At 33.1% G+C, this 72,089-nt stretch overlaps 1 protein-coding gene and 1 long non-coding RNA gene across 2 annotated transcripts; both read left to right on the top strand.

The window, feature by feature from the left end:
* The first annotated feature begins 24,643 nt into the window (after window positions 1–24,643).
* LOC126887880 (origin recognition complex subunit 3) lies at window positions 24,644–71,164 on the top strand. Its single transcript, XM_050655776.1, has 9 exons — window positions 24,644–24,832; window positions 24,926–25,096; window positions 42,225–42,503; window positions 44,711–45,148; window positions 53,990–54,307; window positions 54,509–54,823; window positions 57,396–57,629; window positions 66,500–66,693; window positions 70,983–71,164. Exons 1-9 carry the CDS (start codon window positions 24,800–24,802, stop codon window positions 71,083–71,085), a joined length of 2,085 nt encoding a protein of 694 aa, XP_050511733.1. The 5' UTR covers window positions 24,644–24,799; the 3' UTR covers window positions 71,086–71,164.
* Window positions 58,525–61,505, top strand: LOC126887882 (uncharacterized). Its single transcript, XR_007699265.1, has 3 exons — window positions 58,525–59,293; window positions 59,352–59,546; window positions 61,324–61,505. It is a non-coding gene; the product is annotated as an uncharacterized LOC126887882 (long non-coding RNA).
* Window positions 71,165–72,089: the final 925 nt, after the last annotated feature.

Below are 72,089 nucleotides of genomic sequence, written 5' to 3'. Positions count from 1 at the left end.
ATATTTTCAGAAATATTTTCTGTTACTGTTCTAGTTTGACATTATTATATTGGAAAGTTCTTGACAATGTATTACGAAATGAAAAATACGCGCGAAGATGTTTTATTTTTTTGCATAAAAACGGTGCACCATATGAAAAAAGACAGGAAAGGTTCTTTATCATAAATTAAACGTGGAATACAAAAATAATTTTTAATTTGAAATATCTCAGTGGCGTACTATTTTTTTCTTTCAAAAAATTCAGACCAATACCCGTCGGCGCGCCAATGATGAATATAAAATTGTTATTTGTCTGCCAAAAAATGCGCAATAACTACCTTTTGAAACCCACCACATTTAATTTTCATAGTTTAAAAGGTCTTAGAGCAATAAAAAAATTCGTAGTTTGAAAAAAGATTTCAAAACCCCGTATCTTGGAAACAAAGCATTTGCGGACATACGTTTATAGTTTATAGAGTAAACTGTCATTATTTTTTCATGTAGAATTACCCCTTAAAGTTTTTCATACTTATTTACTAACACCCTGTATATCTAATATAGATATTACAAATAAAACTTTGTTTAATTAAGTTAAAATAGATAATTTGTCCAAAATCAGAAATAAATAAGAAGAAAGAAAAGACTGATCTCGATGACCCATGACCCCCCAATCATCTTATTATAATAAACCATAGTAATTCGGTTAACTCTTTAATTGAAATGAACTGAAGGAATTAATTCCACTTCGATCAATATATTTGCACTGGTTCGAACAAAGAATAATAAAATATGAAGATAGCAACGTTGCCAATTTTAAATGGACGTAGGTATTCGAAAAGTAAATAGCAATGTTTAATCGTTAAATAATTGTTGCAAAATTGAGTTCATTGGCCGGAGCACAAAAGTCCCGTTCGCGGACTCGCTGAGAGTTCACTTTCGTGGACCAACGGTATTTTGAGGAGAAACTGTATTTTTAAATGTATATAAATAATTAGTTATAATTTAACTAAAACCACACACAAACATCGTTATTTTACTTTGGTATAATCAAATTAAAATAAAATAGAAACTTTCACAATACGTTGTAAAATATTTCATTTTGATTTCTTATTTATTGGCCTTATGGTTAACCACACTTTGTTTTATAAAAGCTTCACATTTACGTACATGCTTCATAAATTATTAATATATATTACATACAGTGCACTGGAATAAGTGTACCCCCTTATTAACTTATTTATTTTTAGCTCATAAGCAAAACGCTCGGATAGGTCGATTTTTAAAATAATCATAGTATATTATAGCATCAATGTTTCGAACTTTACGCGATCCCTCTTCAGGTGACAGGCATAACTATGATTTTTTTAAATGGGAAAGTACATCATGTGACACTTTATTTAAAAGCATTTGAAATACTGATTAGTATAGTATAGTATATGCAGTGGCGGCGCCTGGTGTAAAATATTGGGGGTGCACACATAATGTTAACATATAAAAAGACCTTGAGACCCTATTTCCGTAGGTAAAGGGTTTTGAGTGTCTTCAAATTGTAAAAATCAAAGGACCTTATTAAAAATTACAATAAATAATGTATTTTATTGACTTAAAATTATAATTTAGTGTTTAAATGTTACAAGCAAGTTTTGTAACGAAAGTCAGTCGCCTGTTATTTTTTAGATAAATTATTCACAAACAAATTCAGTAAAATTTAGAATTTCTTGAATCATTTTTTTTTATTGAAAACATTGCGAGTGCAGTTAATCGATCCTGGCCCATAGCTATTCTAAGGAAAGTTTTGATACGTTTCAATGCAGAGAGACATCGTTCTGTTTCTGCAGTTGTCACTGGCATCGTAACAAGGACATAATTGGGGAATTCCAATCTGGAATTCCAACTGGATAGTTAAAATCGTATCTTCTATTTTATTCATTATGCTTCCTCTTCTCCAAATATGTGCTTCACACCTACACAATTTGTAAGTTTTTACACAAATCTCCATTTTAAATAATCATTTATAATCCCGACGTTTGCACTTTGGTACATTCTTAATTAACAAATTTGGTTTCGGCATTTTTAATTTTTCTTCTAAATATAATGAAGAAAATTTAATTGATTTTAAGTATTCCATGCTAACATTTACGTCCACAAATCCTTCCATTCTTAATATAGTTCCGAAATTCGAACTTCATGAAAGCAAAATTTAAACATACGTGTGCCGTGCACGTTAAAAACACCAAAGATCATGCCATAAGATCACATCCAACTTGTGATCCTGTGGCCATCTAAACTTGAGGGCTATAGCGGGTAGCGGGGTGGGTGGTGAGTTATTATTTTGTCGTATGAAAAGTTATTGGTATAGGAACCACTGTGAGAGCGGTGAACACGGGGTTCTGTCTAAGGCCTCGCATCCGTGAACTTTCTCCTTTGAAATAGAATAAAAATAATTAAATGTTACCTATTAGATACTTATAAACTCCTTGGATCTGTTATTTCGAATTTCAGTTACTGTATAGTTAGATTTAAATGTTATTTATAGAATGATAAATATTACATATATGAATGTTGGTGTGAAAATAATTTTGGGGGTTCACGTGCACATGTGCACTTATGGAGAAGCCGCCACTGAGTATATGGCTTAACATCCCATGTGGGGTTTCGCCGCTTTCGCTTTCTAGATCCATTTTACTGGTGGATCAGTCCCCATGATCATTGTATTTGTTCACTAATATGTCTCAATTTCGTCCGGTCTATTGCCTTCTCTTTCCATTTAGTAATTCCTGCCCCTCTTAGGTCCTCATCTACTTCAATTAACCATTTCGATCTGGGTCGACCACGTCTCCTTTTTCCTCCTGGTTACCACAATAGCATAGCTTTTGATACTGATTCTGGTCCTTGTCTCCATATATGACCCAGCCATTTGGTCCTTTGTATTTTTAATTTCTTTACTATGTATATCTTCGCCATTTAATTCTTCTAAAATGTCTTTATTCGTTTTCCTTCTATACTCTTGTTCTTCCATTCTCACTGGACCCAGTATTGCCCCTATTATCTTCCGTTCATTTATCCTTAATTTCTCTTCTTCTTTTTTTGTCATAGTCATCGTTTCTGCTGCATACATCGTTATTGGTCTTATTATTGTTTTATATATTCATTTTTGTTTGTTTGGTCAATATTTTACTCTTTAGTAGTTTTCTATTTGCTTGGTATGCCCGGTTTGTCGCAGTTATTCTTTCTTCGATCTCCGTTTTTCTTTCCCCTTTGTTGTTTATCATAACGCCCAGGTATTTAAATTTCTGTACTTCCTCGATTTTTTTATTTCCTATCCTTATCTCTCCGTTTTGTTCTGCTTTTGCGAGTCTCATTAATTTTGTTTTCTTTTCATTAATTCTTAGTCCCATCTTCTGTCCCTCTTCTTCAATCTCCATTAATCATTTTTTCATTATTTTTCGTGTTTTTGTTACTATCGCTATATCATCTGCATAGGCGATTAGTTGGTAACCTGATGCTCTTAGGTTTCCCTTGTGGATCTTTTTTAACACAAAATCTACTGTCAGGTTAAATAGTGTTGCTGACAATGAGTCACCTTGTCTCACTCCTTTATTTATTTCGAACTCTTCTGTTTCTCATTTTTGTGTTAGAATACTGATTTTTGATTTGTTCATTGACACTTTTATTAGATTTCTTAATTTTTTACTTATTCCTTGATATTTTTCATTATTTCCTTTCTCTTTATTGTTCAAAGTCTATAAATAATATTTCTATTGCATGTTGATGTTCGTATGCTTTTTCCATGATTTGTTTAATGGTATGTATTGCATCTGTTGTTGATTGATATGCCTTTTACAAAGCCGCATTGGTATTGTCCTATAATATTTTTTGTTTCATCCGTTAACCCCTTTTGTATTATTTACGATAATATTTTATAGGCAGCGTTTAATAGTGAAATACCTCTGTAGTTCTTACACTCATGCTGGTCGCCTTTTTTATGGTTCGTTACAATCTGTCCAATTTCCCACTCGTTCGGCATTGTCTCCTCTTTCCATATTTTTTAATCAATTCATGTATTTTTTCATACAATATGTCCCCTCCGTATTTTATTAGTTTTAGATTTATTCCGTTCTTCCCAGGTGACATTCCATTATTCCCCTTCATTATAATGTTTTTACTTCTTCTAATGTTGGTTCCTGTGTGATCGTTTCTTCTTCGTCCACGTCTTCTATTTCATCATTTATAACTGGTTCAATTAGTAATTCTTTAAAGTGACTTGTCCATATTTTAGGTCTGGATCCCGCATATGAAAAAAAAGTTGATTAATAGCAAGCTGAAAATTTGTTAATAGCTTAAGGGTGTCTAGTCGAATAAACTTTGATATATGGGAACACTGAAACAGGGGCAGTTTTAATTGTGGAACAGGTTAAAAATTTGGAACGGTCACAGCACGAAAACGGCACATTTATTTTGTCCGACAGAACAGACTTAAGCTCTCCGAACAGAGATAAAACTCTCATGAAAAAATCAGACTGCTATTTATTACCTGTCATAATTCCTGTCATTTGACATATTCTACATGTTCCACTCACTAAAACGCCCATTTTGTGATAAATAGCAGTCTGATTTTTACACGAGAGTTTAATCTCTGTTCGAAGAGTTTAAGTCTGTTCTGTCGGACAAAATAAATGTGCCGTTTCCGTGCTGTGACCGTTCCAAATTTTTAACCTGTTCCACAATTAAAACTGCCCCTGTTCCAGTGTTCACACATATCAAAGTTTATTCGACTAGACACCCTTAAGCTATTAACAAATTTTCAGCTTGCTATTAATCAACTTTTTTTTCATACGCGGGATCCAGATCTATTTCTTTATATTCTTTCTCTTCCTCTACAATTTTACCTTGTTTGTTTTTTATTCCTTTTAGTTTACCTTTGAATGTTCTATTGTTTTCTTTTATTTTATTATAGATTTTTTTTAATTTCTGTTATATTTTTCGTTCTCTATTTCCTGAATCTTTAAATCTATCCATTGTTGTTTTTGTTTTTTGTTTATTTTGTTGTCCTTATTTCTCAGTAATTCGTAGTTTTCTCTGTCTTCTGTCGTGTTCGTTCTTATCCATTTTAATCTCGCTTCCACTTTTTTTCCATAATTGTTTGACATTCGATATTGTACCATTCCTTTTTCTTCTCCTTCTTTTTGCCAATTGTTTTTCTGCTGCTTCCTGTATGGCGTCTATTATGCAGTTGCACTCCCGTTTCACATTAACACATTCTTGATTGTCATCAATTATTAGATATTTTCCAGTTCTACCTGATATTTCCTTCTTACTTGCTCTTCTATTAGTTCTTCAGTGTCCCATTTCGTTTGTTTGCTTTTATTTTTACTCCTGCATGTTTTTTGCTTAATTTTTGCTGTTACCATGAAATGGTCTGAGTCAGCACAGGCTCCTGTGTAGGATCTTATGTCCTTAATTGATGACTGTCTCCGCCTGTTTATCAAAATATGGTCTATCTGAGATTTAGTTTGCTGATCTGGTGATATCCATGTTATTTTGTGTTTGTCATAATGTGGGAACTTTGTACTACTTATGACCATATCTGTTCTTGTTGCTAGGTTGCATAATCGTTGCCCATTGTCATTTGTCCTTTTATGTATTGTGTATCTTCCTGCTACAATTTCTGTGTATTGTTCTTTTCCTATTTGGGCATTGAAGTCTCCCAGTACCATGATCGTGTCCTCTTTGGGTATCTTTTCTATTTCTTCCTCTATATCGTCATACCATTTTTCTTTTTCTTCTCTGTTCTCATTTTATGTAGGCGCCTATACGTTTCGTAGTGACATATTGCTTGGTTTTGCTTCTATGCGCAAGTATGCAAGTCTATTACTTATCGGTCGAAATTGTAGTATTTTTTGCCTTACATCTCCGAGTATCATAAATGCTACTCCATATTGCCCTTGTATTTCGCTCCCTGAATATCTGAGGATTATTTTTAAAATAATCATAGTATATTATAGCATCAATGTTTCGAACTTTACGCGATCCCTCTTCAGGTGACAGGAATAACTATGATTTTTTTAATGGGAAAGTACATCATAATGTTACACTTTATTTAAAAGCTTTTGAAATACTGATTACAAAAATATATAATACTTTAATCCTTTTTGAGAGCGTAGGCGCAAAATTTCGGTCGAATTCTTTTTAAATGCATTCAGTTTTTTCGATTCCTGAGAAAACTAATAAGTATTTTTGAAAATTTTAACCGCAGAATGAAACACTACAGTATTATCAAGGGTCGAAAGTCCTTGAGAACTTCTATGTTTATTTTGATAAGTTACAGGGGTCAAAAAAAAGAGAAAATTTAGTCTGATTTTTCATTTTAAATAGGTATATCATTTAAAAGAAACTTTTTGTTTATTCTAAGGGACTTTTAGCCCTCGATAATAATGTAATCTTTCATTCTGCGTTTAAATTTTTCAAAAATACGTATTAGTTTTCTTGGGATTCGAAAAAAAAATTAATGGGTTTAAAATTAATTCAACTGAAAATTTGAACCTAAGCTCTCAAAAAGGATTAAAGTATTTAACATTTTTGTATTTTTGTAAGAATGCCACATGTCCATTTTTAATAAAAAATCTCCAACAGTTTTCGATATATTGGAAAAAATCCATTTTCATTTTGTAACTTCAAAGGGATGTAACTTTTTTATGTGCACATTGTACTAAGGTAAGTTAGGTTCAATCGAACTGTTTTTGGTCCGAGAATATGGGATTAAATTTATGGCCTGTATTTTTGTTACACTCTGTATAATATGAATTTTAAGTATATTAACTTTTAATTATTTGTTAAAAAAATTTAAAAAAGATACGTAAACCGGGTTCGAACTCGCGGCCTCTCGATCTGCAGTCTAATGCTCTACCACTAAGCCACCACCTATCGATATATTAATGTACTTTAAAATGTAATTTAAATGTCATTGCATTAGTCACATTTTTAAAATACACTTACCGGCACAAAATTCCGCCACCCAAAATTTTTGATTAAGTTTAAGTTTATTATTTGTACTCCGATTTTCAAGATTCTTGCATCAATTTGTAGGTAGGTACATGATGTATTAGGGTCTACCCCAAAATCCCGACAGCCAAAATCCCGACAGCCACAATTCCGACGGCCAAAATCCCGACACGCCAGAATCCCGACAGGCCAAAATCGCGACAGGCCACAATCCCGACAGGTTTGATAAGTTTTTTTGAAGTTATACTTCTTTACGGGCGTAATGACGGTGAATTTTTATATGGTAAAACCTAGCGACCGTGCGCATGCGCATTATAACTTTGTTCTGATTGGATGTTCAAATGGCATGACAAAAATTATCCAATATGGCAGCGGTGGCACAGCTGTGGGACGGTGGTTTGGTTATAATGTATGGTTGTTGCGTTTTAAAATTTGTAGGAAGAGAAACAACAAACAAAAAGTTAGTTAACGGTTATACTGCCTTTTTAAATACTTTTCATATTATATTTTTGGACTTATTTACATAGAAGAGATGATTGTTGCATGCCAATGTGAAAGCCCATCAAACTGTGACTAGTATGAGTGCCGCAGATCTCGCTTATTCAAAGCTAAAGAATCTTACACTGGTAAGTGTTTTATAAATAGTTGATCAAATTTTGTTATGATATTTGAACATAGCCACTTTGCACGATGCAAGTGATTGCGAAATTTATTAGTCGTTATACGGGCTCCGATACCTACCTATTTGAACCTACCAAAATACATAAGTAGTATGTAATACTTTCATTTGCATAATTTGATTACCATCAAAATTTCTATCAATATTCACCTAATATATTGTTTTCTTACTCTATGTTTTGTTGTATTTTTTCAATTCTACATCATTTCAATTCAAAATCAAAATAATTTGATTTACATAAGTTAAAAATGTCAAAAGTTTAATCCGTTTAGTTAGTCGATCTTCGCATATAATGACAAACTGTCTCTGTGGCGAAGCTTATAATACGAGTGAACCCCAATACAACGCAAATACCAGCCGCGTGGTAAGTTGGTTCGAATCCCAATAGAAACTTTTATTTTTTTTATTTTTTTATACATTTTATGATTGTAAGTATATTTATTATATAATTTTATTTTCAGAAAATACGTATTTAGTTAAAAATTTTCCAACAATTAATGTTCAGAAATCATTTGTGGCATTTTTAATGTGTTTGTGTGTGTTTTATTCTTTTATTATTTTAATTTTTGGCACTGTTTTAATAAAAATGTTTGAGAAGTAGTAAGTATAAATTAGTTTAATATTTAAATAAAATATAAATAAAAAGTATATTAATTTCGTTTATAATCATATAATCATATAATAGAAGTATAACTTCTTACGTGCGTACAAAGTACACACACATTCTTGTTTTAACATATTTTACATTTATTTCTTGTTTTTTGTTTGTGGCCATCTGTTTTTTATTTTTTGTTACTAAACACTTACCATTTAATATGAACTAATTTTCTAAATAAAATTTCTAACATGGGTATATGAATTAAATAATTTTTTTTGCAAATATATAGTCCAATAATACCTATATGTATAATCAAATCCTGAATTCAAGTTTACTTTCATATAATTTAGATATTATATTTAGATATTATATAATTTAGATATTATATTTAGATATTATATTTAGATATTATATATTTAGATATTATCATGTCACTTACAACCTTCCATTTCAGTAAGTATAGCTTTTATATTATAAAATGAAGTGTTTAAATATTTTTTTCTTTTAAAATACATAATAATTTACAGGTCGGGATTTTGACCTGTCGGGATTCTGGCGTGTCGGTGTTTTGGCCGTCGGGATTTTGGCTGTCGGGATTTTGGCTGTTGGGATTTTGGGCGGCACCGGATGTATTGATGTCGTTTTTTATTATTCCGGTAACAAAAAAAATTTGCTTAGATGGTATTATACGGGGGTGAATGGAAGCGTTGTATTTTCTCCTAACTTTAAAAAATTCTGTGGAAAAATTGGAAGACTGATTTTGTTTCATACTTCTTTTTTATTATCCTGGAGGTATCACTAAGGTTTTGTTTTTTGAATTATCCGAATATCTCTTTTCTTGTAAGAGCTGTAAATAAAAACACTGCTTTGAAGGTTTTTTTAATTAAAAATATCAAACGTACTAAAATTAACAAAAGGAAACAAAATTAACAACAAAACAATACAATTCAATAGCGGGTATGTCCACCTCTTGCAGCAACGACTGATCGCATTCTGTTTGGCATCGAATAAAGATGTGTTGTCCTTGCCTGGGGAATAGCCCGATATTCCTCTACCAGGGCCATAACTGTACCAAATTTTCTGGAGGCCTAGGATGACGGCGAATAGCTTTTTTAATTAATAATAATAATTATAATGTTTATTAATTTCACAGTACAAGAATTAAATACATACATTTTAACTTTATATTCTACGTTTTACATTATTACATTCTACTTTTTGATTTTACATGTTAATCCTGGAAAATAAAGAATCATTCATACCATAAATACTCAATAGGATTGAGATCTGGGCTGCATGCGGGCCATTCTAATCTTATCAATCCAACCTCTATTTTATGAGTCAGTCAGTGTTTTTATTTACAAAAAATGGTACAGCTCCTACAAGAAAAGAGATATTCGGATAATTCAAAAACAAAATTTTAGTGATGCCTCCGGGATAATATGACAGGACTATGAAACAAAATCATCTCTTCCATTTTTCCACATAATGTTTTAAAGTTAGGATAAAATACAACGCTTCCATTTACCCCCGTATAATGCCATGAAAGCCACATTTTTGTGTTACTGGAATAACACCAAACGATACCAATACATGTACCTACAAACTGGTGCAAGAATCTTGAAAATCGGAGTACAAATAATAAAGTTATAAATTGTCAAACTTAAGCAAAAAATTTGGGTGACGGAATTTTGTGCCGGTAAGTGTAAATTGAAATTAAAAGAAATCGATTTATCCATATGATAACAGTTAAATATTGTATTGTTAGCTAGTTCTGAGCTATTCTGAAAATTTCAGGTGCCTAGGTAGCATAGAACTATTTTTAAAATGGATTACAAAATTTGCGGATATACCTAGTGACATAGTTACAAAGACCAAGCCAAGTAGATAAAAACGTTTTAAAATGAATTAGAGGGAGTTAGTAAAAATTAGAGATTGTTAAAAAAAATTTGAGAGAATCAGAAAAAATTTCAGGGAGTCAGAAAAAATAGAGGAAGTCAGAAAAAGTTGGAGGAGGACACGATAAAATAGGGGGAAAATTGAATGCAGTGACTGTAGGGGCCAATTGATTGTATCCTCCATCACATGGTGACGGGTAAAATCACTAGTATCTGAATAAATGTAAATAGATAAATTGATAGGCGCTCCTCCTCCTTCTATGTAAGTGCCTTCTCTATTGAGGTTGGCGATCAATATGGAAATTTCTCTCTGTTCTGGGCTTGATGAATGAAATCATTTCCTGTTGTGTGGATCCAATCTTTGATGTTTTGGAGCCAGGATTTTTTCTTTCTTCCTATACCCATTTTACCTTATATTTTGCCTTCTACTATTTCCTGGAGCTGTTCAAATTCCCTATGGCGCATTGTGTGTCCTAGATATGACGTCTTTCTAATTTTGATTGTATCGACCAGATGAGGACATGTGTTCATTATTTCCAGTACTTCTTTATTCGTAGATCTGCTGGTCCAGCTTATTCTTAGCATTCGGCGGTACACCCATATTTCGAATGAATTCAATTTGTTGACGTCATACTGTTTTAATGTCCAGGTCTCACAGCCATATAGTAATAAAGATCACACATAACACTTCTTCTTCTTCTTCAGGTGCCATCTCCGCTACGGAGGTTGGCAATCATCATAGCTATTTTAATTTTTAAGGCAGTAGCTCTAAATAGTTGTTTTGAGCTGCATCCAAACCATTCTCTCAGGTTCTTCCGCCATGAAATTCGTCTTCTGCCGATGCTTCTTCTGCCATCTATCTTTCCTTGCATTATGAGTCGCAGGATGCCATACTTCTCGCCCCGCATCACATGTCCGAGATACTGTAGTTTTATTTCTTTAATTATAAGTTCAACTTCCTTCTCTTTACCTATTCTTCTCAGTACTTCGTAACTCTATCTACCCAGGAAACCCTCATAATTCTTCTATAGGTCCACATTTCAAAGGCGTTAAGTCGTCTCATTGTCTCTACGTTTAACGTCCATGATTCCACTCCATAGTATAGTACACTGTGTACATAACATTTTGTTAGGCGTACTTTAAGAGCTAATGTTAAATCTTTGCTACATAGGACCTTTTTCATTTTCATAAAATTAGAACGTTCATAAAATTAGAACATAACACTTTAGTGCAGTGATCCCAACGTGGGGCCCACGCCCCACAGGGGGGCAGTTTGATTATTAAGGGGGGCAATTCGAATATAGACTCAACATGAGATCAACCCTCCCGCTCCGCGTCATTTAAATGCAATGCTAGATTTTTGCGAAGAATAAATAAGTCTCTATTTGCTGCTCACGCTCATACAATAATGTTAGCGGAAGAATAGACGACATGTGTTAACATATTGAAAAACAACTTGTTGACAAACAGAAAATAAGAAATTTCTCAGTGCAAATGGATGAATCAACTTTGAGAGACAGCAAGGCAATATTGATAACTTATATCTTGTGCTGCTGATAGTGTTCCTAATATGATGGGCAAGAAAAATGCCTGCTTAAAATTGATGAAAGATGCGAATGCAGAAATGATTCTTGTGCATTGTGTTATTATTAGGGAAAACTTGGTAGCTAAAAGTATATCTCCTGTTCTAAGTGAAGTAATACATTCTGTGTCAAAGTGTGTTAATGCTATTAAATCTAATGCCAAATGTGATCGTCTCTTCAAGTTATTTTCTGAAGACCACGTGGGACGTGGGACTTCTTTTATTTCATACATACTGAAGAAAGAGAGCCATATGAAGGGAACTACATACTTGAAAAGATTTATGGAACTGTTTGATACTGTTAGTGATTTTTAAAGTGACAAACCTGAAATGAAGTATCGTTCGTTAACAATCGATGGTAAAGCATTTATGAGTTATTTAGTTAAAATTTTTGAAAAACGATATTTAGTAAATAAGAAACTACAAGAAACAAATAAAACTCTTGTCGATGCAAAGCGAATATATTTTGTTTCATTACCAATAACGAGTTATGTCAGAAATATATTAACAACAAAAACTTTGAACAGTTTCATTGGCTCCAAAAATGTGAAGTAACCTCTTTCGCTTTACTTATTATCGTCAACCATCTGAATATTCTGTCGGCTGATTTAAAAGAATGATTTTCTTATTTAAAACAAATTTATTTTCCAACATGGACGATACAGCCAATGTTAGTGGATTTGTCTGATATATCAAATCTACAGAATCAAGAAGAACTAACATAATTACAAAATGATAAGTCAGTTAAAACTTCATTTAATATAAAAGGAGCAATGGCATGGCTTTCTGAGGAAATAGAAATCAAATATCCTTCATATTTAGCTAAATGTGGATTTAGTGCTATAAATGATTTAATGGTAAAAAAAAGAAATCGACTGGATACAACACAACATAGAGACTTGAGGTTGAAGCGTACCAACTTTGAACCTAATATAAAATAAAAAAAAACAAGTAAAATCCTTTATAAAAGGTATATGTATTAAAATTCCCTAAAAAGGTCTACATCACAGAACTAGTTTTCGATCGGGTTACCGATCATCATCAGTGCTGATCTAAAATAAGTATAACCTAATAAGTGCTAATATAAAATCTCTGTGAAGGAAGTAGCAAGAATCAAGCGTAAGAATATCACTAAATTAAAATAATAAAGTATAGAAAAATCTTCATTAAAATTATTTGGAATGTGAATTTGAGGTTTTCATTATGTGGTTTGAAAATCTACTGACTGTTTCGTTAACAATTTCCTAGTGATTTCTTCCTAAAACCTATCATTTAAGTTTCGTAAGTGACCAAATCATTTTTTTAATATTAAAAATTATGTATGTTACATAGGGGGGCATAAGAATTTTAGCAAGGCTAAGGTGGGGCATGGCACAAAAAGGTTGGGAAATACTTGTTTTCAATCTTATTGTGACTGATAGCTTGGGGTTACAGAGCATTTTACGCATGTTCATGAAACCACACCTTGCTATTGCAATGCGTCTTCTAATTTCTTTTGAGTGGTCTAGCTGACTATTTAGCTCTCTACCCAGGCATATGAAGCTTTGAGAACTCTGAAGAGTGATACCATTTATTTGTATGTTGGGTGTAATTTGTTCGTAAGGGATTCTTGTGGAATACCATGATTTCGGTTTTGGAAAAGTTGATGTCCAAGCACACCCTGTGACTTTCTTCTGATAATATGTTCATCAATATTTTTTGTTGGTCTTGTCTTTCCGCTAATACTACGGTATCATAAGCATATCTTACATTTTTAATTATGATTCCATTGACTCCGGCACCTTCAGAGCGATCTTCTAGAGGAGCTCTGATGATATATGTTCGGCATAGACGTTAAATAGAGGGGACAAAATGCTCCCTGGACGCACTCCTCAGTGCACGGTGACGATAGGCGCTAATTTACTTTTTTACTTAGTTTTTGCTAATGAAAGTTACTGTTTTTATAAACTAGATAGTGTATTATTACAAAACCAAAAACGATAAAAAGCATCGTGTTTTCCCGTCATTTTCCATATAGAAAAAAGTAAATATCCATAAAAAATGCAGCTACAACCGCTAATAAATTAATCGAATCTGGGTGATTTTTTACAAGAAGCCATCATCACGTACTTGCGTCTAACAGTTTTAATGTTGCATAAAGTAAGTCAATGACTTCTTGGAAAACTGACAGCAGATGATTCTAATACAACGAAGAAGTAAAAGCAAATATATGTCAGTGTGTTGCACTCCTTTGCCTTTTATTACTTCTTGTTCTACGACGAATGCAGCGTGTTGTTTGGATCATAATAGTTTTCTTTGCAAATGCAAAATCTGCTTTATCGAGGCACAGTTTAGGAATTACTGTTCCTAGGTATGCTTAGACTTAAGACGTCCATATCTACTAAAATCACAATAAAGATGCACTAGAAATAAACAAACCAAGACAAGACACCTTGAATGTTACGAGGAGCACTCCCGAATCATGATTTACAATGTATAAACTTGGTAAATCATGATTTGGGATTTACAATTACAATGTATATCACGTAAATTATGATTTGGGATTGCTCCTCATAACATTCAACGTGTCTTGGTTTGTTTATTTCCAGTGTATCTTTATTGTGATTTTAGTATAGGTATAAGATTCAAAGTAACATGAGGATATAATATAGAGTAAAACAGTGGCGGCTCGTGGCTCTAGGGACAGGGTCGGCAAGGTTTTTGTCTCCTCAGATAGGTATACCATCTAATTGAAAGGCTTCAATCATCATAGAAGATTTTCAACGAAAACTTTTCGTTTATAAATTTGCAAAAGTCTGTGTGTTATTGCGTTGCCGCTCCTGCAATACTTAGAGCAGGTGTATCGATGGATTCTTATGTAGTTTTGCCTTCTGAATCCAAATCTGAAAACGGCATTTCGATATATCTAACCGTCTTCGAGATAATCGACCTCAAAGTCTAAAATGTGACGTCACAATCCGGTTATCTCCTACAGACGCACTAAACGTCAGCTCAAATGGTTGATTAGGAAGTAGGCTACTTTTTTTTAAATCTCGATTTGCCAAGCATAGGTTATTTACATTTGAGTTTGACACTTCGTGAATGTCAAACTAAATTTTAAATTAAGTATTAATAAAACATCAATGACATTTGATAGTGAATTTAATTATTATATAAAATAAATAAGATGTTCAAAAATACAATTTGAGTATAAATATTTTAAAAGCAATAATTTATTAACAGTTTTAAAAAGGTTTATACCAGTATAAATACGGCCTCCCCTTTATGATAAATGGACTGTTCCATTTGCTATAAAATTAAAATATTATGTATACAGTGCTAGTCAAAAGTCCGTACCCCCCTCGTATCTTTTGAACGGTTATACCTATAATAGTGAAATTTGGAGGGAGAAAATAAACGGACGTAAGCTTCTTAACTAGTTATGACAGGTGACGTCATAGTGACAGATGACGTTACAGAGCCACTGTGACCGATAATTTTAAATGGGACCTTATGGCAAGTGATACCTCGTATGAAAGGTATTTAAAATACCTATTCAGTCATACTAATTTTGTTTGGGTTTAAGCAAATTTTGATGAATAAATGAAATAAATATAAAATTGTAGTTTCGCATTTAATTAATAAAAATTCAAAATTCCGCCTATGATTACTTGTCAAACAGGTTGACGTTGACGTAAAAACTACTAGAGAATTAAAAAACGTCAACTTTTTTGACAAAAAATCCATAGGCGGACATTTGAATTTTTATTAATTAAATTCGAAACTACAATATTATAGTTATTTAATTTATTCACCAAAATCAAAATCAACTTAAACCCAAAAAAATTAGTATGACTGAATAGGTATTTTAAATACCTTTCAAACGAGGTATCACTTGCTATAAGGTCCCATTTAAAATTATCGGTCACAGTGGCTCTGTAACGTCATCTGTCACTATTACGTCACCTGTCATAACTAGTTAAGAAGCTTACGTCCGTTTATTTCCTCACTCCAAATTTCACTATTATAGGCATAACCGTTCAAAAGATACGAGGGGGGGTACGGACTTTTGACTAGCACTGTATAGTATTTTTACTACAAAAGCGATATTACGTAGGTCAAAATTTTTGGCGTAAGAGAACTGTCAAAACATTAGATTGTGACTTTTCATTATTACTTACTTATAATAAATATGGCAATAATGAAAAGTCACATTCTAATGTTTTGACAGTTCTCTTACGTCAAAAATTTTGACCTACGTAATATCGCTTTTGTAGTAAAAATACTATACCTAGTCGTTCCCTAAACTCGACACAACTGGATAGTGATTGCAGAAGGTAATTTTTTTGTTTTTTGAGAATTTTGCGGAAATTGGCAAAATTACTAATTATTTAGTAATAATTATTAACTATTTAGAAATTATTTTTTTGTCGAATTGGCAAAATTATTGACTAAAATCACTAGCCAGTATTGTGTCTGTACATCCTTCTAATGGAAAAAAATATTTGAAGATTTTTCTCAAATTATGGATACCAAGAACATTTTCATTTATAACTCTTTTATTTTTAATTTGACAAATAAAAGTTATTCTTCATAAAAAGCTCTTCTTGTTCTAAGATTTATGATGCAACCGTGTCCCAAAAGTAGGGAAACGGTCGAATACTTCGCGAACTAAACATCGGATGGAAAAACTGAAAAATACGTGTTCAATCATTTTCAAAAATCTATCCAATGACACCAAACACCAACTCCCACTACACCCCGTGGAGGTGGGGTGGGGGGTAACTTTAAAATCTTAAATGGAAACCCCTAGTTTTTCTTGCAGATTTGCATTCGTTACGTAAAAGTAAGCAACTTTTATGCAAAACATTTTTTCAAACTGTGGATAGATGGCGCTATAATTGGGAAAAACGATTTATCCTGATACCATAGGTAAATTATAGAAACGGTCTAATATCTCGAGAAATACACTTCCAAATAAGAAACCAAAAAACAAGTTTTTAATATTTTTCGAAAACCTATCGATAAACACTAAACATGACCCTCCAACCCACCCCCTGGAGGTGGGGTGGGGGGGGTAACTTTAAAATCCTAAATAGCAACGTCCACTTTTTATTGCAGATTCGAATTCGTCATGAAAAATTAAGCAACATTTATTCGAAACATTTTTTAAAAATGCTGATAGATGGCGCTAATAAATCGTATTTTTCCAATTAAAGCGCCATCTATCAACAATTCTAAAAAATGTTTCGAATAAATGTTGCTTAGTTTTTCATGACAAATCCGAATCTGTAATAAAAAGTGGGAGTTGCTATTTAATATTTTAAAGTTAACCCCCACCCCACCTCCAGGGGGGTGGGTTGGAGGGTCATGTTTAGTGTTATTCGATTGATTTTCGAAAAGTATTAAAAAAATTTGTTTGGTTTCTCATTTGGAAGTGTATTTCTCGAGATATTAGACCGTTTCTATAATTTACCCATGGTATCAGGATAAATCGTTTTTCCCAATTATAGCACCATCTATCCAGAGTTCGAAAAAATGTCTTAAATAAAAGTTGCCTACTTTTACGTAACGAATCCAAATCTGCAAGAAAATCTAGGGGTTTCCATTTGAGATTTTAAAGTTACCCCCCACCCCACCTCCAGGGGGTGTAGTGGAGGTTGGTGTTTGGTGTCATTGGATAGATTTTTGAAAATGATTGAACACGTATTTTTCAGTTTTTCGATTCGATGTGCAGTTCGCGAAATATTCGACCGTTCCACTACTTTTGGGACACCTTGTATTCAAGAGTAAACTACCTTTATAGTTCATAACATTTAAATTAGAATGATATAATTGCACATTAAAACATAATTATTAATTCTAAACTACTTTTCATAATAGAAATTTTCCATATTATGAATTAAAATACGTAAATATACAAAGTTTTCATTATGACAATGCTCGCATTTTCAGCTTGTTGATTTTTGGTTTTTGTTTTTTTTTATTTTTTTTTGTTTTTTTTTGTTTTTTTCACATTAGATTTAGATTTAGATCCTAAACATGTTTATAAATTAACTTTAGTCTATGTTGTTTGGACGTAGCAAAATGGGTTATAACATCATCGTAAAATTTATTAATGTGTTGGGAGATATTTTAATAGTTTTTTTCTATTGACATTTGAGAAAAGCTTGACATACTCTTTTGTTTTATGGTGTTTCGACAATACGTTTTGACACTTTTGAGACAAGAGAAATCCCGTTCATTTAAGAGGAAACAGTAGCGATCAACAGGTAGCAACAAACGCGTTCCAAGATTGCGGCTGTAATTTTGAATATTTTGTGGAGATATTTGGCACACTTATTCGTAATATAATAAAGAATGACGATACAGAGCCCCATTTCAGAAATATGTTAGTATGTGGAAATTACTCTATAACTAAATAAAATATTGCAAAAAGGAGCCTGTACCGCCATTAAGAAAGACAAAAAATACACTTTCTTCAAATAAACTTTTTTACGAACGTCACTGACTTGGCAACATTTCGCCCCTATCTGTATAAAAATTATTGTTTTTGATAGTATAAACGTCACTGTCAGTGTCGAATCACCGACGCACTGTTGCCTCACTTTTGAAAGTTCGTAGAGAACTTTCGGAATCTTGGACCGCATTTGTTGCTACCTGTTGATCGCTACTCTATCACCTTAAGGCAAAAGTTGGTAGCAATGAGAGAATTCATGATAATAATTTATTAATTTCGGGAACAGTTTGTTGCAATGAATTGCAGTATATAAAATTATACATATTTTGTAACTTATCCCATCTTCCGAAAATATTTGGATCAGCATATAAAACTTTTAATTCATTTCTTTAGTTGTCTATTTGATTAAAGAATGATGCATAGTTTTAATACACTTGTCTAATAGATATTTTGAAAATTCTTTAGCGTAACTTTTAAATTTTTGCAAAGCTTCAAAAATTTTCAAATCTCCAAAATTTGAAAAAAAAAGAGTATCTATTTTCACAAATAATAATAGTATCAAAAATTTCAAAATATAATTGTTTTTCGAGATCTGTGTCATACTTTTGTATTTTTTGGGGGTGTTCGGAAATATCAAGCGAATCCAAAACGTCACTGCGTATACTATATTGAAAATTACTAACTCTGAGATTTTTTACCAGCTTTGTTATTCTATTTTTGGAATAAATAATGTCAGTTGACTGATTTTCAACAACATTGAATATCACATCAGTTTGGTAAACACTTTCTTAAAAATATGTAAAAAAAATATTAAAAGAATAATCATTTAGTAAAGTTTTCAAACCGATTGTTTCACGAATCGAGATAATATCATCACTTGCAAAATTGTCGCCTTTTATAATAAAATAAAATTAAAAACTTCCAAAAGCTGTTTACGAAAATCTGCTACAGTGAAAACTAACCGAGATTTAAAATTCCAAAAGCTACTTTATTTCATAATTAATTTCATCCCGAGCGCACTTTAGCAGGGTACGTGGCTTGCCTGCTGCTGTGTCTACCTATCACCGATCGGCAGATTGTTTATGTGCCGGACCCTGCCATTCAAATACGGGTGAAATTGTGGAGAAATGTATAATTGGTTGTCTAATATTCCACAGCGCAGCGCTTCAAATCGTAGATCTAGGGACGGCTTGCCGTCGAAGCGAAGCTGATCTTATAAAAAAGAATTCATACAATCGCAATCGGATGCACGGCTGGGATTATTAATTTGAAAAGTTTCTTACGCGTAGGGATCACGTAACGTATCGGATTGATCGAATTCTTTTAAAAACAATGAATTAAATTTAGTCTGTATTATCTCACAGATTTTTTTTATTTTACAGAAACAAATATCATCAACTCTGGATTAAATTAAATATTCAGAAAATCTACAATGTGTCCATAATGTGTGGGTCGGCACTGCCGACCCTGCCGACCCTGACCGGCCGCCACTGGAGTAAAATATATATGCCTACTGTCCGATATTTATACTTCATTTTCCCCGATTTTCCTATTGTCCATACTTTAAGTTCCTCACTTCCATGCTTTTACAAATCACCTCGTTCCTTGAGCGTCCCTTTTTTTTTGATGATATATTATACAATTGAGCAGTGTCGTACTGAGCCACATCAATTCATCAGCAAGATGATCAACATCCTATATTTTTGCTTGCATGCACGATGGCTGTCCGGCGCATTTCTCTAGATTAGTTAGGTATTTTATATACCATTTATACTCAGTCCTATTGGACAGGGAATTGGGCAGGGAAGTGGGCAGCGTGAATGTGTAAATAGCTCATTCGCGCTGCTTATGCTCATGCTACTGCCATTGCACGACGATGCCTCAAAAGTCGGTTTTCGAGATGTAAGTCAAAGGACTGGCAGCGCGAGCGCGAGTAAGCATTCACATTCAACTACTCACTCTCTCACTTGTCGCCGGCAAAGCGGCAAGTGAGTAAGGGAGCAAGACGATGCTGTCGTCACATTCCATTCTTGTGAGTCGTTCGGTAATGAGCTGTGAGGACATTGGCGAGGAACTGATGTGAACACCTCACTCGCGTCGATATCGTATTTCGGGCAATATTTCCGTCAGTGGCAGCAGCAGTGGCAATAGCTGAGTATAAATCTGGCAATAGATGGGACATTCGCTCATAGATGGATAGGACGTGGAAGCCTATTTTTTGGCCAGCCAGATCACCAGATTTTAGATTTTTATTTATGGGGATGGATTATAGATCTTGTTTTTCCAACTAGGCCCACTACTCGAGAAAACATGATTCAGAGAATACGAAATGCCATATGCCATTCAAAGCATTGCAAAAGCAGAAATTGAGACTGTTATTCAATCTACTCTTGAAAGAGTGAATGCTTGCATCGAAAATGATGGGCAACAATTTGAACATTTACATCGTCACTAAGTAGTTTTTTTTATTTTTTTGGTATATTTTAGTGTCGTGTGTCTTATTGTTGTTTTAATTCATTATGTACGTAGACATCTGGAAACTGTTTGAATGTGAAAATTTGTTTTTTTCCATAGCACACTACTTGTTTTATTTCCACTTTGATTTCCTTAACGTCGTTTACCGGTGCCCGTAAGTTATTTTCTCAAAATTTACACGTTTCTTAAGATATCTCGAAATAGAAAAAGGTATCGACATGCGGTTTTCGCTATTCTGTTGCTAATTTGGTCTAATTTTGTAATACAGGATTAAAAATACATACTTGTATTTAATATGTTTCAAAGAAAACTAGATTTCTGAAAAAAAAACTTAAATACCGCCTCCTAGCTGGCATATTACTTATTAGGCTACTTCTAAATTATAACTCTTTCATTGGCGAAAAATAGCTGTTTTCAACAAGACCAAGTTTGCAAAAATCGGTTTAGCAGAACCGGACTTACGGCCATTTTTTCACAACAAGGTTCCCACTCACCACCACCCCTATTTTGCAAAGGAAGACTTAAACTTGTGAAATCAAATATGCGCAGAATTTTATAAAGAATACGATGGTCGGATTTTCAGTGCCCTTTCATTAGGCAAATTTTGTAAAATATTGATTTTTTAATTTTTGATATTTAATTACTCCTTCTAGCGGTGGACTTACAATTATGAAAATAATTTCCACGCTTTTACCAAGGCAACTTTTGTTATACATATTTTCCCAAAGCTGTACTACAAACGGTTCCTGAGATATGACCGAGAGCCATTCTTATTGCGACACCCGTTACATGTTCGTCGTTATTTAAATTAGATACCTGGCCTCCTCTTTCACCCGATTTCAATCCTAAAGGTTATTTTTATTGTGGATACTTCAAAACCAAAATTTGTAAAGCTAAACCATCAAGTGATGCAGAGCTAAGGCAAAGAATTACCTAAGAATCTATATTAATTTCTAGAAACATATAGAGAAATTTAATAGACACATTCTGTCATCATTTAGAATAGCGTGAAATTAACAACGAACAGCAAGTAGCAACAATATACGAACCAAATGACATAAAAACGAATATGCATTCTTAGAAATTCCATTTCAACGCGTCAATATCGCTCTGTGCGTTTTTATTTCGCATTTTTTAAATTCATTTTATGCACAATAAAAAAATATAATAATATATGGCTTAGTGGTATTATTAGAGTAAAATGTAATATTATTTACTTCTTGTTTTTTTCGGGGGTTACTTATTTTCTCTACCCATTAACATTTGCATTGACTCAAACCATTTCCCCCAATATGAGAAGAATATTCGGATGAGAAGAATATTCCAAACAGCGGATTTGGCGAGAGTGGTAGCTTAGCCACAGTTTAATGCTAAAGAATCAGATAAGATAAAGGCAGTTTTCGTTTACATTCGATTCAGAGTTGGACCACCATCTCCATATAGCTATTTCAGCATCCTCATGCGTCCTCAGTGAAGCTATGTAGTCACAACACTAAAGAATCGGTTAGCTCAATCTCGAATTTTGACGGTTCCAATTTTGCAATCCGCTCCTGAGACAAAATTTTGACTGAGCGACGATAACGACCAATTGCGGCAAACGTAGGATGCCGTTAACTGTCCTTCCTCTGCGCAAAGGACTAAAATTTTTGATGAATTTGGCGACAATAGAACATAAAGAACAAAAGATTTTTGAGGAGTGACCCTACTGATTCTTTAGCATTATATTGTGGCTTAGCTTTATAGTGTAGCATACATAGAAGGGCACCCTTTTATCCTGAGGTTTAGAAATTGACCCCTAAGGCGGAGGAGTCAATAGAGCCGATGGCGTAAGAATTCGAGAGGCAACCGAAAATCGCTACATTAAAAACACACGAGTAACCCTAAAAATTATAATGGTTACAGCACTAGTTAACCCTTAACTACTGACATGGATGTTTCAGGACGTAGAGTCTGACATGCGGTATGTCATACCGCTACCTATCCTCCTTTGTTTTCAATGTGAATTTGTCTTATATCACTGTATTTGTCTTTTACATCAACTACGGAATTATTCTTCACACTGCTATAGAATAAAATACTGCTCCAAATAAAATAAGCCTTATTTTTTTCAAGAAAATTATGAACGCATGCATAATATTAAAAAAATGGTGGAGGTTCTTACCAAATCCTTTGTAGACAAAAAAACTTAAGTATTGGTAACTCAAAAATAGCAAAATGGTGCTCTTGAAGGTAGAACAACTGTATGAACTTTCTACCATGCTAATAGCGAAAGAATACCTACACTGGACTGCTTTTAGCTATATAGAAACGTAAACACTGACATGCGGTTCATGATACCGCAAGAAAACTTAACGTCAACGTAGCTCAAAGACTAAACACTAGTGATGTTGAAAAAGTAACTATTTGTTACAAAGTACTCGTTACTTACGAATACCTAAAGTAACGATTACTATATACAGAGAGGCAAATCGTTACTTTGATAACTCTGATTACTTCGTTACTTCATACCAATCGTACTAGAGCGAATAACGATTATTGTATCTACTTTGATTACTCTGATTACTTCGTACCAATCGTATCAGAGCGAATAACGACTATTGCATCTACTTTGATTACTTTGATTACTCTGATTACTACGTACCAATCGTATCAGAGCCAGTAACGACTATTTTATCTAATTTTATTACTTTGATTACTCTGAATCGTATCAGAGCGAGTAACGACTATTGTATCTACTTTGATTACTTTTATATTACTCTGATTACTTCGTACTTCGTGAAGGTCGTTATTATATCGGAATACCTACTGAGAAATACGATTCTCGATATGATTACCGGTACTCAAATAAAAAAGTAACAAAATAATCGCATAGTAATCAAATCATTTTTATCCCTCAAATAGATCGGTGAAGGTCGTTGTTATATCGAAATACCTACCTACTGAGAAAATATCTACCTACTGAGAAATACGATTCTCGATATGATTACCGGTACTCAAATACAAAAGTAATCATAGTAATCAAAGTAACGAATACTGTAAATGATTCCTTATACAAAATACCTACCTACTGAGAAATACGATTTTCAATATGATTACCGGTACTCAAATACAAAAGTAACAAAAGTAATCATAGTAATCAAAGTAACGAATACTGTAAATGATTACTTTATACAAAAGTAACGATTTGTAACGAATACTCGAAAGAAACATCACTACTAAACACCACTTGAATGTAAACAGATGGTGTTCTAGAAGCCTTTGATAAAACACTTTTTACAATAAAATATGTTTTCGGCAAGGTATGACATACCGCATTAAGTGGTTAATAAGGGTTAATAGGGCTTTTCATCGATTGTCATTTGTTTCGAGCTTCTGTCATATGTTGTATAATATGTAATCTGTGTATAATATTAATATACACGGATTATACGACATATGACAGAAGCTCGAAACAAATGACTGTGAATGAAAAGCCCTATTAGACATCATTGATTTTGATTATGACAATCGCAAACCGGCATGGAATAACAACCATCAGAATGCAACAATGCAAGGTCTCCTCGATTCTCAACATACGAAACCTATGCACACAAAATCAAAACATACTTAAATCCGATCAGACGAAAATAACTTTCAATCGTTCATAAGATAAAAAATTAACAAAACTTAGCTCGTTAAGTACTAATTAGTTGATTAGGAATCTAAAAATAACTACCGTATCGCACAAGAGGATTTGCTCATTGGAATCAATTGCGATTCTTGATCAAATTCAGTAAAAGGAACTTTGACCGTATAACATGTAATATTAGTAAACCTATACTTATTATAAATATATTAATAAATGTATTATTAAACGTTGATAACATTGTCCAATGTGATACAAAAATCGAAAAACATTTTTTTTTCAGTAGCTGAATACAACAATAAACAAGAATAAAGTACACTGTCACAAACACGAAACACCCAGTCAAGTCAAAGTGGTAAAAGTCAGAAGTCAAAGTCAATGTCATCGTTTCATATCTTTGTGAATGGCGGGAACGAATAAAACGATAGTTTTTCTGCTCTTTTGTTTATTTTTAATTGTTTTGCACTCTTGCTACATTATCAAGAATTATTTGGATTTGATTTAAAAAAACAACGACAAGTCATGGAAGACGACCAAACAGTATCAGTTTCAAAAGTATGTAAATTTTTGCTAACCTATCATGTGTATTTTTAAACATTCGTTTTTTATTTATGAGTATAAATATTTCAAAATTATGAATGATTTTAGGGTGTATTTGTTTTTAAAAACAATTTTAAACCTCCCAAGAAACTTGGCAAACGCAAGAAGAAAATATTGTCAAAAGAGGATGATAATAATTATTCAAGCTCATTGTTTTCTAGCAACTTATGGTACCAACATTATTATTCATTATGGAGTGTTATAGAAGAGCAGATAGATGTAAGTAAAAATTTACTATATTTTTTATACATCATCATCAATCAGCCCATAGCGTCCACTGCTGGGCCTCCCTCAGTTATTTCCTGTGTTCTCTACACTGGGCCGCTTGTAGCCAGTTTCCCGCTATTCTTTTTATGTCGTCTGTCCATCTAATCTGTGGTCGTCCTCGGTTTCTTTTATAGTTTCTGGGCCTCCATTGGCCACTGTGATTATTTCGTTAATATCTTGAACTCCTGATATTTGCCTGATTTCCATGGCTGAAGAGTTTTAAGTGAATGTATCAGTACTGTTTCACACTCTACAGAATCTAAAGCCTTCTCGAAATCGACAAATGCAAGAACCAGTGGTATGTCGTACTCCATGCATTTCTCAATTAATATCTTTATGGTATGCAAATTGTCATTTGTGCCATATCCTGCTCTTTGTTATATAATGGGGAAACATTTCAAAAATATCTATTTTTTTGGTCTCAAATTCGTTATGTACTTACTCTTCAAAATAAAAAGGTTGCAAATTATTCTGGCATGCTATGTATTAAGCCATATCATTAAAGGAGTTTTTAAAGATTGTTCAAGACTCATTATATATAACAGCACTACAGGCCTTTTAGGCTTTTGGCTGCGATAGCCTTGACTAGATTCTTCCACTTTTTATGGTCCTTCACTTGTTATCTCCAGTCACTTGTACCCATAGGCGTAACTAGGATGATCCTAAGGGGGGGGTTACAACTATTACAACTACTGGAAGGTCTCTGAGGGGTATGGTGTTAAGCATATAGAGCTCAAAGTCCATCCCAATGGGGGGGGGGGGTCATAACCCCCAAAACCCCCCCTGGTTATGCCTATGCTTGTACCCATTTCTTCTATGTCAGTCTGAATGGCATCAAACCACTTCCTTCGTTGTAGGCAGTGGCTGCTCGTGATTTTTACAATAGGGGAGGCTATACCTAACTGTAAAATATCTAGACAAATTTGCACTAGCAAAAAAATGCGCCAAAAATGTAATTTAAGGCTCCATTTTTTGACCATTTTTTATTTACATTTCATAATATCATCCTAATTTATAATTTCATGATATATCGTTTTAAAAATAGTCTAATTGTAAAAGTTTAATACCAAAGTTTGTGTTGTTTATTTGTTAACAATTCCATCTATTTGTAAATAGATATCTATGCATATCAAAATAAATACAGATTTGAAGTTTTGCAGTCCATACATAATGAAGCTTCAAATTTTTTAAGATACTCAACTGAATTTTTTTAATTCTAAACGCGGCCTACTGCGAATTCAAAAACACGATAAATTACCGATACTTTGCTTTGAGTTAGAGATATCGGAAAAAGTTATTTGAGCAAGTTGTTCCAAATATTATTATAACCCCACATACCAAATTTCATAACAAAATTCGCACTTTTAGATTTTTCAGTATTTTTAGTCAGGACCCTAAAATTCGTTGTCCCGAGACGCACGCAACCACGCAATGGAGCCGAGAAGCTACTCTGCCTCCCTTGGTATATCTCCGGGCAGCGTGGGATGGCGCCGTAGATGCCACGGTTAGGAGACCGGGTCTCCTTAAATGCCTGCTGCGCTGCATGGAGCATTAGCAACGGAGACTGCTGGGCTTCTCGGCTCCGTCCATGCATCTCGGGATAACCCAGGGTCCTGCCTACAATAATATTTAATAAAACTGAGACGCGATCATGCGTTCTAATGCTAATGCTCCGTACATATGGATAATTATTTATTATTTATTTACGGACCGAAGTCCATTAGTACATGATACAATTAAATTAAAATGTCACACAAATTAGAAAAATAAGATCTAGTAGGTACAAAATTGGTAAATACATAACAAACAATAATAAAGAATAAAATTACTTGCTCTCATTTAACAATTGAGAGCCAGAACATTTTGAAATTGACAAATATAACTTATCCTAGAACAAAGACAATAACAGTAACAGTAGTTGACAAATCAGTCTTGAAATTAGAACATTAAGTTAAGTATAAATGTAATTGTGTGGAAAACGCAGTAAAGTCGTTCACAAAGAAATCAATTTGCGGAGATAATGTGTTTGCTAATTTAATAGTTTTAGAGAGATAGGAACTTGAAGCATAATTTGTGCGGTTAATGACCTATTAAAAGTTAAAAGTATTAAAAGTGGGATACAGAATTTATGACCATGAATTAAGTTATATAAGAAGCAAAGATCTTTATGTTGACAACGACTCTGTAATGAGTCAAGTCGAATAATTTGCAGTAAAGACTCAACTTTGACCAGTGAGATGCATCTTATAAGCATAATAACGTAAGAATTTACGCTGAACTTGTTCGATTTTATTAATATGACAGTTATATTGAGGTGACCAAACACATGATGCATAATCTAAATGTGGTCTAACCAAAGAACAATAAAGAAATTTTAAAGAACGACCAGTCGTAAAGTCATAGCTGCATCTTTTAACAAAGCCAAGCATCTTTAATGACTTCGAAACCATGCTATTAATGTGTAGGTTGAAATTCAAGTTAGTATCAAGAATAACACCCAGATCTATAACTGAGTCAACTAACTATAACCTAGTGTCCCATATAAAGTAAGAATTATTCTCAAAGTGTCTTAGTCGAGTAAAAGTTATAGCATGGCATTTGTTTGCATTTAAGTCCATACCATTAAGTGAGCACCATTCCACAAGACCATTAAGATCTGATTGCAAATTGTAGTGATCCAAATCAGAGGTAATTATGTGAAATAATTTAAGGTCATCAGCAAATAGAAGAAATTGAGCAAAATTGAAGCTTTTATTTATGTCATTTATAAATAAATTAAAAAGGATAGGTCCTAAGTGGGAGCCTTGAGGTACACCCGATGTAACTATAATTTAATTAGAGAAATAATTCTTAATACGAACTATCTGCCTTCTATCTAATAGATAATTTCGAATCCAACTAAGCAGAGGATCAGAGAAACCCAACTGTTCGATCTTATGTAACAATAACGTATGGTTGACTCTATCGAATGCCTTGGAAAAATCTGTATAAATCGCATCTACCTGTTGTTTACTTTCCAATGCTTCATTTAAGAAGGAGGTATAATTTAACAAGTTCATTTCAGTTGATCTCCCCATAACAAAACCATACTGTTGTTCAATGATTACATTTTGTATAGTAGGCTTAATTTTGTCACATATTAAACTCTCGAATAGTTTAGGTATAGTATTAAGGATACTAATAGGTCTGTAGCTCTGTACCCTGCTTCTATCTCCATTCTTGAATATCGGTGATATAAAACTAACTTTCCAAACGGGAGGGAATTCACTTGTTTGTAATGATTTTTGAAAAATAAAGAATAAGGGACGAGCAAGATTAAAACTACAGTATTTCAGTAACTTGGGTGGGATTCCATCAGGCCCTGGACCCTTATGTATGTTTAGCTGGGATAATTTGGTATATACCTCTGAAATAGATGTCACAACCAGTAATGTTGAAACTATTGTTAGCCCTTGCAGTATTTGGAATAGGACATTCGTCCTCACTATATACTGTTATATATCACTATATTAGTGATAATATGGAATTTACACGTTGTATAATAGTGAGAGTGCTTATTGTTTTCGCGATTCATAAACAAAACAGTGTAGAGTGTGTAAAAAATTTATGAGGAGGCTGAGCCTCCCTTGCCTCCTCTGACGAGCCACCACTGGTTGTAGGTGTCCATCTTCTTTTCTTCCTTTATTTTCCCTCTTGCAGAACCCTTAGGATGTTTCTTTCTTGTGGCATTCGTGAAACATGTCCCAACCATATATCTCTCTGTGCCCTGATTTTCTGTGTTATTTTAGGTCTCTTATACACCTCCATTATCTTCTGTGCCATTCTCTGTTAGCCTCATTTATACCACCAAAAGCTTTTCTGGAGATTTTCCCCTTCCAAATATTTAGCTTTTTTTTCTTGTTTCTGATTCATTGTCCAAGTCAGGGCCGTGCCGTGCTATGATGCGGCGAGGCAGTCACATCAGGCGGCATCACAAGGGGGCGGCATAATCAGTAAAATAAAAAAACATTGTCAGATTGTGTACAAATGTTGTCAGAAACTATAGAAAAAATGAAAAGTTGCAGACAATGGCCAATGGCCAAATGAAAATTTAATGAAATTGCAGAACATTTTGATATAAGTTCCGAACTTCCAGCTGAAAATGAAATTCGAGCCAGGAAAAAAAGCGTTTGTTTCACTACGAAAAATCTGTGAACGAGCTCTTAACAGATGAAGCTAAATTTAAAATGAATTTATTCATCTATATTTTAGACATTGCCGTTAATTCTTTGATTGATCTATTTTCGCTTCTAGAAACTCGTAATAAAAATTTTAAATTTTTATATGATATTTTTAAATTGAGGGAAATAGATGATGAAACACTAGAAAAATATTGTATGAATCTTCATTCAATACTTTCAATAGAAAAAGAAAAAAATCTGACGATATAATGATCTTCTAGAAGAATTACGTGATACATTTCAAATGATACCATACTCCATGAAACCTTTTGAGGTTTTGAACTATTTGTGCCAAAATGACCAAATTTCTTTATACCCAAATGTAGTTGTAAACTAAGAATTTTATTAACACTCACTGTCCCGGTAGCTAGTGCGGAGAGAAGTTTTTCAAAATTAAAAACTATTTACGAAGATCCATAAGACAAACAAAATTAAAAAGTTTAGCATTTATTTCAATAGAATTCTCACTAGCTGCTCTACACCTATATATCCCCACTAGACTACCAATCTGATTGATGAGTTTGCCAAAATTAAAATCAGAAGGGTAAAATTATAATTTTTGTAAATATTTATTTTATTTATAAGAACATATGCGCAAAATTTGCTTGCAATGCTTTTTAAATTCATTCACTTTATTTCGAATCCTGAAAACTAAATATTTTTTTAAAATTTAAACGCAGATTGAAAGATTACATTATTGCCGAGGTCCGAAAGTCCCTTAGAATAAACTAAAGGTTTCTGTTGAATAAGATATTTGAAATTAAAAATTACACTAAATTTTCTCTTTTTTTTTCACCCTGTAACTTATTCAAGTAAACATTATGGAGATTTTCAGGCACGTTCGGCCCTCGGTAATAATGTAACCTTTTAGTCTGCATTTAAATTTTTCAAAAATTCTAATTAGTTTTCTCAGTATTCAAAAAAAGAAATGAATGCATTTAAAAAGCATTGCAAGCAAATTTTGCGCCTACCCACTTAATGTATTGTTAATACCTATTTAATTTAATTTAAAGTATGTATAAAGGATCTTTTAATAAAAATAAAAGTTAAGTTTCAATAATATTTATGGGGCGGCATTTCGAAGACTTGCATCATATTGAAAAGATGTACCGCACGGCTCTGGTCCAAGTCTCACATGCATATAACACCATGGGTCTCACTATTGTTTCATAAGATCAAATATTGGCTGCCCTGGACACAGTTTTTGCCTTGAACAGTGTTTAAAGTTCCTACTGCTTTGCTACCTTTCAACAACTGTGTATTTATTTTTCTCCCTTCATCTCCTCTATTTATAAATGTTACCTATATATCAAATTCTGTTACCTTCTCAAATTTATACTCTGTGTCATTCATCCTTAGAGTGATCCATTAATTTTCTTCTGCATTTTCCTCTCACATTTCCATATACAGAGCAGTGGCGGCGCCTGGTGTAAAATATTGGGGGTGCACACATAATGTTAACATATATAAAAAGACCTTGAGACCCTATTTCCGTAGGTAAAGGTTTTTGAGTGTCTTCAAATTGTAAAAATCAAAGGACCTTATTAAAAATTACAATAAATAATGTATTTTATTGACTTAAAATTATAATTTAGTATTTAAATGTTACAAGCAAGTTTTGTAACGAAAGTCAGTCACCTGTTATTTTTTAGATAAATTATTCACAAACAAATTCAGTAAAATTTGGAATTTCTTGAATCATTTTTTTTAATTGAAAACACTGCGAGTGCAGTTAATCGATCCTGGCCCATAGCTATTCTAAGGAAAGTTTTGATACGTTTCAATGCAGAGAGACATCGTTCTGTTTCTGCAGTTGTCACTGGCATCGTAACAAGTACATAATTGGAGAATTCCAATCTGGAATTCAAACTGGATAGTTAAAATCGTATCTTCTATTTTATTCATTATGCTTCCTCTTCTCCAAATATGTGCTTCACACCTACACAATTTGTAAGTTTTACACAAATCTCCATTTTAAATAATCATTTATAATCCCGACGCTTGCATTTTGGTACATTCTTAATTAACAAATTTGGTTTCGGCATTTTTAATTTTTCTTCTAAATATATGAAGAAAATTTAATTGATTTTAAATATTCCACGCTAACATTTACGTCCACAAATCCTTCCATTCTTAATATAGTTCCGAAATTCGAACTTCCTGAAAGCAAAATTTAAACATACGTGTGCCGTGCACGTTGAGAACACCAAAGATCATGCCGTACGATCACATCCAACTTGTGATCCTGAAGCCATCTAAACTTGCGGGCTATAGCGGGTAGCGGGGTGGGTGGTGAGTTGTATTTTGTAGTATGAAAAGTCATTGGTATAGGAACCACTGTGAGAGCGGTGAACGCGGGGTTCTGTCTAAGGCCTCGCATCCGTGAACTTTCTCCTTTGAAATAGAATAAAAATAATTAAATGTTACCTATTAGATACTTATAAACTCCTTGGATCTGTTATTTCGAATTTCAATTACTGTATAGTTAGATTCAAATGTTATTTATAGAATGATAAATATTACATATATGAATGTTGGTGTGAAAATAATTTTGGGGGTTCACGTGCACATGTGCACTTATGGAGGAACCGCCACTGCCTATATATCAAATTCTGTTACCTTCTCAAATTTATACTCTGTGTCATTCATCCTTAGAGTGATCCATTAATTTTCTTCTGCATTTTCCTCTCACATTTCCATATACAGAGCAGTGGCGGCGCCTGGTGTAAAATATTGGGGGTGCACACATAATGTTAACATATATAAAAAGACCTTGAGACCCTATTTCCGTAGGTAAAGGTTTTTGAGTGTCTTCAAATTGTAAAAATCAAAGGACCTTATTAAAAATTACAATAAATAATGTATTTTATTGACTTAAAATTATAATTTAGTATTTAAATGTTACAAGCGAGTTTTGTAACGAAAGTCAGTCACCTGTTATTTTTTAGATAAATTATTCACAAACAAATTCAGTAAAATTTGGAATTTCTTGAATCATTTTTTTTAATTGAAAACATTGCGAGTGCAGTTAATCGATCCTGGCCCATAGCTATTCTAAGGAAAGTTTTGATACGTTTCAATGCAGAGAGACATCGTTCTGTTTCTGCAGTTGTCACTGGCATCGTAACAAGTACATAATTGGAGAATTCCAATCTGGAGAATTCCAAGAGAATTTAATTGATTTTAAATATTCCACGCTAACATTTACGTCCACAAATCCTTCCATTCTTAATATAGTTCCGAAATTCGAACTTCATGAAAGCAAAATTTAAACATACGTGTGCCGTGCACGTTGAAAACACCATAAGATCATGCCATAAGATCACATCCAACTTGTGATCCTGTGGCCATCTAAACTTGTGGGCTATAGCGGGTAGCGGGGTGGGTGGTGAGTTCTATTTTGCCGTATGAAAAGTCATCGGTATAGGAACCACTGTGAGAGCGGTGAACGCGGGGTTCTGTCTAAGGCCTCGCATCCGTGAACTTTCTCCTTTGAAATAGAATAAAAATAATTAAATGTTACCTATTAGATACTTATAAACTCCTTGGATCTGTTATTTCGAATTTCAATTACTGTATAGTTAGATTCAAATGTTATTTATAGAATGATAAATATTACATATATGAATGTTGGTGTGAAAATAATTTTGGGGGTTCACGTGCACATGTGCACTTATGGAGAAACCGCCACTGATACAGAGTGAGTTTTATGTGTGGAAACACTCAATTAGCTCGAAAACCGCTTGAACGATTTTTATAGATTTTGGTAGGTCCATGGTAGGTTCTAATGCGGCCCATATTAAAGTGCTAATTACATTGTTGTCAGATCTTCCCTTCTGGAAATCTAATGAACTTTCTTATTTCAAATGGAATACCCGGTATATTTTTGCGTTTTAAAGTCCTTAATAAATACTGATTATTTTTCATGTTATATTCCCTATACCTGAATGCCAAAATTTCGGAGTTATTGCTACATTTATTAAAAAAAAGTTTTAAACAAATTATAAAAATAATTTTTTTGGCCCGGTAGACATTATTTTACGTTCTTTGAATCATTGGGAACAAAAAATGTCTTTTGTAATTTTTTCCTAAGATTAATCGTTTTCGAGTAATAAACAAGTCAAAACTGAAAAAAAATCGAATAATAACGATTTTCAAGGTTCAAAAACACAAGTAAAAAATATAATTACTGAAGTTACGAAGTACCTAAATTCAAGCTCAACTCGTCGTCTAATAGATTGCCATAAGACTTTTTGGCTCGTTTTATTCTAAAACATTGCTTTTTAGTTGTTAATGAAGTGCATATGAGAGCACGGGCGATCGGGCTGCATTAACAACTAAAAAACAATGTTTTAAAATGAAACAAGCTCAAATTACTTATCCATAACTAATAAAATAAGGCTTGAACATGAATTTGGGTACTTCGCAGTTTCAAAAATAATATTTTTTATTTGTGTTTTTGAACCTTGAAAATCGTCATTATTCGATTTTTTTCAGTATTAAATTGTTTATAACTCGGAAACGATTAATTTTAGAGAAAAATTACAAAAGACCTTTTTTGTTCCCAATGATTCAAACAAGCTAAAATAATGTTTACCCGGGCCGAAAAAAATTATTTTTATAATTTGTTTTAATTTTTTTTTTTTAATAAATGTGGCAATAACTCCGGAATTGTGGCATTTAGGTATAGGGAATATAACATGAAAAATAATCAGTATTTGTTAAGGACTTCAAAGCGCAAAAAATATACCGGGCATTCCATTTGAAATGAGAAAAAGTTCATTAGATTTTCAGGAAAAGGGAAGATCTGACATCAATGTAATTAGCACTATAATATCGGCTGTATTAGAAAACCCCTAGCTGCCAAAATCTATAAAAATCGTGCAAGCCGTTTTCGAGATAATTGAGTGTTTCCATACATAAAACTCACTCTGTATGTACTTGGTTGTTTCTTGGTTTATAGTCAGGCCATATTTTCTAGCTTCTTCTTCAAATTTTGTAAACATTATTTGAAGTTCTATTTTTGAATTTCTGTCAGAAACGCCAAGCCATATACGAAACCTATGCACTGTTCTCTTTTGTTCAGAATCGTGCTGCTTGTCTGGATATTGCTTCTTCTAATTACCTTTTTAGTGCATACTCGGTTAAATAAGTCTGTTGACAGAAGTCTCCTTGTTAAAATTTAACACCCGTTATAATAGATGTCTTGATAACATATTTACAAATATTAATAGTACCATGTTGCAATCCGAAGCTGTTGATCTTTCACACACTTCAGACCACAAAGGCATATTATTTAAATGTGAAGTGTCCCAAACTACTTCTAAACCTAGAATAAGCTACAGGCCCATTACAGAGATGGGACTGGCCTCTTTAAATAACAATCTTTGCTTACAAAATTTTGAATTTATTGATAATGAATGTATTGATGTGGACTCAAGGTTTAAAATGTTTATCGATATTTTAACGCAGGCAATAAATCTGTCTTTTCCTGAAAAATCTAGGCTTGTTGAGCAAGGTAAACAATGTAAAAAAAATTCTTGGTTTAATGATGATTTGAAACTTATGAGGGAGAAACTACAATTTTTGACATCTTTAAATAAAAGTGACCCCGTTTTAGTGACAAAGAAAACACTCTCAGAATATAGGAAAAAATACAGACATGCTATACATAAGGCAAAGATTAAATCTAATGATGATTTTATATTAAACTCTAACAACCGTCAACAGGCTATGTGGTCCCTAATAAACTCAAGATGTAAGAATTTACCAATAAAAAATTCATCACTCAATGCAAATAGTTTTAATGATTTCTTCTGTGGTATTGCTGAAAATGTAATAAATACACTTAATCATACTGACCAATCATTCAATACATACCTTAGTTTTATACCACATGCTCCTTCATTCGCCTCTAATCATTGCTCCTTCAGATTTGAGCCAACAAATTTGGAGGAAGTTGTAAAAGCAATTGAAGAATTAAAAAATAGCCATAGCAAGGACCCGGATGGAATGAACACAAAAATAATCAAGGCAATTAAACACAACATTAGCTTACCTTTAACTAAACTAATAAACTACTCAATTTCATCCTGCATTTTCCTTCAGTGTTTAAAACTGCGAAAGTCATACCTCTCTTTAAACGTAAAGGTTCGGCTGATGATCATAATAACTTTCGTCCAATTTCTCTTTTGCCAATTCTTTCCAAAGTGTTTGAGAGAATCCTAAAGAAGCAGATCAATGACTATTTTGAATCTAATCGGCTTTTTGCAGTGCAGCAATTTGGATTTAGAAAAAACAAAACAACAACACTTGCTATCGATCATTTTACAGGCAGTATTTTGGAAGGATTTGAAAACTTTCTTGATACCCTTGCCTCGTTCCTTGATCTTACTAAAGCTTTTGATTGTGTCACTCATAGTATTCTTCTTAAAAAATTACATGCCTATAATTTTCATCCTATGTCTATTCAATTGATTGAGTCTTATCTATCAGATAGATTTCAATATGTGTTTTTTAACCAGCTTAAATCTGATAAAAAACCTTTGATGTATGGAGTGCCTCAAGGGTCAGTTCTAGGTCCAATATTATTTCTCATTTATATAAATGACTTGGGATTTTCACAAGAGGGCCCGGTAAGCACAGTCCTATTTGCTGATGATACTACATGCTATCAAAGTTACCACCCTTCCCAAATCAGTGATATTGATCTTGAGACCACAGAGAGCAATTTGTTCCAATGGTTTTTGGCAAATCGTCTCTCTCTCAATAACTCAAAATCACAAACAGTGAACTTTACCCTAAGACATAACACCATTACACATCCCATTTTAACAGATTGTTCACAGGAAGCTAAATTTCTTGGTGTTTATCTTGATCAGGGACTCACTTGGGAACGGCACATACTGAAACTTTCCCAAAAGCTCTCAAGCCAACTCTTTTTATTTAGAAACCTATCTAAGGTTACCTCCCTTCAAACCCTTCTTACATCATATCACAGCAACTTTCACTCACGACTAACTTACGCAATCCTTTCCTGGGGACACTCTTGCCATATAGATAAGGTGTTTGGTCAGCAGAGAAAGTGTATTCGCATAATCACAGGTCAGGGTTATCGGGACGATTGTAGGCAGTCTTTCAGAAACCTGAGGATTCTCACACTACCTTCTGTGTACATTATGCAGTGCCTGTTGTATGTTCATCAAAATGTAGATCTGTATAAAACACAACAGCATACTTATCAGACTAGAAATCATGATGCCCTTGTACCAGACTTCAGTCGACTTGAGAGGACCAGAAATGGAACCAGATACCTAGCATTGAAATTTTATAACTGTATACCAATATCTATTAAAAGTCTTGATTTTAACCAATTTAAGAGACAAATTAAAAATTATCTTCTGATGGGTGCTTTCTACTCATTTGAGGAGTACTTCAGATCTAAATTTTGTTTTGTCCTGTAATTTAATTAGTGTTTAGTTTTTAAATTTTAGTAATAGGTTTTTTTACTGAAGTACTGTCAACTTTTAATGTAATTTTAGACAATTTTAATTATTGCTGACCTGTAAAAGTACATTTGTACATTATTACCAATAAATACTCTACTCTACTCTACTCTAATCCCCCATTGATGTTAAACTGATTTGAAAAACTTCCTTTTATCATGACTGTTATGAGGCTGGTAAATAGACCCCACTTTAATGAAATTGTTCCAATCTCAGTTTCTATAGGTGCTGGTTCGCTGAGAAAGGTAATTAGCTGATACCACTAAAAGTACCAGCGAGACTGCTTCCAAAAGGGATAAATTTAGAGCAATGAATTATGATAAGATAAGAATTTAACACATTTATTCTAAATCAAACAATGAAATTAAAGAGAAGTGAAAAATATATACATATATAAATAATTAATTGATGGATTCGACCGTTACTTGATGGAAGTTCATTTTATCTCACACTAAAACACTGAAAAACGTTTGTTTTTCTATACTTCCACAAAATTTATTACAACTATGTTATTACTACAGCTGTTTCGGCAAAGTGCCTTTCTCAAGTGATATATTTTACAATGTGTTTGCCTTTTTAAGTCTTTAACTGAAGAGGTTGAGGAGTGGGGAGCTGTTTGTCTCGAGTTGGTCATTCAGAATTATATCTGTATTTTTCAATTTATTAATTTCCATTGATTCTAAAAGTGATAGCTTAAGGCCTTTATTTTGAATATGTAGAATTTGAAACTCTTCATTGAAAGAATGATTATGATCTAGAAGGTGAAGTGTGTATGTAGAAGTGTCTGTTTTTCTATTGTTGAAAGCCCTTTTGTGTTCTGCTATCCGTTTGTCAAAAGTTCTGCCAGTTTGACCGATGTAAGTTTTCGGACAGTCACCACAAGTTAGTTTGTACACACCACTCTGTAGTTGCTTTCTCTTTCGGCTTTTATTGTTTTTAATATGTTTGCTTAAGTTGTTGTTAGTTCTGAAAGCTGGTGTTATTCCTTTCTTTTATATGTATCTGGCTATTTTTGTTGTTATTTTGCCAGTATATGTGAGAGAGCAGAAGGTACTGGGTTCTTTCTGTGGTGGTGGATACACTAATTTCAAGGCTTTCTTATGGAGTTTTTGGTTTAAAATGTTGTTAACTGTTTGTTCGTTATAGCCATTGTTTACTGCTATTTGTCTAATGATATTTAGTTCTGTCTCGAAGTTATTTTTTGTCATAGGAATTTCTGTCAGTCTATGTATCATGCTATGGTAGGCTGCTAATTTGTGTTGTGTAGGATGGGATGATGAATTGTGTATAGTTGTGTCAGTATGGGTAGGTTTATGATATACGGAGAACTCATGTTTGTTGTGTAGTCTGGTAATCGTTACATCTAGAAAGTTTATGGAATTATTCTGTTCTGTTTCTATTGTGAACTCAATATTACTATGAAGTGAATTAATGTATGATAGAAATTGGTCAAGTTGTCTGTTAGTTCCTGTAAAGCAGACTAGTATGTCATCCACGTATCTCCACCAATATAATAATTGTTTAAATAAGGGGTGTTTAGAAATTGTTGTTGTGCCGCCGCGATAGCAGGTATCCAACAGGGCCAGACCAGATGGCTGAAACGGGATAGAAGCACCCAGTACAGGAAACGAGATATTATAGTTGTTTATCTTAAGGTATGTCATTCAGAATTACATTATAGATTAGATAATATAGAATTTGACATCCTAGACTCTAACGTAAGAACAGAAGTAGATAATATAATAGACAAAAAATATAATACACAATGTAAAAAACTAAATAATCTAATTTGCAATAGTAAAAAACTCAATACTCATTATACAAAAAATTTTTCAAATCATACTTTTTTCAATAGATTTATAAACTTAACAGATACCAAATTCAATAATAGTGAGATAGAACTTTTAGAGAAAGGATTCAAACATAACTTGCCTCAACATAATAATCAAAAAAATTTAGAATATTTAGGTGTAGAATGTGAAGTAGCGTTAAATAAAACTGCCAATAACATAGAAAAAAGCATCATTGCAAAATCTATTACCGATGTAGGTAGTGAAACTAATAATTCCTGTTACAAAGAAAACCAAATAGCCATTTCAATTAAAAATAAATCAATAAAACATGACATAATATTTACAAATGCAGACAAAGGTAACACTACTATTGCTATCGATAAAAGTGACTATAATAACAAAACAATAGAATTTTTAAATAACCAAAATAGTATAACAATAAACAAAGACCCCACAGAAAATACCGAAAACAAATTAAACTAGCCATTGAAAATTCAAAATCAATACTAAATCCAACAGAACAGAAATACCTTAATATTATGAACCCACAACCCCCTAAATTATACTCTTTTATTAAACTACACAAACCTGACCACCCAATAAGACCTGTAGTTTCTTTTTATACAGCTCCGTCATATAAACTTTCAAAAAAACTGTCAGATATTATTACAGAATACACTAAATTTTCACCTAAATTCACCGTAAAAAATACACTAGAACTAGTTAATAAAATACAACATTTTCAATTGCCCAACAACTCCAGACTAATTTCATTTGACGTAAAAAATATTTTTCCTAGTGTTCCTCCTACAGAAACTTTTGTTTTAGTTAAAAACCTTTTAGAACATAATAGTACAAATCCGATCATTGCATCTGAAATTTTACACCTTCTTGAAATTTGCATAAATCAAGACTATTTTGAATTCAATAATCAAATTTACACAAACAACAGTGCAGGACTTATTATGGGTAATCCTCTAAGCCCATTACTATCAGATATATTTATGAACCAACTTGAAACAACAATTTCTAAACACCCCTTATTTAAACAATTCTTATATTGGTGGAGATACGTGGATGACATACTAGTCTGCTTTACAGGAACTAACAGACAACTTGACCAATTTCTATCATACATTAATTCACTTCATAGTAATATTGAGTTCACAATAGAAACAGAACAGAATAATTCCATAAACTTTCTAGATGTAACGATTACCAGACTACACAACAAACATGAGTTCTCCGTATATCATAAACCTACCCATACTGACACAACTATACACAATTCATCATCCCATCCTACACAACACAAATTAGCAGCCTACCATAGCATGATACATAGACTGACAGAAATTCCTATGACAAAAAATAACTTCGAGACAGAACTAAATATCATTAGACAAATAGCAGTAAACAATGGCTATAACGAACAAACAGTTAACAACATTTTAAACCAAAAACTCCATAAGAAAGCCTTGAAATTAGTGTATCCACCACCACAGAAAGAACCCAGTACCTTCTGCTCTCTCACATATACTGGCAAAATAACAACAAAAATAGCCAGATACATAAAAAAGAAAGGAATAACACCAGCTTTCAGAACTAACAACAACTTAAGCAAACATATTAAAAACAATAAAAGCCGAAAGAGAAAGCAACTACAGAGTGGTGTGTACAAACTAACTTGTGGTGACTGTCCGAAAACTTACATCGGTCAAACTGGCAGAACTTTTGACAAACGGATAGCAGAACACAAAAGGGCTTTCAACAATAGAAAAACAGACACTTCTACATACACACTTCACCTTCTAGATCATAATCATTCTTTCAATGAAGAGTTTCAAATTCTACATATTCAAAATAAAGGCCTTAAGCTATCACTTTTAGAATCAATGAAAATTAATAAATTGAAAAATACAGATATAATTCTGAATGACCAACTCGAGACAAACAGCTCCCCACTCCTCAACCTCTTCAGTTAAAGACTTAAAAAGGCAAACACATTGTAAAATATATCACTTGAGAAAGGCACTTTGCCGAAACAGCTGTAGTAATAACATAGTTGTAATAAATTTTGTGGAAGTATAGAAAAACAAACGTTTTTCAGTGTTTTATTGTGAGATATAAATAATTCTTCCTCTGTATGAAAAAGAAGAAGAAGATATATACGTATAAATAAAATAATATGTACCTAAATATAAATAACTATGAACAGTAAACAAAAATGACAGATTTTATAAACTAAATCTAATGAAAATGTCCGAACGAAAACTACGAGAAAAACTACGGTATTGTATCTAAACTTACATAAATGTTCCGTGCACAAAAATAGTCCGTTGACCGATATGTTTTTATATTATGAGCTCATAAATATAAATAATGTCCTTACCTCCAACTTAATACCACTTGCCTAGGTATGACGAGAATTTCCACTCAAATTTTGCTACGAATCAGATGACCAAATTTACGATTACTAAATACTTAATGGGAGAGACTCTGGGTATTTGTATCTTCTATTTAATTATCCTCTATATTATAAATGTGGAGAGAAACACAAATATTTGTCTCTTTTGGGGTTATTTTTCTAATTTCTTTCTTGAACGAGATGATCTGCTAATTACGGGAGATGAATTTTTTCTATATTGTCACTTTGACGTTTTTGGGTTTTTGCTTTACGTGACAGAATCATATTTTTGAGGTCACTAGAGATGGGAAATGCCGCATATGTACAATAATATAAATAAGGAACGTACTCCTTTGAATTTTGTGATTATTTTGTGAGAGTTTCGAACAATGACTTTATGGGCTGTATTGATTAGTGTCATTTTAACTAATCATATCAGTTTCTCTGATATTCCTAGTGATCTCACTGTTTCGTACAGTGCCTTTTGTGAGATGGAGTCATAGACCTGTTTAAAATCAATAAAGATCATATATAAGCCTAGATTTTGTTCATAACTATTGTTTTGTAATAATTTTAGCATAAAAATTTGATTGATTGTTGTTCTTGTCTGTCTGAAACCAGTCCATTATTCTTCTATTATCACGTATTCATAGGTTTTTATTCTATCTAGTTCTTATAATTTTTGCCAATAGCTTATATACCACTTCTAATAGTGTGAATTCGTCTGTAATTTTCAAAGATAGTTTTATCAACTTTCGTGTGAATTGGGCCAATGAATGAGTGCTGTGTTCCATTGCTCTGGCATGTACTTGATTTCCCAAATTTTTTGTTTTTTAAGTCGAGCTATAAAATAAAAAATGTAATTTATCTCCTCCTAACTTTAATATCTCTGCTGGCACTCTGCTTTTTCTAGTCTTTTATTATTCTTCAGGTCTCTTATTACTGCTATTATCTCCATTTCTGTTAGTCTTGTTGTTTCTGTTCAGCTTTTATCATCTAATAAATCGTCGAAATACTTATCCCATCTACTTATCTAATTTTTCTGTCTTGCATTTATTTTGTGTCACTCTTGAAGACAGTTGACTATTTATTATTTGACACATTTGCTTAATTAGTATTTTTCTTTTCTTTTAAGTAATAATGTATTATTTTTAGGTTCTGAACTACAATCTTTTTTCATCCGTACTTAGCAATCTGATCGACTTTGTCAAAACAAGCCATAATGGTACTGTAAAGGAAATACCGACAGCAGCTTTATTTACTGGAATTAACATGCCGGATCATGGTGCACAGTTTGCAGCACTTTCAAAACAATTGAAAGAAAGTATAACTCCTCATGTAGCGACACTCAACAGTCAAAATTGTCAAAATATTAAGTATTTCATGGAGAATATGATTAGTCAGTTTATTAATGATGACGAATATTTAGAAGAGGTACATTTTTTATTACTTTACTTTCCTAGCCAGGAGACAGCCTTTATATCTATGTAATAATATTTTAATATATTTGTAGACTTTTAACAGGTAGTTGACTGCGTAAATAAACAATAAAAATCGAAATCCACAAGAAAAGAATGTTCCTGTAGGTGGCTGTATCCCATTAATCACAAAAAATTTTATTGAAAATTCCACACCTGCAATTTTGAACCAATCAAAATACGTTATTTTGACAGATCACCATGGCAACGGAGGTATTTTATCGGAAATTTTTTGCTCGTGGGGTACCCAACAGCGAATTATAGTGGAAATTTTTTGACGTTTACAATAACAGAACATTTTTGACAGACTGGTTTTTATTTGTTTACATCATTTAGTTTTGATTCATTTTCTATCACTTGTAGTTACTCAAAACTTATGTAAAATTGAAGAATATACTATTTTCTATCTTGAAATGGTATTCCCATGCAACTACAATGAGTAGAAATTACGAATTTGAAAGCCTAAATAATTGCTGACAAAGCTATGGAGCGCTATTAATCTGTTCATGCAGCTTTGGATTTTCAAATGCAAATTTGGTGTGGAATTTTCTTACCGAATACCACGCGAAGTCAAATTAATATCCGGAAATTTTTTTTTGATCATGAATATTTTTAGAAAATTTCCCTCGTCTGCGACTCGGGAAATTTTCAAAATATTCATGATCTCAAAAAAATTTCCGGAAATAATTTGACCTCTAGTGGTATTACTAGTGAAAATCCTTTATATAAGATATATAATTTTATTACAATCCCTTTAAGGGCTACATCAAATCATAGAATGTTTTAGATATAAAAATATCATCATCAGTGCTAGTACAGGTTAATCACATGCTGAGCCACCAAAAGTGCCTGGGTATAAACCCTTTAAATGGTATAAAAATGTGTTAAAAATACATTAATTAAAATTCCAAACGATGGATAACATTGTTGGAGATATGGCCCTTAGGCACCATATGACTCCCCCACACCAAGTGGGTTGCTGATCAGATTGATGTGTCCTTACATTAGGAATTGATCAGTTGTCATCCAACATTCCCCCATAACGCACTATAACAAGTAGTCACTTCTGTCGGCACTTCCCAAGTACCATGTGCAGTTTTTTTATTAATCATTTATAGCATTTGATTATAACCATTTTTAATTATATCATCATTATATATCATTTGATTATAACCCATACAGGGCTGCTGTATTTCACCAATTTTGTTCAAGATATATGTTGCAATAGCACTAAACCAGTGGAAACGTAAATACCACGGTATGGGTATAGACCTCGGAGAAGTTTGTTTATATACCTTACAATTTGCTGATCAAGTCATCATAGCTAATGATAAAGACTATCTACAGTATATGGCAAGAAAACTAAAGGAGGAATATGAACAGTGGGGCTTGGAAATTAATGTGGAAAAAACTAAATACCTACCCATAGGAGCTGAGTTATCCAATATCGAACTAGAGGATAATGAAGAAGTCACATCCTGTAGTGAATACACATACCTGGGAGTAATCTTCGATAGAACGGGAAAAGACAATGAGGAAATAAAGAAAAGGGTAACACAAGCTAGAAGAACAATTGGCTGCCTAAATGGAATACTTTGGAGCTCCGAAATAGGAATACAGCGAAAATACAATATCTATGAAACACTTATTAAAAGCAGCTTACGTTACGGAGCAGAAACTTGGAGAATAACCGAGAACAACAGGAAAAAATTATAAGCTGTAGAAATGGATGTGTTTAGAAGATCGTTAGGTATATCCCATAGGGAAAGAGTTCGAAATAAGGAAGTAAGACGACGAATTGGAATAGATGGTTACTTAACAACAGACATTGAGAGGAAACAGTTGATTTGGTATGGTCATGTTCAAAGAATGGAAGACGCAAGATTGTCCAAAAAGATTATGCAGTGGGTACCACCAAACCACAAAAAACGAGGAAGACCCAAAAAGACATGGAAAGAAGGGGTAACCAAAGCAATGAGTACAAGGGATCTTAGAGATGGCCAATGGGATGATACAAGGACGTGGAAGTTAGGCATCGGACAACGTCGAAAAACGTTCTAAAACCGATACATACATACATATGATTATGTATAACCATTTTTAATTATATAGAACTTTTCTCCAACTGTATTGTAAAATAATGGAACTTTGTAAACCTTTTAGGATGAAAATGAAAGTGGAAAAACACAATTAAAGAAAACCCAACTGACAATGTCTGTACTGGAAAGTTGGTATGAAAAATTAATCAAACGGAAACCTTTAGTTGTGATTATTCCCGATTTTGAAAGTTTCAATCCACTGGTTCTTGAGAGGTTTATCCTCATCATTAGTTGTTTCAGTCACCTTCCATTTGTGCTGGTTTTAGGGATTGCAACTGATATGAATACGTTACATAGCTCTCTGCCTTATAAGGTTTCGTCAAAAATCAGAGTTAGAGTTTTTAACTCCCAGAGATCAATTGAATATCTTAATAATGTTTTAGAGAAGGTATTTTTCACAGATATGTGCCCTTTCCAGCTTGGCGGGAAAGTTTTTAACCTGTTTATGGAGGTTTTCCTGTTTTATGATTTGTCTGTCAGGAATTTTATTCAAAATATCAAGGTAAGTAGTAATTTATTTAATTTTCTGAAAATGCTTATACAAAAATATTGTGATTACAGTTTCCTATGTTTTAATTAGATAGTATTGTATAGTAAAAGTAATCATGTGTTAATCTTTTATAATAGTCCAGACATAGTGACACATATAATAGTCCAGATTTTATCGTGACACATCCCCTTCCAGGCGGAAACCAAATTTTTTGAGTAGTATGGACATATATACATATGGACATATATACATATAATAATAACATAATATATCTTTCCTGCAGCCGATTTGATGATATACATAGTTATAAACAAATGAAGATCAAAAAACGGTAAATTTTCGCTTTTTTCGTCTATAACTAAAAAGTAAAGCATTTTAAACAAATTTGAGATTAAGAAACTCATAAATCATATAAAAATCTTCAATATGGCGGTCGCTGAATATGTCTATCCTTATTTTTTGCTTAGAAAATTGCAAAATAAGTCATAAATTTTGAGATTTTATGAATGTTCATAACTTATGTAAAAATTAAGTTAGAACCTTCTTATTACACGGAATACTGAGACTTCATGTGCTTAACTCGGCACCTGCCACGTGGGGTGCTACTAGCACCCCATAACACATTTTTATCAAATATTTGGTATTTCAAGTTTGGTAACCATGCTGTGCGTCATAGTAGCTTTCCATAATATTATATAGCATAGATGTGTTAGCGTTTGAAGTGGTTATTTAGTGTCATTCTGAACTTGTAGCTCTAAAGTCGAATTGGGGTGTCATCATCTGGCACTTTAAGTTTTAATTTTTTTTTGTATTTTTGATAAACAGGTTAAATTTACAATTTTTATTGAAATAACTGATTTAAATTATTAATACAGACTCTATACTCACTAAATCTTAATTTTTTTAGATATTTTACTTTACTTCATTTATTACGGCTTGGTACTTGCTAATTTGCTTATAACACATTTTTCATTTTATTTTTTAAATTTTATAACATGTTAGTGGCTACTACAGGCCCGGACTGGGCCGCCGGCCCACCGGCCGGCGGGCCGGTGCGCCTTTTGCTTTCGATCATATATTTCCATTAAAAAATAAACACTGATTTTTTTTTTATTTTACACAAAGCTTCACTGAAGCAAAGACCAATTGAATATAATGTGTGCAAAATACAACTCATGTCAGGTAACAGATAATCAAAGTCTAGTACACATAGCTCGAAAATAGCATCCAGGTTTTTTTGTTACAGCTTAGATGCGACGCACGGCGCCCTCGAAGAACTTCAGGCGCCTTTCGCCTCACTACATTATACATACAGGATTATTGCGCCCCAGAATTATAAATAACGAAGTCAGTAGATACAATAAAATACAACTCGTATCAGCTAACAGATAATCAAAGGCCAGCACACATAGCTTAAAAATGGCAACCTGGTTATTAAGTTAATAGCTTAGACAGGACGCGAGGCGCCCTCGAAACCTTCTGGCGCCTTTAGTAGGTATCAACATCCGCTGTTTCTGTTGTTAATATAAGAGTGTTATATCCCACAATTGTCATAAAATATACAGGTGTAGTTTTATGCATACATAGCTTGAAAATTGCATTCATGGTTTTTTTGTTAATAAGTTAGACGCGACGCGCGGCGCCCTCGAAGACCTTCGGGCGCGTTTTGCCTGACTACATTATACATATAGGATTGTTGCGCCTCAGAATCATACATAACGAAGCCAGCGGGCACAACAAGATACAACTTGTATCATGTGTCAGATAATCAAATAGCTTAGGTAGGTGTGACGCGCGGCGCCCTCGAAGAGAATTTTTACGATTCAGGCGCCTTTCGCAGGTATCAATATCCGCCGTTTCTGTTACGATATAAAGGCCGCGTCCCACGATCAAATAATTTGATCAAACTGGTTTGAGCAAACTGAAAGTGACAGTTAGTGACGTCACATCCTGAGTGTTCATTGTGGATAATAATGAAAAATTTTAATTTTAAATAAAGTACAAACAAGTTAGGCAACTCAATACAAAAAATTTGATCAAACTAGACTGATGAGAGCACAGATTTTTAGAATTTCAAAAAAACTGCAATTGTGACGTCACTTTGACGTACTTCCTCAAGTACGTCAAGTTTGCTCAAACTGTTTGATCAAATTATTTGATGGTGAGACGCGGCCTTAAGAGTGTTACATCCCACACTTGCCCTAAAATATACAGGTGCAGTGTTCTGCGCCGACTAATTACATTATATCACAAACCATACATACTTATAGACGTTTCACGACCATGTTAATCTTTCGGATCGAATTAACGCCATCTCTTGATTGGAATGTGAACTAAATTGACAAATTTTAGTTACGTGAGAATTTCAAATCATAAATTTTGCGGGATTTTTGATGAAATTTCGCAGGAAATTAAAACAACAGAAAGACAATTCAATGTTTTATTCCATGTTTTACTGAAAACTTCAAATATTTCAATTTGTTTCCAAATGCTAAACACTACTGCTATGTGTCACGTGAAAGCACTGATGTGTATGTATCGAGTTGAATGAAAATTTTTGAAAGAATCTTGTACATAGAATGATTGTTTAGATAAATATTACCTTATAATCTTTTACAAACTTCCAAAAATATATAGGTCCGAAATGTTGATGACACACTTGTCTATTGGAATAAACTGTTTCAGGATCTATTATATTGTTTTTTTTTAATGTGGAGAAACACAACACGGGATGATCAATGTAAACCAAAAATTCTACTCATAAAAATGGAGAGGAGGTTAATACACTTATTAAAATTGTGATTAAATCTAATTAAAAACGTAACACCACTATAATAAAATAATTAAGCCACAAACTGTAAAATAAAAAGTAAATAACAAATTAATTTAATTGTCAACTGTCAGTTGTTAAATATGACAAGAGAATTGACTGACAGCGACATCTCTGGATTGGAATGGTAACTAATTTGCTGTCTTGACCTTGACAATTTACGTGAAACGTCTATGAGTATGTATGGTTTGTGCATTATATATATAGGAATGTTGCACCAAAGGATCCTACCTACATATCGAACGATCGAACGAAGTCAATTGATGCAATAGAATACAACTCATATCAGGTATCAGATAATCAAAGGCCGGCATACATAGCTCGAAAATGTTACCCAAGGTTTTTTGTGTTAATGGGTTAGATATGTTGTTATAATATAAGAGTGGTACATCCTACAGTTTGCTTAACATTATTTAGGTGCAGTTTTATGCGCTCCTTAATAACTATATTATACATATAAGATTTTCGCACCCGAGAATCCTACATACCGAAGTCAGTGGGTGCAACAAACAGCGTCCTTACACTTTAAGTTTGCGATAAAATAGTAAACTCCAATTACCATAATAACCAAAACGGTAGACTCAGTAAATGGCACCCAAATCCTAACAATGTCTTTCTCTTACGCTGTTTCTTGCGCTCAATATGATATGCCCAATAGCCGTGAATTTTGCATAGTTTATCACTTGGGTTTTAATCGTTGTTTAATTTAGCAGTCAAATTTTGGGCCACTAAATTCGAAGCCGTTGTGTATGTGATTTAATTTACAATTCACGATTTTTTGCAGCAATTAGGTATATGAATATAATTTACTAATTATTATTTTTGGATCCCTAAACTTACGCAGAAATATATCGTATAGGGAAATTTACTAGATATTAAAGTATTATCTCAAAAAAATAAAATTACATGGGTGAAAACTATTTTCAGATAATGTAAAATATTTACTAAAATACTTGAAATTTTTGAAAGATGTATTATATTATATGGAATGATATAGCGCTCTAAAAGTTTGAAAAAATCCAGAAGGTGACTTCTATTGACCACCAATTATCATGATTTTTGTGAAAGGATTTTGAACCACTGGATTATTTTGTATAAATAATTAAAAAATGACCTACACTTTTCAAAAATTTGCTTAGGGTCTCTAGAGAGTACCAAAGACTGTAACGGAGTAAAAGAGATACCTACTGGGAAACCGAAGCTTTACTTTTGTGGCATATTAATTAGTTTATTCCGAAGTAAACCTCATATAACTTAAAAAAATTCACAAACAATTTAATAATACTGATTTACTGTACATGCATTAAAATTTCAAATAAGTTTGATGCAAAAAGTTGAGGAGGGAAGGAGGGGGGTCTGGCGCCTTTTTTTAGAGATTAGGATGGCGCCTTTTTTACAATTTGGGTTGGCGCCTTTTTGATGAGCCAGTCCGGCCCTGGGCTACTAAGTTAATAAAACATGTTTTTTTATATTCTTGTGTTACTCAACACATTATTTTGTTTTTTAAACAAGTAGATCACAGAAAATTTTTAAGGGGTGCTGTAAGCACCCCACGTGGCAGTTGAAGCCTTGCAAAGCCACGTGGCAGGTGCCGGGTTAAGTTATATTTTAAATTTCAAAGCAATTGGTCAAATAGTTTAAAAGTTTTGTTTATCCCAAATTCATTTTTTTTGCAACACTATAAGTCAGAAAATTATGAGGTTACAGTAACACTTCGGACAGTTTATGAAAGAAGAACATTTATACTACTAACTTAATTTAAAAAAATGACAAAAAGTAATTTTAAACAGTGTAAAATTATTATGCAAAAACATGTCGATTTTTTGTTTACTTATAAACAATTAGAATAACTTTTTAACCGTTACCCGTAGAAAAATTATTTTTTCATATTTAGAAAGACTGAATTTTTATACACATTTAGAAAGAAAAACAATATTGTCCTAGGACAATTAGGGACGAAGTTAGCCCCCCTTTTTTAATTCACATGTTTTTGCATAATAATTTTCCACTGTTTAAAATTACGTTTTGTCATTTTTTTAAATTAAGTTAATAGTATAAAAAATGTTCTTCTTTCATAAATTGTCCGAAGTGTTACTGTAACCTTATAATTTTCTGACTTATAGTGTTGCAAAAAAAATGAATTTGGGATAAACAAATTAAATAACTTTTAAACTATTTGACCAATTGCTTTAAAATTTAGGGTATGATTTAAGCACCAGAAGTCTCAGCGTCCGTGTAATAAGAAGGTTCTAAGTTAGTTTTTACATAAGTTATGAAATTTATATAAAACTCAAAATTTATGATTTATTTTGCAATTTTTTAAGCAACCAATAAGGATAGACATATTCAGCGAACGCCATATTGAAGTTTTTTATGCGATTTATGAGTTTCTTAGCGAACGGCTCCACGGGCGAGAAACTGACCCTAGCAGTTGCAGCAAAATGGACTTAAGGTTCCGCGGAACGGAATTGGAATGGCCGAACTGTACCGACTACATTCCCATTCCGTTCCGCGGAACCTTAAGTCCATTTTGCTGCAACTGCTAGGGTCAATTTCTCGCCCGTGGAGCCGTAGGCTTACTCTCAAATTTGTTTAGAATGCTTTACTTTTAGTAATAGACGAAAAAAGCCAAAATTTACCGTTTTTTATCTTCATTTGTTTATAACTATGTATATCATCAAAATCGGCTGCAGGAAACATATAGGTTATTATTATAGATGTCCACACTACTCAAAAAAATTGGTTTCGGCCTAGAGGGGGTTGTGTCACCAACAGGATATTTTTTTCCTTATTTTTTGAACTATAAGGTTTGCCTTGATTATTTTCTGTCAATTACTCTCAGAAAATAACCCAAGTTTCTGTCAAGTCTTATAACCCAATTACTCTCAGAAAGCTAAGGCTATACATATATGGGGACAGCTTGGATATTAGTGCACCCTATGTAACCCATAGCTGAATCTTATGTGTGTGTGTCACAGTGTTGCCACACTGTTTTCTTTATTTCTTTCATAATTTCAATCAATGTTAAATGTACCTGCAAGAATAATAGAATCATTTTATAAGAACGTTTGCTTCTCCGTCATTATACCAGGTAGAATGACAAATGAGGTGTCAAATGAAAGCTTATAATCCAAGGATGGTAATAAAGGTGCAAATTTGACCTAGGCTGTCTGTCCGTCCGACCGCGAATATAACTCCTCCGTCACTATACCAGTCACAGTATACTAAACTGTGGGTCATAATTGTTTAAACAAAAATGACTTCAAAATCGAAATTAAAGATTCAAACTCGACTTTTCAATACGCTTCGATTGATAATATGTTACATGTATTTCTGCGACTATAATATGGCACTTCCGGTTAGAACCTTTTAACCGGAAATGATATTAAACCCAAAATACATTTTTTTCTCATCTTGGTAAGGCACGTCGAATGATATATCGCTTATACTATTTCGGTGACTTTAAAACAGTACTTACGGTTGCAAATCTAAAAACGGAAGTCCGATGTCAAATTTCTCATCTTTTGGCATTCTACCTGGTATAGTGACGGAGGAGTTATATTCGCGGTTGGACGGACAGACAGCCTAGGTCAAATTTCTCACCTTTAGTACTAACCTTGGTTTATAAGCTTTCATTTGAAACCTCATTTGTTGTTCTACCTGGTATAGCGACGAAGGAATTATATTCGCGGTCGGACGGACAGACAGACACACAGCCTGTGTCAAACTTCTCACCTTTAGTACCATCATTGGATTATAAGCTTTCATTTGACACCTCATTTGTCATTCTACCTGGTATAATGACACGAGGAGTTGAGTTTACAAACAAACAGCCAAGACGGCCGGACGGACAGATAGGTAATTCAACATTTTCACATTTTTTGAAAATTGGTTAAAACAACAACATAATAAACTTTACTTAATTGGTGTTTCAAAACTACTTATTTTTTACACATTACACAATATTACATACAAGGTTTCTAGCAAGTTAAACTTCAAAATGATTTAAAATAATCAAGTAAAAACCTATCTATACATAACATATTAGAATATACCTAAAATACACAAATGATACATTTCACACAAATGCAATATCACAAAAAATTGTAATGTGATAGTATGAAAAAATAGAGGATACGGCAACGGTGTTACATGTCATGCTCGGATCCAATGCCAAAATCTACACAGACATATTAGGGTGCACTAATATCCAAGCTGTCCCATATATGGTATGGTTTTATATTTTTGGAATCTTTTCCTCTTTTCATGTGGCTTTAAATGTCACCTCATAATGAAGTTATTAAATTTTTGTCAAAAAAATATTTAATAACGGGATAACCCATTTTTCTTTAAGAGCCATCTCCGAGACGAAAGTTGGCAATCGTCATCGCTATTCTGACCTTCGAGACAGCTGCTTTGGACAGTTGTCTTGAGCTGCAACCAAACCATTCTCTCAGGTTCTTCAACCAGGAAACGCGTCTCATTCCTACGCTTCTCATACCCTCTATTTTTCCTTGAATTATGAGTCTCAAGATGTTGTATCTTTCTCCTCTCATCGTCCAAGGTATTGCAATTTTCTTTCTTTTATTGTGTTTTCCATTTCCGTCTCTCTGGCACTTTCTTCTAAATACTTTTTAGGAGATCAAAAAGTTTGTCACATAGACCACCTACATTCTGGTAGTATACAATTACTGGGATAGGGACTCTTTTCTTTGTTTAGGTACCACTATGGTTAGTACACCACTGAGGTAACGAATAATAGTCAAGTTAACCTCCCCAGCAAATATTCTTTCCATTAATTCCTTTTTAGCAACCTTGTATACATCTTGTTCTATTTTTGTCTGGTTCTTGGAGATCTTCAATGTGGTTCCACGAAGTTTACCTCCAGATTTAAGAGCTAATTTAACTGTAGCTTCATTAGATATGACTTTGACTGACCTATTTCGACACGAGAGTTCCCCTACTAGACTTCGTTTCACGTTAAGAATAGAACGTTACGCTTACGGAGATCAGTGTTGCCAAACCTCTCGCGCCACAATTGGATACTCGACTGCCGATATTCGCTGTGTGCAAGTACATGGAGGGGATACGAGAAACGATCGTGCGCGAATAGCGGAGAAATCTTGCAACTTTCTTAAATAATTCATTGTCAATTGAAATTGTCAAATTGACGTATATTTCATATCTACTGTCAATGAAGAAGAAAAATTATATGTTGCTCCACAATATTGATATGATATGCAATTATTGTATAAAAGTAAATTTAATTAATTGTATTTTGCTTGTAGTAGTGCATTTTAATAATTAATTTTATTTACTACATACAATTGTTTACCTTTTAATAACATAACCTTAATATTACTTTTTCTTCTTATAATTTTTTTGGGCTATGGCCTTGTCAATTGTCCATCAACCAGGTCTAATATAATTGGTTAATATAATTAAAAGTGCTAAAAATGTTACTGAGCTATGAAACCAGGTGTCGCTTTTCCGAACTTGCACGGTCCCAATTCGCGAACTCAATCGACTGTAAGTGGCAGTGCAGTTGCATGAAAATTGCCGATGGAATTGGGATAATGTATTTTGATATAATTAATATTGTTCTTGATGTAATTAATTAAAACAAATAAATCATTCATTAAATGAACACACCCGACAAGCATTCAAACGACGTTGATACATAGGTTAACGGATAATTTGTTTACAATTTGATCCCAATTCCTCTAGTTCCAAATAAGCGACAGCACCCTCGCTTGAGTTCGCGAATACGATCCATTCTAGTCAGTAGGCGTGGCATCGGCGCGCTTCTATCGTTCATAAGAAATACATGGGGCTGTCTCTGCAATGTTCTATTCTTAACATAAAACACTCTATAGTGAAGTTAGTGCCTAGTGTTCAGTTTTTACATAATGATGTACTTATGAGATTTTTTTGGAAGTGGTACAAATGTAAACTACAACCACTCTTCTGATCTATGAGAGTCCAAATCTGCTATGAATAATACATGTATAAATTTTTTTTAGTATGCTTGTGCTGACCACTTTACTTTTGGCAACGCCATGACCTTATGTCATTTAAGTAAAGAACTGATTGAAGAAACGCTCGAAGTATTTAACAGCGATGATTTTGCAAACATTAGACAACTGCCATCATTTAAAAAACTAGTTCAAGACACATCTAGGGATCTACAAGCGAAGCTGCTAGTAAACGATGACTATTTAAGTGAAGTGCTGATTGAAAAAATTTACGAAATCCAAGACTACATTAAAAACTTTCACCTATTTTTAAAATGTTTGTTGGTTCTTGTTGAAGATTTACCCAGGGCTCCACTAGGCAAACACGTAATACAATTTTACTACATTTAATGTCCAGTGACAAAGACGCAACTGTTTTAAAATAACGGTTGAAAACTAGTTGCAAACCAGTTTCAGATGAATCGCATCGTGGTCGCAAAATAGTTGCTAGTGCAATCGGTTTCAGACCGTAGTTTTAGAACAGTTGCGTCGTTGGCACAGGACCTTACAGTCACTTTAATGTTTCAGGTAAGGGAATTATATGCGGTAGCTACATCACGGAACATAACTCTGACAGCAGATTACAAAGAATGCATGAAACTCCTGACGTTTCAATCTAAGGATGAACTTAGTGCTAAATTACAAAAGATTTTCGGGATTTTACAGTCAAATACGCTACGTAAACAAGATGGCACCAGTGAGATTTTTAAATTAGTAACAAAAAGTATAAACGATTTAGATACTATCGATCAAGCGGACAAGTCACTGGAAGACATGGAAGTTGCTGAAGAAACTGAGAATCCTGTTGATCTTAAAGTAGACAGTAGAGGCCAGTTTAGGAAGGTTTGTATTTATTTTCAGTTTCTTCTTCTTATATTAGGTCTATTGATCTGTTCTTAACCGATTTTGAGCTTGTATTCGTAGCTGTGATGTTGACTGCCAGCTCTCTCGTCACCTTTTAAAGGGCCTTCCTATTGGTCTCTTGCCTGTTGGCTTTGAATCTCTGGCTATACGGGCTATTCTCTCGCTGTCCATTCTCATCACATGCTGATTCCACTCTCGTCTTCTCTGTCTTCCCCACCGTACTATGTCTTGTATGTTACAGAGATCTCTTATTCTGTGGTTAGGTATTCTCTCTCAGTGTTTCCCAGTTATTGCCCTCAACGTTCTCATTTCTGATGTTCTCAGTATCCTCTTGTTTTCTGCTGTATCACATCTTGTTTCTATCGCGTACATGATCTGTCTTATACCTCCTCTACACATCGGCAGACGCGTCTGCGGATGCATCTGCCGATATATCATCACGCGCTGACCACACATCTGTAAATCGTTCAGTCTGTGTTAATTCTAGGGCGACGCAATATCTACTTTGAATTCACTGCGAAAACTAATACGTTGCAGAGGTCCGAGATCAGATGTGTGGAGAGGCATCGGACGTTCGCACCGAAACCCTTTGATCTGTGCTGGGAAAACCGACTACAATCGGATATTCCGCAGACACGTCCGCCGACGTGATATGTAAACAACAAACGATCAAATTACCCCATCTACACATCTGCGGATGCATACGCAGATGCCGTCCGCGGACACGTCTGCCGATGTGTAGAGGAGGCATTACACATGATTTGTATATGCGTACTTTCCCTTCCAGCCTCATATCTTTATTTCTCCAGATGACATCCCTCAGACATCCTGACATGTAATTGGCTTTATTTGCTTGCTTTCGGACGCTCTCTTTAATATCTCCATAATTATACAGGGTGTCCCGGAAAATAGTGCGTTCCAAGGTGTGGGTAGAATGCACCGATTAAAAGAAAACTTTTTTATAAGTTTTTTTTCTAAACTCATCTGTTGCCTGAAAGAAATAAAATAATGTCTTTTACTAAAATTTATATTTGGCAACCCGGCAGTTTTATTTATTTTGACGTAGCGAAGATATTTAAAATTGTAAACACAAACAATCATATTATAATTACCTGTAACCCGATAATACATTGTATTGTTGTGGTGTTGTCATGATTTTGATCGCAAGTATCATGTTAATTACGTACCTATAGTGTATAATTAGGTACACCAAGGCGATTTACCTCGAAGTTTAAGGATTTGTAGATGGTTTCAAAACAAAATGTGTAAAGAGTTGTGTGCAGATAAAGCTTGTTTTACGAGAAATGGTATGTGTGTGTGTGTGTGTGTGTGTGTGTGTGTGTGTGTGTGTGTGTGTGTGTGTGTGTGTGTGTGTGTGTGTGTGTGTGTGTGTGTGTGTGTGTGTGTGTGTGTTTTACTTTTATAATGCCAAAAGTATTAATGTATGGGCTGGGATTATTAGTAATCATCTGATTGAACCACTCGAACTTCCCAGAAGATTGAATGGAGAAATGTAATATTAAAATTTTTTGTAACATGTTCTACCGATAGGTATAGGTAGATACTTCTTGAAGACGTAGCTTGATTCTGATTGTAATAAAAATGTTTCATGTAAGTTAAAACACTATACAAATCTTATTTGTTGGGCTGATTTTTCTCTTTTAGCAATCTTAGCACATCTTCTAATCCTACATAATCGAAGGTTTAGTCAGATCTATAAATCACGTAAATGCAGGTTTATTATATTCCAGTGCTTTCTCAGCAATTTGTCTGCCTATGAATGTGGCGTCTATTGTAGACCTATTTTTTCCCTTGTTGTTCCTCACCAAGTCTGTATTCTTCATTTATTTTATTGGCAAGTACTTTTGTTAAAAGTTTAAGAGTTGTGCTCAGCAAGGTCATGGTACGGTAGTTGGTAGGATCTTTGCTGTTTCCTCTATTGTGTATTGGTGTTGTTATTCGCGTCCTCCACTGGTCTGGTACAAGCTGGCTACATATTATTTCTTGAAAGAGAAGCTATATGTTTTCGATTAACGTGTCTCTCCGTATTTAAGGAGTTCATTTGGTATCCCATCGGGTCCTGGGGCTTTTCTGTTTTTTAATTTACGTATGTTATTCCTTATTTCTTCTTTTGTGACTTCTAGTTCTGTGTCTATGTTGGATTCATCTTCATTTCCTGTTTCTTCCTCTTCTTCGGGTGTTTATTATCTTCCTTATATTATAGTTCTTCTATATAGGCGGTTCATTGTTCTGCTTCTATTTTACCTAAACTTCTATATTCGTTAATAGGTTTTTTTTAGTATTTTTTAGTATTTTCCAAACTTTTCTTTGTGCCTCATACAAATCATGTTCCATTTCTTTGGTAAAGCTTGTTCAATATTCTCTTTTTATATCTCTTATCTTAGAATTGATGTAATTTCTTGTATCTCTGTATTGTTGGAAATTGTTTGGTGTTTTGTTACTGCAGTATTGTAGGTTTTTTTTTGTATATTCAGTTTAAGTAGTTAAATTTTGTTTCTACAACAAAATATTAACCAATCCTTTGTTTCAGAAACTTCTTGAACTATCTAAGCATCAGAATAAATCTCTAAGTAAATACGAAAAGCTGAGAGAACACATTATTTCAATGTTGTCTTCAACATTTGAAAAATATCTCAAGGAACCTGAATGTTACTATTTCCATGAAATTTTCTTTTACAATGACATGAGCATTAAGAATTATATAATAGGACAACACAGGTCCGCTATCCATAACGCATTGAATGATCCTCATTTTTATCTAAGGGTATGTATTTTCTGTGGGATTTAAGAAACATTTTTCCAAAATCGCTTAAAAATAGAACGTTTTTTTTTTGGTTTGTCGATTCTCTATGAGAAAAGGATACCGCACACATCCAATGGAAAACATAATGCCACTCAAATGCAATAAAATTTACATGAATAGATTCGTCTCGAAATTACAGTCGTTTCATATCATTGCGAGTACTCTGAATTTTAATTAATAACGGCGTAAATTGTAATTGAAGTTTATCGAAATCACATTTTAGAAGTCCATAACAATGTCATTCATAAAATACTATTATAGACGGAGAGGCTGCGCTGAAAAATCTCTTTGAATTTACTAAAGCTAAATTTCTCACAGTTGATTACTGTAATTGTGTAGAGAAACATACTGCGGTCGGTCAAGCGAAACGTAGAACAGGGGTTACTGAGAGGGTATCAAAGTTGCTTCCCTACGAAGGTAATTAAATCCATTTACTAAGGCTGAAAATCAGTACACACATTCTAAATTGAATATAAATAAAAGTTATTATAGTCGGTCAGCTGTATTACGGGACGAAGCCGGTCGGTCGGCCCCAATGAATGTACAGGTTTATTCACTATATTTTGACCCCCTTGTAAACTGCTTTATTTACAGAATTAGAAAAAATGTAAAATACAAAACTTGTTTGATTTTTTAATTATGATTTTTTGACATATATATCGTACTAGTGAAGCCATCCATCTGGGCGTGATGACGTAATCGACTATTTTTTTAAATGAGAATAGGGGGTCGTGTGCTAGCTCATTGAAAGGTTATTCAATTCTCTATACAATACTATAAACAGTAAGATCATTATTTATACAGGGTATCCAAAAAAAATTTGGAATTATTAATTAAACAATTAATTTAATTACAAAAATTTTTTTGGGCACCCTGTATAATTAATCATGTTAATGTTTATATTACTGAATAGGGAATTGAATAACCTTTCAAATGAGCTAGAACTCGACCCCTATTCCCATTTAAAAAATAGTCGATTACGTCATCACGCCTAAATGGATGACGTCACTAGTACGATATATATGTCAAAAAATCATAATTAAAAAATCGAATAACTTTTGTATTTTACATTTTTTTCTAATTCTGTAAATAAAGCAGTTTACGAGGGGGTCAAAATATAGTGAATAACCCTGTACATTCATTGGGGCCACAAGAATCTACAGGTCGAGCAAGTCTCGTAAATTTCACGATTGCGAGCCACGCTTCACGCAACCGTGTTTGCGTACTTGTGTTTCGAGTTGCGTGGTCGTGCGGAGTTATATCAAAATTATCAAATACCAATATGTCAATATGGCTACTGGGTGTAAAAGATAAATCTTATTCTATCTGTTCTTAATGAGTTTTAGATAATTTTAGTTGTATTTCTTTGTAATTTTGTGTTGTACAAAGATTAATTTAACATTTTCTCTGGAAGTATTAATTTAGAAAGATAATATGCTTCATTGGTGTTGTGTTTTGAAGTGTGAAATGCAAAGTAATTGTGATAGTCAAGATAAAGTTCACTTTTAAACTGAACTAAATAAGGTATCTGAGAGACAACAATGGTTAAATGCAATACAATGTACAGGTTTTACTAGCGAAATGAAAATTTTCCTGTCCTGTCTGCTGTAATCATTTTATATCTGGTAAGTTACAATTACAACAGTAACGATTTTTGAAGATGTTAACATTTTAATCTTATAGGAAAACCAGCCGACTTAATCGATAATAACAATCTCCAGATTGGGTTCCTTCAATAAATATGGGCTATAAACACAATGAAATAAGTTCCCCAAAATCTAAAATGGAGTGGTATCAAAGGAGAATTAAAGGGAAAAATATTCATATTGAAATTATTTATAAGGCACTGGACTGTCTTAAATTCTACAATAATACTAGGTGGGTAAATGATTTTAGACATTTTTCATTAAGAGTAGATTAAGATTAAGTAGATTTTCATTCAGTAGATTTAAGACTTGTTTACACGGGTAGAGTAATGATGCAAGTACTTGATAGAGTAGAGTAACTCTACCTGTAAAAATGCTCAGCACAGTAGAATAGCTGGTAGAGTGTATAGTTGGAGTTAAAGTAGACTGACTAGCAACCTATGGCAAAGTAACTACTCTATGACCACCACTACTGCCAAAATGTCTACTCGGCTGCACACTCTACCCATGGAACACGCTCAATTATGGCAGAATAGAGTAGGTAGGAGAGTACATGGGAACGCTGTCATTCTGGCTGGAATTGTGTTTTGTGTAAATAGTGAAAATGAAGTTCACTGAAGATGAAACTTTAAAACTTGTAGAGCTATAATACGGCGAATACCAGTGTTTATGGAATTTAGGTAGTGTATACTACAGAAATAAAAGTTTGCAGCAAGCTGCGGAGGATGAAATCGTCGAAAGAATGGCAAAGGGGGCTTTGGAGTAAACGAGCTTAAGCAAAAAATTAAGAATTTAAGGTGCACTTATAATCAAGAGTGTTTAAAAATACAAAAATCGGTTTCGCTATACTAGCATCAGTACTATACTTGTACTCTCCTCATGTGAATGGTATCAAGCCATTTTTGGTAGAGTACTACCACTACTCTACTCTCCTCAAAACTCTACCCATGTAAACAAGTCTTTAGAAACAGTGGAAAATGAGGTAGCTAGTAGAGTAGTAGTAGAGTAAAATATACTGGTTTAGCAAATTACAATGTTTTAAGGTAATACAGTAGCGATAAACAGGTAGCCAAAACGTGTTCCAAGATTGTCACTGTAATTTTGAATATTTTTTCGAGGCATTTGGCACGCGTATTCGTAAAATAATAAAGAATGGCGGTACAGAGCCCAATTTGAAAAATATATTAATATGTGGAAATTACTCTGTAATTATACAATATTTAAAAACGAGCCTGTACCGCCACTAAGAAGAACAAAAAAATACACTTTCTTCAAATAAACTTTTTTATCCGATGCCTAGATTTTGTGTAATTTTGGAACTACTAATGAAATAAAAAATTTTAGTAGTTCCAAAATAACACAAAATCGGATAAAAAAGTTGTATTTGAAAAAAGTGTATTTTTTTGTTCTTCTTAATGGCGGTACAAGCTCGTTTTTTTATATTGTATTTAATTACAGAGTAATTTCCACATATTAATATATTTTTCAAATTGGGTTCTGTACCGCCATTCTTTATTATATTACGAATATGTGTGCCAAATATCTTGAAAAAATATTCAAAATTACAGCCGCAATCTTGGAACACATTTTCGCTACCTGTTGATCGATACTGTTTCCTCTTAAGACAGTTTTAATAGTTATTTATGATATAAGTATTAAAAGTACAATTTTAAGACGCGCATGTGAAAGCTAACTTGAAAAAATAATTTTATTAATGTTTTGACTTCCACATCAGATGTCATTGTCAAAATACAAAATATTCATTATTATTAGGTTTGTTCTGTCAAACTAGTCAAAAACCATCAGCAAACAGTTGGTCAGTAAAAGAACATAATACAGTCACCAGTGCGATCCCCTCTACTCGCGCTGGTCCACTATTCGCTGATGGTTTCAAACTGATGCTAGAACAAACCTATTATTATTATGCATATCATTATCTGTAAATAATATTTCTTCGGATTGTTAATTGTAAAGGATAGAAAAATTACCATTTATTTTATTTTTTTTAGAATCAGCTGAGAGAAGTGGTCTACAAAAAACCAGGAAGGAAACGGAATATGTGGCTACGAAAGGCAAAAGAAAGGTTTACAAAGCAAATGTGACACATTTTTTTGAAATATTTAGGAGTATCAGTAAATTGCATTAAAAAAATGTATGAAAAGATTTTGTTCAATAAAAATGTTTATATTTATCAAGGATGTATTATTTGGTATGGCCACATATCGTCAGTGATGTAATAATACATCCTATCTGTTTTTTCATGAGTTTTGTAAGAGAGACTAAAAACTTGTCTTAGGGTCACCTCCTGTTTTCATATGATATTTTTTGACTTGTTTTGTAGTAAATTAAACTATCTATGAACTACAAAACAAGTCAAAACTTACATATGAACACAGGAGGTGACCTTAAAACATGTTTTTTCATCTCTCATACAAAACTCATGAAAAAACAGATAGGAGGTATTGTCACATCAGCAAGGATGTACAGTGATGAGTGCCCTAATAACCGGCAAAATATGGGCAACATATTTAGTTGTGAGATAAAAAGAAATGAAACTAGTCGAGCTGGGAAATTTAGCGAAATTAACCTTTAAATTTACGTTATATTGATCCCACCTTTACACATATCGGAGGAGTATGTCAACTAAAACTGTCACTGTGACAGTGGTAGTTTCCAAACTCGTCTGATACGTCTGAAGGTGGTACACAATCAATACAATCTAAATGTATAAGTTAATATCGCTAAATTTCCCAGCTCGACTAGTTTCATGTCTTTTTATCTCACTACTTAATACATCTTTTGTGCTATTTTGCCGGTTATTAGAGCGCTCATCACTGTATTTCTGGTATATCCAGGGAATGTCTACAAAATATATTTTGAATGTCCAGAGGACATTCATGGAATGTTCCAATAAGACATTCAGGTAATGTTTAAAATGCTGACACAGGATTTTCCTGGGATGTTCAGGGAACATGTTTTCGGGGATATTCCAGGAATTTTTCAATGTCTGTGTACCTTCTATGGACCTATATGGAATATTTTGGTGTTATTACCGCCGCACTCCACTTGCGATTTGTAATCAGGAAGATTGAACACATTGTTTCAAATACAAGTCAATCCATTTGTGACTAAATAATCATGGATTGACTTCTATTTGAAAGAATGTGTTCAATCTTCACAACTACAAATCGCAAGTGGAGTCCGGCGCTTAGGGCTACTTCCTCTTCGATATTATGTATTATACTACAGAAATCAGGAACTTTCCTTCTAAATATATGTATGCATCTTGGCCATCAAACATATTCTTCCAAACATTTTTTTAAGGGGTTACATAGGTCTTGTGGGTAAAAAAAGTGACTTTTTAAAAAAATTATATCTCGAAAACTAAAATTTATTTTTATTTATAATTGGAACATGTAAAAGTATAGTACTTAAGGTAGTCTCAAAAAAAGTTTCAGCCAAAAATATTCATTTTTGTAGAGTTTAAGTTTTTTTGCGTTGGCAGCATAACTAAGTCCAGTCTCATCTGAAATCAAAAAGTTTCTTGTAGTTTATACCTCTGGCTAGAATATGAACGAAGGAATTTAAAAAAATGAAATTTGAAGATTTTACATAAGTTTAAACACATTTTTGACCCCAATTTTTCTCATTTTTAAAGTAGTTTTTTTTTATAAAACAAAAATGACCTCATCTAATAAAAAATCCTTTGTTCATTCACTAGCCAGAGGTATAAACTACAAGAAACTTTGATTTCAGATGAGACTGGACTTGTTATGCTGCTCACCGAAAAAAAGGGCTGTTGTCGAAAAATTGCAGTCAACTCTACAAAAATGAATATTTTTGGCTGAAATTTTTTTGAGAGTACTATACTTTTACATGTTTCAATTATAAATAAAAATAATTTTTAGTTTCCAAGATATAATTTTTTTAAAAAGTCACTTTTTTTACCTGCAAGACAACAACTTAACAAATTGTTGATTTCAAATTGTAACAGTTGTTTTGCAAAGTATGCTGCCCTCTTGTATTTTCTGTGTTATCTTCATCATACAATTACTTCATCTAAAAACTTTCTGCGATATATTCGCAACAACAAAAACAAACAAAACAAAAAAAAAATAAAACAAAAGTTTAACCACCTTCACACCACAGAATCAAGCAATCAAGTTACACAAATTTTCAAACACCTCACCTGACACAGCGTCTCAAGTACGATTGCGCGAATTGGTAAATATAACTCCGCACGACCACGCAACTCGAAACACAAGTACGCAAACACGGTTGCGTGAAGCGTGGCTCGCAATCGTGAAATTTACGAGACTTGCTCGACCTGTAGATTCTTGTATTGGGGCCGACCGACCGGCTCTGTCCCGTCATACATCTGACCGACTATAATAACTTTTATTTATATTTAATTTAGAATGTGTGTACTGATTTTCAGCCTTAGTAAATGGATTTAATTACCTTCGTAGGAAAGCAACTTTTATACCCTCTGAGTAACCCCTGTTCTACGTTTCTCTTGACCGACGGCAGTATGTTTTTCTACACAATCACAGTAATCAACTCTGAAAAATCTAGCTTTAGTAAATTCAAAGAGATTTTTCAGCGCTGCCTCTTGGACTATTAGTCTAGTGGCTACTGAAAACAGCTTCCCAGCGTGAGCTAAGCCCAGTTTTGTACGACTGACCAAAATATACCTACTTTATTATCTATAAGATAACAGTAAGCCTCTGCCTTGATTCCTGAAGAAAAATTCATAAACTGGTGATGTACAAAATCTTTTTTCTCTCTTTGACTCAAGTACATTCCGATTTGATTTTAGATTTTATTTATATCAATTTACTGATTATCAATTAATCAACATTCAGAGTTGGCGCAATGATATGAAATGTTTGTAACTTCGAGACGAATATATTCATGTAAATTTTATTTCACTTGAGTGGCATTATATTTTCCATACAATGTGCGCAGTGTCCTTTACATGCAAATAGTAATATTATTGCTCTCAATATATTATATTAAATTACAGCTAAACAGGTAGAAGTGTACTTTTGAAGTGTGTAAAATAAATAATTCCTAGCTGAGCGCTTTCGGCTTATAAAGCCATCTTCAGAGCTATGCTACAATAAAAAGGTCTCTAATGAATAATTGATTTTAGAATTCAAAACTTTAACTTATGTCAAAAAGTTCAAAATATCACTATGAAGAGAGATGGATCCCATGTACGATAAAAAATACTTATATTTCTTATGCAGTTTTTTTAATGATGGAAAAAAACCTTTTCTGTCTGTTGAAAAAATTGCTCAATTTTGCTGTTGGTTTTTGTAGTTGAAAAGGTTAAAAACATCAAATACGAGCACAAAGGACTTTCACACAAAAATTTATGTGGGCAGACCTATGAGGACCCTTTCTCAGAGGATCAAGGAACATCTCAACAATCCAGAAAAATCCAATTTTGGTTATCACGTTAAATTTAGCAACTATTCCTTCTCTCCTTCCAAAAACAGTACAATTTTACATAACATACCAACCAAAAACTATAGACAAATGAACCTTTTAGAAGATCTAGAGATAACTAAAGAAATGAAACTTAGTCCTGATTTTTGCTTAAATACACAAATCAATCTTAATTACAACTATAAACCTTTATTCAGACTCTTGTGGGAGACTCTGGAGGAAGAAGTTTGACCTCATGCAATCAAAAAAACAATTTTTTAAATAAATTTTTTACTAAATTATCATTATAAAACAATATTTGTAATTAATCATTTGGCAGCTTATTCTTTAAAAAATCATATTTCTCAAAAAATTCATTCTTAATTTCTTTTCCACCTTCGATACACCCATAGTGCACTTAATGAAATTTGTGACTTATCCAATAATAATAAAAAAAACTTCACCATCATGTTTCTTTATATCCTGTATTAATTAAAAAAAAAGATTCGAGTTCAGTTTTTGAAGGATAACTTGTCAACTGATTTATCTTGGACCTTAAATTTTTTCTCAATATGTATTTCATTAGTTTTTAAAAACCAGATTTATGTAACTACAGACTTTTTTAAAAAGTTGTTCAATGGAAGTTGTGATAGTCGTGACGTCAAATCAATGTTGGCTACTCTGAAATGGTTTCCAAACAAAGCAAAAATTCACACATGGTGTTTGTTTTGGTTTTTATAATTGGAATATATTGCTTGTAGGATGTTTAATTTTTACAAAATGGTAATGTGTTGGGTACCCGTGATTGTAATCAATGCTCATAGTATATTTCTCACCACATTTCCAAATAGGACTGGTTAAAAACCTGAAGAAACACAGTAAGTACTATGTAGTGCGTAAATCCTTGATTTTGTGTAAGGACGTTTATAAAATTAAAAGCAATATGACTAACACACATTATGACTTTAGAAAAAAAATGTGCAGATGATTATTAAAACAAAATAAAATTAAAAATGATTACACAAATCACGTGTATAATCAATTGACAGATGCTTTGTTTAGTATTTTTATATCAATATTTGGAAACCTTTTTGACGTCACACTATCACGGTTCATTCAATTGCTAAAATGTCAACTGTCACTTGATATGAGAAAAAGTGAAAGCACTTTAACCTTAGCTTTAACGAGTACACCCTATCTGTGTCGGCTGTCATTAAAATCCTTCATCATGCCACCATTCTGCATGCTGACATCGTACACTTCAAATGATAGGGTTTCTTGACCTTACCATGATCAAATATTCGTTATATGTAATGTAATTTTTGTGTGAAAGTCCTTTGTGCTCGTATTTGATGTTTTTAACTTTTCCGGCTACAAAAACCAACAGCAAAATTGAGCAATTTTTTTAACAGACAGACAAGGTTTGTTTCCATCATTAAAAAAACTGCATAAGAAATAGAAGTATTTTTATATCGTACATGGGATCCATCTCTCTTCATAGCGGTATTTTGAACTTTTTGACGTAAGTTAAACTTTTGAATTATTTGAATTAAGATCAATTATTCATTAGAGACCTTTTATTGTAGCATAGCTCTGAAGATGGCTTTATAAGCCGAAAGCGCTCAGCTAGGAATTATTTATTTTACACACTTAAAAAATACACTTCTCCCTGTTTAGCTGTAGTCATAAGTGTGTACAAAAACTATTTCAGTCTTTACATTTATATTAAATCGCCAAACAATATTATTTCAGTGCAAGTGTTGTGAAACGGATAACCCGACTTCAATCAAGCCATCCATGCCAGATATTAGTATAGCTTATAAATTACATTTAGAGTATGGCAAAATGATTAATTTATACGATTGGCTCCAGTCTTTCTTAAGTATTGTTGATCCAGAAATAGTTACCCAGGCTTCGTCAAAGATGGTAGTAAAACCTGAGTTACAGTATCCTTTTTTTAACAAACTTATACAGGGTGTTTGTAAATAAGTGCGACAAAATGCAGTGTAATTCTGCGTTAAAAAATAATGAGAGTGCTCTATAAACGTATGTCCGCAAATGCTTCGTTTCAGAGATACCAGGTGTTAAAATTTTTCTTACAAACTTCTTAGAAACTTGTCTTGAAATTTGGTGGGTTTTAAGAGGTAGTTATAAGCAGTAGTATATTCATCATCAATTTTATATTCAAGAGTCAGATAATAGAACAAGTGTTGAAGTTTAAATATCTAGGCATCACACTATCTAGCTACGGAAAGCTCGAAACGAAAGTGGAAGATCAAGTGAATATAGCTGCGGGTTGCCTGAATGACAAAATATGGAGAAATAGAAATATCGGAAAAGAAATGAAAGGCAAAATTTACTACAGTCGTCAGACCAATAATGACTACGCGGCAGAAACACGACCTGACACAAAGAGGACAAAATATTGCTTGAATCAACGGAGATGGAAACCCTTCGAAAAATCGATGGTAAGACACTATGGGACAGAGCGAGAAGTACATACAGGGTGTTAGTAAATAAGTATGAAAAACTTTAAGGGGTAATTCTACATGAAAAAATAATGACAGTTTGCTCTATAAACGTATGCCCGCAATGCTTCGTTTTTAAGATACGGGGTGTTGAAATTTTTTTTTTAAACTGCGAATTTTTTTATTGCTCTAAAACCTTTTAAGATATGAAAATTAAATTTGGTGGGTTTCAAGAGGTAGTTATTGCGCATTTTTTGGCAAACAAATAACAATTTTATATTCATAATTGGCGCGCCTACGGGTAATGGTCTGAATTTTTTTAAAGAAAAAAATAGTACGCCACTGAGATATTTCAAATTAAAAATTATTTTTGTATTCCACGTTTAATTTATGATAAAGAACCTTTCTTGTCTTTTTTTCATATGGTGCACCGTTTTTATGCAAAAAAATAAAACATCTTCGCGCGTATTTTTCATTTCGTAATACATTATCAAGAACTCTCCTATATAATAATGCCAAACTAGAACAATAACAGAAAATATTTCTAAAAAGATTTTGACTATGTGCAAGGCTACAACAAATGTTCAAAATTACCTCCTTTAAAGGTGACAGATTAATTTTATATTCACCATTGGCGCGCGTACGGGTAATGGCCCGAATTTTTTAAAGAAAAAAATAGTACGCCACTGAGATATTTCAAATTAAAAATAATTTTTGAATTCCTCGTTCAATTTACGATAAAAAATCGTTTTTGTCTTTCTTTCATATGAGGCGCCGCTTTTATGCAAAAAATAAAATATCTTAACGTTTACAAAGTATTTGAAATAAGTTTCTATGCATATGGAATCTACCTCGAATAATTTGTAAGCGTTAAGATGCTTTATTTTTTTGTATAAAAACGGCGCAGCATATGGAAAAAAGACAAGAATGATTTTTTGTCGTAAATTGAACGAGGAATTCAAAAATGATTTTTAATTTGACGTTTCTCAGTGGCGTACTATTTTTTTTTATTCAGACCATTACCTTTACGGGAGCCAATGGTGAATATAAAATGATTCTGTCACCTTTAAAGGAGGTAATTTTGAACATTTGTTGTAGCTTTGCACCTAGTTAAAATCTTTTTAGAAATACGCTCGAAGATGTTTTATTTTTTCGCATAAAATCGGGGCATCATAGGGAAAAAAATACAAGAAAGGTTCTTTTTCATAAATTAAACGTGTAGCCAGGGAGGTAGTGTCAAATTTAACCGGAGCATTTTAGCATGGTTGGTTTCTTTACATTTAGGTAGGTGTTTCAAAGCTTATTAACAAATGATGTGTCAGCTGGCCCAAAACCGGGGATTTTAGTCAAGAAAAGGTGAAACATGAAAGTTGATGGACCAACGCTACAGCTTAAATATCAAATATTTATATATGTTACTCAGAAAATTTAATGGACTTGCTTACTTGGCTCCTACGTTTCACTCAGAAGATCGGGGTTCAAATCCTGGCGCGGAAAGTTCTTTTTGTTTTTTAAATTGACATTTTATTTTGAAAAATATTTATTTTTATAATACCACGTTTTTATTATTTATACGAGACAACATAAAAAAATCTGTATGTCTTTTATATAATCGCAAACTAGGCATTTTTGGTCATAATATTATGATTGATCTTGATAAGCAAATTTGTTGTACATGAACCCCTGAAGGTTCCTGAGTTGGTAAGACCAACAATCTAAGTGAAAAGGGAGATATTATTTGTTATTTTTTGGACAAACTGTTTTTTCTTAATTTTATATGTTGTGGAACCGAAAGATACAACCCTAAATTTTCACTTTTCTATCACCAACCCCCATGTTTTAATAGCAATCTAAATATTTCCTTATTCTCTATAGTAAATAAAAATGAATGTTTGTCTGTACCCATGTCCCTTATAGAATCGTAAACTATGCATTTGGTAGAAAAAAGTATAGGTACGCAATATTTTTTAGTATTTTTTGGCTTTCTGGTAATTTTAGGTATTAAACATTCAAACATTATTTAGTTGTAAGGCGGTACGAAGTTTGCCGGGTCAGCTAGTTAATAATAAAAAAGTATTAACTTTTTTAACTCTATTAATTATTAAGTATATTAAGTATACATTATTAAGTATTAACTCCTTCCTGGGTTCATGTAAGTACAAAAACTTTGTTTGAGGTCATCATATGATTAAATGCATAGTTTACGATTCTATAAGGGACATACCTACAGACAAAAATTCTTTTTTATATGTTATAGAGAACAGGGAAATAATTAGATTGCTATTAAAAAAATGGGGGTTGGTGATAAAAAAGTGAAAAATTAGGGTTGTATGTATCTTTTGGTTTGACATCACATAAAATTATGCAAAAAACAGTTTGTCTAAAAAGATAAAAAAATGTCGGGAGGGGGGTGGGGAGACCAACCCCTTCTTTCACTTAGATTGGTCGTACTAACTCAGGAAGCTTCAGGGGTTCATGTACAACAATTTTGCTTATTAAGGTCAATCATAATATTTATGATCAAATGTATATATGCTATTTCATAAGTTCTATGCATAATTCTATAAAAGACATAGGTACAGATTTTTTTATATTGTCTCGTATAAATAATAAAAACGTGGTATTATAAAAATAAATATTTTTCAAAATAAAATGTCAATTTAAAAAACAAAAAGAATTTTCCGCGCCAGGATTTGAACCCCGATCTCCTGAGTGAAAGGTAGGTGCTAAGTAAGCAAGTCCATTTTAATGTTCTGACAAACGTATATAAATATTTGACATTTAGGTAGCGTTGGTTCATCAACTTTCATGTTTTACCTTTTCTTGACTAAAATCCCCGGTTTTGCACCAGCTGACACATTATTTGTTAATAAGCTTTGGAACACCTACCTAAATAAAAAGAAACCAGCCATGCTAAAATGCTCCGGTCAAATTTGACACTACCTCCTTGGCTAGTGTAATACAAAAATAATTTTTAATTTGAAATATCTCAGTGGCGTACTACCAAATGTAATTTTCATATCTCAACCGGTCTTAGAGCAATAAAAATTGGCAGTTTGAAATAAAAATGGAATGATCACATAAGCTGAATGACAACAAGTAGAGTAGTAAGGACAGAGAGAGACTTTTCCCCAATAGGAAGACGATCAGTGGGAAGACCACGAAAACGATGGAACGACAACTTAGTGGAGGTACATAGAAAAAACAGACAGTCATGTCTATATAAAAAGAAGAAGAATATATTCATCATTGGCGCGCATATAGGTAATGGTGTGAAGAAACAAAGATAGTACGCCACTGAGATATTATATCAAATTAAAAATCATGTTTGAATTCCTCGTTCAATTTGTGACAAGAAATCTTTCCTTTTTTTCATATAATGTGCCGTTTTTATGCAAAAAAATAAAACTATGTCAATTGCAAATCTCAAATGGTTTATGTATGATCCGTTGGTGTTTATACCCTTGTTCCATTCTATTTTTTTTAATGTCTTCCAGCGCAAGGGTGAATAGTTTGGGAGAAATGATGTCTCCTTGTCTCATTCCCCCGTTGTAGTTTTATGGGATTTAAGTAAGTGCCACAGCTTAGTAAGTAGTGAAAGAAATTAGGAGAGGCTTATGGTCAACACTGGACACAAGGCTGTATGATGATGATGATAATAGCTGTGGTAATAGTTTAAGTATTTGTTTCATGTTTGTAGGTATACTCGGTATACTGATTCAAACAGTCGCTAAGATTTGTGAAATTTTCCTTAATACATAATTTAGAGCACGATTTACGCAGGCAGTTGCCGAATTAGAGTATCTTGGATTCATCAAAAGTTCTAAAAGGAAAACAGATCACGTACAGAGGTTAACTTGGGGCGGTTAGTGCCTTTAGTTGCAAAACTAATAGAAGCTATTTATTTGGTTACTTAAAATATTTATTTTTGTATTAAAATTTTATAAAATTTGAGTGTTTTATTTACCTACAAATATAGTCCTATAATATACGAAAGAATCATATTGATAACGCTAGAATGCAAACGCATAAATGTAAATCTGTATGCCGGAGGTAAATGGCACTATGTCACAAATTTGCAATTTAACAGGAGTAGCGTTTTAAGTTTATTTTTGTGTTCACAAGGTGTATGCACATTATGTCACAATCCCTTTTCAAATTTATTCTTCAGATTATTAACTTTCAAACTTGATTTATTTTTAATAAAAAAATAAACACAATATAGTGGACATAGTGCTGTTTACCTCTTCAAGATCTTTTGGGTCATGGTACTAGATGTTTACTAAAAATGCATTATACAATGTTAAACTTTAATTTGTTTCTCCTTCATGACAAACATTACATGGTTACAAACTTAATATTTGTTTACATTTAACGACAGGGATGTACACAGAGGTATAGGGTTTTATGTCCACATGGTGCCCTCTGCCTCTAAACAAAATGAAATGAAATTTTTTATAAAGTTATTGTTATTTTATAAAGTGGGACATAGTGCTTTAAGTGCCGTCTCCCAAACGAAGGTTGGATATCATCATCACTATCTTTACTCTATCTACCGCTGCTCTGAAGAGTTCTATAGAACTGCATTTAAACCAAACCCTTAAATTCTTCAACCAGGACACTTTTCTTCTTCCTATACTCCTTCCTCCTCTTATTTTTTCCTGTATGATAAGTCTTGCCTGTTATCTTTCCCTGTATGATTTCAATGCGAAAATTGGTGAAGGGAGAAGCGGTGAATTCATAGGTGATTTTGGTCTAGGACAGAGAAATGAAAGGGGAGACAGATTTAAACTGTTTGTAGAAGAAGAATTTGCAATACTGAACACATTCTTCAAACTACCACCAAGACGCTTGTACACCTGGGTCTCCCCGCA

Source organism: Diabrotica virgifera, chromosome 7, assembly GCF_917563875.1.
Source record: "Diabrotica virgifera virgifera chromosome 7, PGI_DIABVI_V3a".
NCBI lineage: Eukaryota > Metazoa > Arthropoda > Insecta > Coleoptera > Chrysomelidae > Diabrotica > Diabrotica virgifera.
The sequence above is the reverse complement of the archived record's forward strand: the minus strand, read 5'-3'. Positions and strand labels throughout refer to the sequence as shown.

Bases quoted from the DNA above. Each gene is read 5' to 3' on its own strand.
- LOC126887880 (XM_050655776.1), top strand. From the start codon at position 24,800: ATGGAAGACGACCAAACAGTATCAGTTTCAAAA. The intron at 25,097-42,224 runs GTAAGTAAAAAT...TATTATTTTTAG, and splicing joins TTATAGAAGAGCAGATAGAT to GTTCTGAACTACAATCTTTT. The intron at 42,504-44,710 runs GTACATTTTTTA...TAAACCTTTTAG, and splicing joins ATGACGAATATTTAGAAGAG to GATGAAAATGAAAGTGGAAA.